Source organism: Schistocerca gregaria, chromosome 1, assembly GCF_023897955.1.
Source record: "Schistocerca gregaria isolate iqSchGreg1 chromosome 1, iqSchGreg1.2, whole genome shotgun sequence".
In the NCBI taxonomy this organism is placed as follows: domain Eukaryota; kingdom Metazoa; phylum Arthropoda; class Insecta; order Orthoptera; family Acrididae; genus Schistocerca; species Schistocerca gregaria.
Window position 1 is genome coordinate 666,506,863 of NC_064920.1, and position 72,089 is coordinate 666,578,951.

General features: G+C 42.9%; 1 protein-coding gene across 2 annotated transcripts; it reads right to left on the reverse strand.

Moving 5' to 3' along the window:
* Nucleotides 1–6,412: 6,412 nt before the first annotated feature.
* On the reverse strand, nucleotides 6,413–43,414 carry LOC126301017 (uncharacterized). 2 transcript variants are annotated; one of them, XM_049991696.1, is made up of 3 exons: nucleotides 42,612–43,414; nucleotides 13,685–14,192; nucleotides 6,413–7,226 (listed from the first exon to the last, which is right to left on the reverse strand). In XM_049991696.1, the coding sequence occupies exons 2-3, from the start codon at nucleotides 13,970–13,972 to the stop codon at nucleotides 6,945–6,947; spliced, it is 570 nt and encodes a 189-aa protein (XP_049847653.1). In that variant the 5' UTR covers nucleotides 13,973–14,192; nucleotides 42,612–43,414; the 3' UTR covers nucleotides 6,413–6,944. The 2 variants fall into 2 exon arrangements, with proteins under 2 accessions (XP_049847653.1, XP_049847640.1); XM_049991683.1 differs by having other exon boundaries at nucleotides 13,685–14,250.
* Between the last annotated feature and the right edge of the window lie 28,675 nt (nucleotides 43,415–72,089).

Here is a 72,089-nt window from a genome sequence, read left to right on the forward strand (position 1 = left end):
GCTCAAGCGCCATTTTGGAAATGCTAGAATTATCAGCCGACATTTCCCTACAGCCTGGCCGTTCCGATCACCCGATGTTATCCGTGTGACTTCTGGCTGTGGGGCTAACTGAAAGACGTTGTGTTCAGTGCTCCGATTGCAAACTTAGCTGCACTGAAGGCACGCATTGCGCAACACATTCTGAACGTGGCCCCAGAAACATTTCGATCAGTTGTGGAACATGCTGATTCTCGATTTCAACTTGCAGAAAACGGTGGACAGCATATTGAACATGTTTTGCGCCAGTCACAAGGAAATTAATAATCTGATTTGATTTTGATTGATGATTTTTATGCGGTTTTTGGCCTCAGGAGAATTAGAAACCGATTTTTCACATCCGATGTGATATGACCTTGCCGTGGTGGATGTTCTTACATAAGTAGCAGTATCACACCTGTACACCCACGCACGCTGAGTAGTACAGTTTGTTTATCGTTAAACGTACACCTTAAGCATCGTTGTGCGATTCATTTGTCATTTGTAGTCGACCACCATTAAATTATGATGCTTACAGCGTCATCAATTGCTACGTCTTGTAACTATTTATTTTCCTTCTGCCATACGTTTTCCCCCATCTCCGATATCACTCCACTGCAATTTGACGTAAGTGGCGGAATTTCGTTGGACAACAGTCCAAGTCATTAAAAGGCCTCCATCTGGAATACATCCGTTAGTAGATTTTTAGCAATCCATACCTACTGACATTCTGTGTACCTATCTAGACAGACCGAGTGGCTTGGTGGTTAAAGCTCCAGACTTGAATTCGGAAGGAGAAAGGTTCAGATCACCGCCTGGTCATATTCGATTTGATTTTGATCAGTGGTGTTGTTTCTACAGCGGTTTGAAAGTTTAACTTTAATTATAATCACCCTGAAATATGAAAATTTAATACATTCCTTCTGAAGTGAACATTTTGCCTCTTCGACATGCAAATGATGAACAACGCTGATGGCGACTGTCTTTCCTGATCTTCAACTTGCGTTATCCCTCCTTTATTTGTAAACGATGCAGAGTGATTTTATTACCTTACCTACATGAAACTTTAAATAGTCTATTCACTTGTTAGTTTTAACTTAAAATTAGTTTTTATACCAATAAAGTGTTACTTCAGTTAGTGAAATATGTGTTTGTGTCCTACGAATGGAATTCACTATACCAGCAAAGACACCACAGTAGACGCTTGCCAATACCTGCGTAACGTTGCTTATAATGTATAGAGAAATGAAATGCACTTACTCGACTGCGAACCGTTGCCAACTGTAACAGAACGTGTGCTGATAAATTTGTGAAATAATTACTCTGTTTCTCCCCTGTAAGTGGCGGAATTTCGTTGGACTACGGTTCGAGTCATTAAAAGGCCTACATCTGGAATACATCCGTTAGTAGATTTTTAGCAATCCATACCTATTACCATTCTGTGTACCTATCTAGACAGACCGAGTGACTTGATGGTTAAAAAGCTCCAGACTTGAATTCGGAAGGAGAGGGGTTCAGATCCCCGCGCTGGTCATACTCGTTTTGGTTTTCCCCATTATTCCTAAAACGCACAAGTCAAATGCTTCTTTTGAAGTACACAGGGGGTGTCCTCCATCTACGAGTATTTCTACTCAGTGACTGACCTTCATTCCTGATGACCTCATCGTCGAACGTACGGCAAATACTAAACCCCCTTCCTTACATTCCTTATACTCTAAACACAACTTTAAATAGTCCTTTTTCTTTTCTATAAGATGGCTAAAAAATAACACAATACTCTCCTCTCTTGTGTAACACCTGTGCCGCGCCAAAGATTTCTAAATAGCGCTTCGTCATACTTCAATAAAATAATTGTAGAAAAATTTAATATTTACGGCCAACAAACACTAACTGCTTGTGCAATTTCAGAATCCTCCTCAATTTTGTTTCTGTGTACTTACCATCTGCTACTGAACAATGGGAACCATATAAAACCTTTGTATCTAGAATAAAATTCGAGGCGTGTATCTCCTTCGGATTAAAAATTTCTTTTTCGTGGCAATTCAGACAGACAAAAAAATTTACTCTCAAACTTTGAAATAAATGCTAATAAATTTACTCAAAATTTGTAATAGTGATACCAAAAAAGACTGCCGTATGTCATCTAGGTAATAAAAAACTCACGTGATTAGTACAACACAGTTTGAGAATAATCAGAAGTTCCAAAGTTCCATTGTCAGTTGTAACTACAGGCCGCTTGATATTCGCACAAAATGAAGGGAAAAAAAGCAAAACGTTGAAGTACAAGGAAAGACAAATGGTGCACAAAATAGATTGCAAAAGAACCAATCTAAAATGTTTAATAATTTTTACGAAATGGATTTCTTTAGAGCAGACAGATAGTGTTTCAAAGTGAAATGTGACATTCAGAATCTCTGAACAGACCTGATCATCATATGTATGGAGGATAAAGATTAGTAATCTACTTTAAGGTAGATGGGGATGAGTAGGTGTATAGTTTTCGACTGAATAGCATGATAATTCAGTAACTGCGAAATACTTTTGCCAATATTGACAGAACAAATAATAATGAGAGTATGGCATTGGTGGCCGGGGGACCCCTCGCGGGGCGGTTAGCCCGCAGCTCCGCAAGTTCTTTAACGCCACTACGGCTACTTGCGAGTGAATGAGGATCAGGTGATGAAATACAAACAACATCCAGTCATCTCGAGGCAGAGAAAATCCCCTGACCCCGCCGGGAATCGAACCCGGGACCCCGTGCGCGGGAAGCGAGAATGCTACCGCAAGACCACGAGCCGCAGACATAGAACAACTAATGAGTCATCGGGCGACAGGAGAAACAAAAACAGACACAAAATCATCTCTTTGTGAAGTTTTTTTTTTTAAATAGCGGTTTTCGTAGGCAGAATGCACTTACGTTAGAAAACAATTAGAAGTAAAAAGAATAACACTTGAAACAATCCTGAAGAGTAAATTAAGTTACGTAATATCAAATTACGAATAATTAAACAGAAGGAAGAAAACGTATTGCTCTACTGCAAGAAGAATGATAAAGTCCACACAGACCAGTAGTGTGATTTCTCCCGAAGTATCCAAAGATAGCTCACCTTACAACGTAAGGAGTAAGGGAACTCAAAACTTTTTGAGAAGGAAATAGGTTTTAGTATGTGAAACATGTAACTGATTACGGTTCCTGAAACAAAAGAGGCACAACCGGATAACGCTCGCTCAGCGTCGAACTTACAATCCTACTATTATATGGTTTTAAAACATTCACAGACAGTTACAGGTAACTACGAATTGTTATTAATTTCATCCTGCACGAAATAAATTGTTTTAATCACCCCTCCTCCCTAAGTCTCCACGTAATGCCACTCTATCAAGAAACTACGGGTCTGATAAAGATTTTCAAATTTTTAAAAACATTTGTGTCTAATCAAAATAAGACCTATGACTCACTAATGGCCGGCCTGTGTAGCCGAGCGGTTCTAGGTGCTTCATGCCGCTACGGTCGCAGATTTGAATCCTGCCTCGGGCATGAATGTGTGTGATGTCCTTAGGTTGGTTATGTTTAAGTAGTTATAAGTTATAGGGTACTGATGACCATAGTGCTCAAAGCCATTTGAACCCTTTTTTTTTTTTTACTCACTAATGTCCTGTATTCAGCACATTGCTTTTAACAACATTTTGCAATGTTCATATTTTCAGATTATTTTCCATCATGTGTAATTTTACGTGGTTGATAAATATAGCATAATGCATGTACGAATTTTTCCAGTCGTACCTGACAAGCAAAAAACAAGGTCCGCTAGTGTTTTCAGCGGTGTAAGTTGCGCAACATGTTGCCACAATATAAGTCGTTCTTTGCTCATTTACGTTTCATGCAGATTGACATGTTTTTAGCCCCAAGCATCTGTGGGTAAGTGCTGTTATCGGCTGCAATTTTATATATTTTTATATGCAATAAATACGTTGTATTTTGACGGTTTTCCCGTAGTTGACTCAGTCCCCAATGACACATCGTTAATGTTCAGTTTCCAGCCGCAAAATGTTTCACTTGACCTTATGAAATACCTCATTCTCTGCTTCTTTCTAGCATCATGATTCCTGGATAGGAAGAGTGGACAATATCAAAACTTATGAAGATAAATGTACAGTAAAATAGTGCAATAATAGAAACGTTTTGTAAATTCGTTGTCACCACCATAATTGCTATTTGTTTACTAAAATCATCCAGATATTTCATTCCCTCCCCCTCCCCTGAAGTACCACAGTACAGGAGTGATAGGAAGTAAACGAGAGGTCATGTAAAAATTTATCACAAGTGCTTTTCTCTGTTTTCAATTAAATAGAGTTGCTAATCTACTTTTTTGCACGATCCTACCATGACGACCATAGGCGTATCGATATGAACTGTTGCGGTTCCTACAGCACAGCCAATCTGATACTGAGAACCGTACATGTAAGTTCTTTTGGAACTGAAAATAAGGAGAAAGAATAACTTACCACAGATTGATGAAACTGTCAGGTGGCAGCTTAATTTTACCCATAAGTGATACACTTACATCTGACATCACTGATCTCTCGGAGCTACTGAATTGGAATATTCTTTTACTATGAATATGAAATAGAAAGGGGAATACTTACCAGAGATATAACTACTAAAATATAGTTGTAAGACAGTGCTATTCACCGTTTCTTTTCACTTTTATCTGAACTTGTGCGAGGGTAAGGCAAATGAAAACCTTAAATTTGCAATAACAAATCGAAATTTTGCTCCGTTATCCTGTAAATTGGTAAGCGTGCTACAAACAGCGTGCAGAATGGCCTGTAGATGGCAGCATAGTGCAGATGGACACATTTCGTACATACCTAGTATTAGTATAAAGATGGCAGCCCAACTCGCGACTTGCACCAGGGAAGAACAGCGTTCTGTTATTCGGTTTTTGCGTAATGAAGGTGTGAAACCTATTGAAATTCATCGACGAATGAAGGTTCAGTACGGTGATGCATATTTGTCATAGCAGTAAGTCTACGAATGGAGTAGGAAGTTCGCAAATCGTGTGACTTCAGTGGAAAATGCTTCTCGTCCAGCTCAGACACAACGAGTTGTGACTCCCCAGAACATAGCAACAGTTGAAGCCATAGTAAAGGAAAACCGCCTAGTGACACTGAATGACATTGCAGCATGTTTACAGATTAGTCATGGGTCAGCACATTGTGCATGATGTGCTCCAGTTTCACAAAGCGTCTGCAAGATGGGTGCCACGGCAGCTGACTCCTGAAATGAGAGAACGACGTGTTGATGCTTGTGAAGTACTTCTTCGGCGCTTTGAACGAGAAGGTGATGGCTTCCTTGAAAGAATCGTTACTGGGGAAGAAACCTGGGTTCACGTCCACGAACCGGAAATGAAGAGAGCCAGCAAGGAATGGCACCACCAAAACCAAAGAACCATCAGCAGGGAAGGTTATGCTGACTCTCTTTTGGGACGAAAAATGCGTCATTTTGAAGCATTACATGCCTAGAAGGACCACTGTCACCAGTGCATCATACACAGATCTCCTAAAAAATCATCTGCGGCCTGCAATCAAATCATAGCGTCTTGGGTTGCTGTCAACAGGTGTCGTTTTGCAACATGATAATGCAAGGCCCCACACTGCCCGTACAAAAAATTGCAACAATCACAGACCTGCATTTTGAGTGTCTTCCTCATCCACCTTACTCACCAGGCCTTGCCCCAAGTGATTTTTATATGTTTGGACCACTCAAAGTCGTAAAGGGAGGAAAGAAGTTCTTTTCTGAAGAAGAGGTACGCCACGCGGTGCATGAGTGGTTGCGCGGACTACCAAAAGAATTTTTTTCTAAAGGAATTTATGCACTTTGTAAGCGCTGGAGCACTTGCATTGAGCGTGTACCACTTCTGCACAATAAATAATATTTAAAAAAATGTTTAAGGTTTTCATTTGAGTGACACTCGTAATTCTACGTCTCGTTTTATCATTCCTATTTCCAGGCTCGCCATACGCTGGTAATTCGAATTTACTTTAAATATTTTATTTGTCAACTGACAAATACAAGATATCTCTGTTCTTTTTCTAAATAAGAATACTGTTCATGATTCAATTTGGAACATTCCCTAGGCAACAAAATTTGAATCTGGTCCGTCGTATCGCAAGACTTTAGTGGAACAGCTTTGCAAAAACCAGTGTATTGGAATTGGACGGTAAGAGACAGTAGAATACTATAGACGCTCTGCAACAGAATCAATGTACGTCATTACTCACAAGAGAAATAATTGTTTTACATGCAGACTTTTCAGATGGTCTATCTTTTATAGGTTCTACAACAATAAAGAGGAAAAAAGGACTTAGAAAATTAAATTTCTTTTTATTTACTTATTTGAATATTATTCTTTGAGCAGATTATCACAATATATTTATCTTTAAATGTTGTATACAGTATCTGTAAGCACTGGATCATTATGAAAGACTTCTTTTAGATAAATGTCTATAGCATATGTATTATACAATATTTACAACAGGAAGCACAGATTTTCATGTAAATATACTCTATCTTATATTTTAGGAAATTTGGTAAAAACAGGCTTTACGTGAAAAATATTTACAGCTGCAGTTTAGAGACAGTGATACAGAAGTTTTCCTAAACAACATAAGAATAATTTTTAGATCGATAAATAAAATGTATCTACATTTATCAGAAAGCGTATATCTTGTACTCAGGTAACCAAGATTCACTCGTTCAAGTGAATGTTTACGAAATACTGCTAAATGGAAGCATTACTCGAATATAATATTTGTAATCGTGTGCGTATTACAAAACGCTAATAAAACTTGTTCTACGCAGATTGCGAGGTAGAAGTTCTGACGTTTCGCACGTATGGTGCAGATGCTGGCGGAACAGCGAGGGGCTAGCCACTGGTGCAGGCGCGGCGCTGGGCGGCGGCCATCTTGGCCTCGAGCGCCTCGTTGAGGCGGTTGTCCATGTCCTCCAGGTCCGCGACATCGTCCAGCCAGGTGAGAACGGTGAGGCGGCTCTTGGCGTCCTCCGGCTGAGCGTCGGCCGGCGGCCGCTGCGGTTCTGCTGGGCAGACGGCGGGCTCGCCGCAGGAGAAGACGGGGTTGTCGCTGGCCGCCATCGCCACGTGGGGGCGCGGCCGCCGAGCTCCACGGGGGCCCAGTTTCTTCAGCACCTGCAACAAGAAAGCAGCATACGTTAGTCGCCACGTCCATAAACAGTCTGCGTAGGACGCGCTACCGTACATATCTTCCCTTCGATCACGTATGAGTAATCAATTGAGCCGTGGCGCTCGTTACTGGCGTGTCAGTCTCTTGGATATCCATACTCGATCCTTCGATGTTTCTTATCTTTTCTTGCCTTGTTGTTTTCGGCATTCGTGGGGCGAGTGGCAGTTGACGTATGCTCGGGCTACCTGCTGAGACGCAGCGAGGTACAAGGGGCACGTATATGTGGAGTTGGTTGTACGCGGTCTGTCGGTTCAGCATGGAGGACATGTGTTGGCTGGCTGCCTGCCTGCTCTCCTGATTTTGCTCGCCGTGCCCTGCGACCGCCTAGCTTGGCTTGCTGCCTGGTGTATCCTATACGAGCCATACCGGACGTCCAGCAGAAGCAGCCTTGTGTTTCTTTAAAGAGAATGAGCAAATGTATAAGACCTTTGTAACCAATTTTGGTGGCCTCTTAAGTGTGGCCTTCGCGTTCACACTGCCTTCGGGGAGAGCTAATTCTTTTAAATTTAAATAATTGTAGTTCCCTGTCCTTTATAATCTTTTGGAGGTTCTATCTGAATTTTCTCTTTGGGGTTCCTTCCTTGTGCTTGGTTAAATGTTTACTTGTATAGCGGGAAGTGACTCCTGGTTAAAACTCGGAGAAGTTGTTTAATGTTACTGCCGCTTCCGGCATGTTCTTTTCAATTAAGTGTTGTCATCCCTTCGAGTGACCTGATGTCGCTCCTCGTTAATTCATGCTGGTTTATGTGTACTTAATTTTGAATTGACCATTTGAATTAACATTTTGGAGCGCAGTTTAACACCAAGGCAACCTCATTGTATACCACCTTGTGCCCCGGTCTAGTACCTCAATTTTCAGTGGCACGAGTTAGCTCCACTACCGGTTTTACTGATGTGCTCCCTTCAAAATCTTGTCTTGTATAAGTTTGCCCCATGTGTGTCTGGGAACACAGAGATGAGCTTTAGTGTGACTTCAGTGCTAGTCAGTTAATGGAATCTTCATTTTGGCTTGGGTTACACTTTAGAGTTTGAGTGGAGCGTAGTGTGTTTGATTTGTTATTTATTTAATTACTGTAACTTTGTTTATTTAATGGGGAGCAAGACATTTAAAGACTGTTGGTATTAACTCCCCTAGTTGCGGGGTGTTGCTAATTCGTTCCAAATGGCCTACTACTTATTAAATGGCAAGGCTGTTGATTAGTTGATTACTGTGAGTACAAATTCATGCTATTTATTTGTTACCGAAATTGTTGAAGTGTCTGTGACGTGATTCAATCACTAGCTACGTGTTTGAGCTAAATTGATATAAACCTTACATTGCCTCCTTAAAATTTGTTGCCACGCAGAAACCCTTAAGACAACTAAGTTTTGTCACTGCTTATGTTAACCTTTTCATGTAGTTAAATTTTGTCTTGAAATGTGTATTTCTCTGATTTAATAAACGAGTGATAAAAGAAAAAAGCAAAGGGGCCTGGTCCTTCCCATTGTCTCCGGTTGGTAACAATTATCATAAATCATACTTCAAACGTTTCTTAAAAGTATGTGGTTGAAAATAGATTCAGTCCGAACTGTCCTTAGTGGTTTCTGTTATATGGGCAACAGACAATGATCTAACGTACGTTTCAGTACGTAACGCTTCGTATTATGATGCTGGAAACATCATCTCAGGGTATCAAGACTCAGACACCGCTAAATAAAATGGAAATACCGTGTGGATAGGGCCTCCCGTCGGGTACACCGTTCGCCTGGAGCAATTCGTTCGAGCTGACACCACTGAATCTCAGACTGACACTTCGGGGCTACTCATTTCTTTTACTTTTATTTTTATTTATTTATTTATTTAATTATTTAGTCTCCAATGTCAGACTTACAACCTTTGCTGAACATACATTTTGTTATACTAGCGTAGAAATAGTGCCTACAATGTCCAAATGTTGATAAGTAGTGGCTAATTAGAAAATTAATTAGGTAAGGAAATGAATAAAACTGAAAGTGTCCAAGTGAAAAGGACATGAAGTAGTACAAATACAAAAGAAACATTCTCCTCTAGCAATGAAATAGAATTCGTGTCGGGGGCGACACCTGCTCACAACCCGTCGTTCGATAAAATAGAATTCGTGTCGGGGGCGACACCTGCTCACAACCCGTCGTTCGATAGAGCAAGAGAGCCATCTATCGACCCGTTCTCCACGCGTTGGCGTAAGACTGAGTTTCTCGAAATTAACTAAGGGTCCGTAAGTGTGATCGGTGTCTATCTCGGCTTCTTCGTGTATCTCATCTCTCACCCGCCACACCCCTTCTGGCTGGCGGGTCGGTAAATGTAAGTCACAGGTAATTAGCGAAGTCTCGCCTATATTTCCTGTGCTGTTGCAGCTTCGTGTGTCCATCCAGGAGAAAATGCCAAAAATCCATTTTACCCTTTTCCGATTCGTTATAGACGTAGCCCACAACGCGGAAAATAAGATTCTTGCGGTGGGGGGGGGGGGGGGGGGGGGGGACGTACCGGTAAATAAAGCAACAGCGTCAACTCTTCTGCACCACAAGCTTTATAACACACGTCGGCGCGAATCTGAGATCTTAGGTAGCGGTCTGTTCATGTCATGGCCCGAGTCTTTCGTGTATAAGTTCGGCTTGCTGTGGTTGTTTGAGTTTGAAATTACTATCCGAGACTTTATGGGATTGACTGATGTCTCCCTCATTGGGAAGGGCAACGTTGGGCCCACGCCGTAGACCAAGGCATAATGCCCACATAATAGAAACCAACAAGGGCGCAAATACCAGCCGTGACAGCCAGCCTTTTATGGCCTCTGAACGTGTATATTCTATCTCTTAAACGCTGCTTTTCATCTTCTCAAACTCGTGCTCGGAAGCTTGGATAAACGGCTTTAGCATATATACGGAAAAATGGGCTGCTATCCGAATTGTAGTCATAAATTTTCAACTATCAGAATGAGAAAACAAGGGTATGTAATTAATTTTTTTGCTTGTTTGCAAGCACCTTTCTGTAGCCCTGTTGCACATTGAAATCACTGAACCACAGTAATGTAGCGCGCCAGAACAAACTGTCGCAGCTCATACATAAATAAAGAGGAGTACGATGCGGGAATTGGTTTTCGGCAGCAGCGGAAATTTTGCCGTGTGTCAGGTCAAGCCAGATGAGTTCTTTAGCATTCTGGATTGGCCTGATACACTGCAACATTTCCACTGCTGCAGAAAAAGAATTATCGCACCACACTGCTCTATATCTACGAGCTGTGACATTTTGTTCTGGCGTGCTACGGTACTGTGGCTCAGTGATTACAGTGTACTTGCAAAAAAACAGAAAAATAATATGCATCTGTATTTTTTCGAGGTGATAATTACAACTTTTTTACTAGCTCTCGCAAAACTTTACTTGGCTGCGATTACATCATACTTCTTCGTCATCTTCTCGCAGACTTGAAGTCCGAAGTAGTAAATACCACGTGGCGACAATTACAAAGTACGTTAAACATACAGTATTAACTGTACATCCACGCGGCCACAATTACAAACTACGTAAAACATACAGTATTAACTGTAAATGTAACATAGGCGCTTGGTAATTATGAATAAGTGCCATATTCCACTTAGTGCTTTTAAGTCCAGCAACTGGTGATGAAACAGTCGAAACTAGCAAGACGAAGTTTGCGGTGTAAATAAAAATGACTTTTCAAACATTTTTCCTTGTGGCTGATGGGTTAACGGGTCGGCAAAGTATTTTCGATGTGGCTCCTCTTAACTTAAAAGACAGAGACTGTCGATCTGTTTTTATGTAGCAGCCATAATGGAAAAGTAACAGAATCGCGTTTTTCTGTTGTATTGATACAATAAACTCGTGTTGAAGCTTTCTGTTAGTCTGTTGACATATCACTGGTAAACGTCAATCATGAATCACTGGCTAATGTAGTCTCTGCAAATACCACCTTGTTCAACAGATTTTAAAGAGCGAACGTTGTCATTTATCGAAAGTTTGTCATGGGTAGGTCTGTTAACAAGAATTGTGGAAGCCATTTGACGACAGGTTTTATCATTGCTTGGAGCTGTGAAGAGCGCCGAATATCAGTGTGTTATGGAATACAGGTACAGTAATTTTGCTGCATTGTCTGTCCTACCTCAGTCTGGAACTGCGCGACCGCTACGGTCGCAGGTTCGAATCCTGCCTTGGGCATGGATGTGTGTGATGTCTTTAGGATAGTTAGGTTTAAGTGGTTCTAAGTTCTAGGGGACTGATGACCTCAGAAGTTAAGTCCCATAGTGCTCAGAGCCATTTGAACCATCTGTCCTACCTACACAGCGCACAGCAACTTAGCCAGATATAAAGTCAAATTTTGTTGCGATCATATGATATCAGACATGAATTTTCTTGATTTGAATATAGTGTACCTGTGCTACTGTGGACTATCGACAATATCAGCGCATGGTACCTTATGGTTTTTTTTATATTCTGTCTGCGTACGAAAATACAATTTCTAAAGTTAGCGTATAAAAGACATCCGAAGAACCATTTTGTCTGACCTTGCGATTGCAGTATAACGTCAAAAATACGATTACGGTGAACGACAGGTAGAAAATCGCACTTGGAACCGTAACCAAATATATTCATGTAAACAAATGGACTCGAGAACGAGAATAAATTGTCGAAACGCGTTGTGCTAAGCATGAGAAAATGCGTAACTGATACAGTTTTTCATTATTTAAATCACAGACGCAACTGATGTGTCACTCCACTGAGCGACTACTGAACGTTTTAAATTCGAAACAATGTTATGTAATAGTTACGACTCACGAATAATAAGCAATGAAGCAGATTGCGTGTGTTTTTAAAAATGGTTCATTTCGCGGCGCAATCACAACTAATTTCAACGACAAATTAACGGTTTTGACCGTCACCGGCCGTCTTTACATCATAAGAAGGAAGCCTAGTTCATTCCCAACGAATCTGTCTCCTACTGGCATTGTCCATTGGCAATATAGTTTTCTGTACGTGCTCAGGAGTGAAGTACTGCTTGATTCTTATGATGTGGACATGGCCGGAGAGCACTCGAACCTCCGCCGGGACTAGCCTCATAGTCCAACACTGCAGCGCCCCAGACCTCTCGGCTGATCCCGCGTGGCCGTATCGCTAGGTACCTGCGGTCGTAGGAAGTGTCTGGCGTAGCGGTCATACGTTATGTACACAAACCTTCCTCTTGAATTAGGACGTCTATTAGTGAAAAACCATATGGCAATGCCTACAAGTTTTCCTGAGACTAGGCTTGCCACACAGAGAGAAAAGCGAGGCGGGTTAGTTTTACTTATAAAGTATAAAGATTGTGCTAAAAAAGTAACAATTTTTAATCAATCGCAGACGTTAAGAACTTTCAACATTGCAGCGCGTCAGCAATCGTATTTATCGAAATAATTATGAAGAATCCGCCTCGATTGCACAAACTACCCGGTGTTTACCTAGGTTGCAGCGTGGGTAACCACACCTTCTTCAGAACAAATATAAAGCAGCTTGCCTAAATAGGCATAGTGAAAGGCTGAAATCAACACCTACAACGGCAAGACTCCATAAAAAAAATTACAAATACACAGTACATATGTACCAAGTCAATAATATTACATATCTCAACCCTGTGTGTGCTGCCTCGCCCCAGCTAACGTACGATGGTCACAGGCTCTTCACCGAACTGAGGCACCACAGGTTGCTCACATGCGCGGCTATCGAAATCACTGCGCATGCGCGCGGCCAGTAAAGGCTCTTCTTATGCACGGGAGCGGGATTACAACGTTAACACGGATCGAGACCTAACTGATTGCCATTGGCGATCCGTGTTAACTTTGTAATCCCGCTCCCGTGCAAAAGAAGAGCCTTTCCTGGCCGCGCGCATGTGCAGTGATTTCGATAGCCGCGCATGTGAGCAGCCTGTAGTGCCTCAGTTCGGTGGAGAGCCTGTGACCATCGTACGTTAGCTGCGGCGAGGCAGCACACACAGGGTTGAGGTAAGTAATATTATTGACATGGTACATATGTACCGTGTATTTGTAAAAAAAAAATATGGGGACTTGCAGTTGTAGGTGTTGATTTTAGCCTTTGACTGTGCCTATTTAGGCAAGGTGCTTTATATTTGTTCTGAAGAAGACGTAGTTACCCACGTTGAAACCTAGGTAAACACCGGGTAGGTCGTGCAAACGAGGCGGATTTTTCATAATTATTAAATCGCAGACGTCTCCGACAAATCTGAAATGTCCTTTACAAAACTGCATACGCTGCACAATAATGACAAAATAGAATGTTCTTGCCGGCACAAGGCGGACGCGTTAATGAGGCGATAGCAGAAGCAAAAACGGCGAGACTACAGCAGTGGCAACGACTACGCCGAGCGCAGAGCGGACTCACCTTGGCGCACGTGGTCCGGGCGGCGAGGACGGCGTGTCGCAGGGCGGCCGTGGTGCTGCCTCGCGCCATGTCTGCGGGGTAATGACACCCCGCGGGCCGGCGCCGGCTTATATACAGCGGACAGGGAGGGCGCCGTGACAGCTGGCGACGCCGCCCCCACCGCCCCCGAAGCGCCGCGCGTCGCGTGGCGCGGCTCGGCCCGGCGGCGCCGCGTGGGAACCCGCGCCGTTCCCACAGGAGGAGCGGCCGCCACGCGCCACTCGCCACCGCTGCCCCCATCGCTCGCATCCCTGTTGCGCCGCCCACGGGAGTCAGCTGCGCCGACCTAGGCCGCGCACCCACCTGCCGCGCGACACAGGAAGCTGCAAGTGGAAGCGGCGCCGACGTGCGGGTCGGCCCTCGGCCAGTCCGGAAGTCATTCTCCCCCTGCCGGCTCGCTAATGCCCGCCTCGCCTCGCCTCGCGCCGCTTTTCACTCCTGCCCGCTTTCTTTGTCGGGCAGTCCGCAGCTGCAGTTCGCAATCGCTCGGTCATTCATTCAGCCATACGACTGCCAAACAACCTACCCTGTAAAACATGCGTCGTATCCAAAGCTACTCTGCATGCAACAGGGGATTAAATCCTTATACGAATTTAGAATTAATACCTTCAGCTGCTGACGGGGACAGGTAAAAATGTGTGCCCCGCCCGGGACTCGAACCCGGAATCTCCTGCTTACATGGTAGACGCTCAAAAAAAAAAAAAAAAAAAAAAGAAGTTGTTGTAGGTCAGGGGGCAGAGTGGGCAGTGGTCTTACTTGGTGGCCTGGCCACGGTGTCCCCGTCTCCTAACAGAATGAGGGAGAGGCAGCGGGAAGGAAACATTGTACATGTGTGTAATTTTTTATTATTAACAATATTATTTTATTTAATTTTAATGTCCCAAAAGAAAAATCATATTTTAAAAAGAAAGGAAAGAAATATAGGGCCGAAGTGACATCCTCGTCACTTCACTGGGAGTAATATCCTATCCCTCGAAACAACGTATACCTGGGATTCCCCACCGCTTTGGGGAGTTAAGAAACAAGCTGCCTAGAAAGTTCGCAAAATGCGTTTTATATTTAGAGTGGCGTCGGATGATTTCGTGTTGTTCTCGTAGATAATGCCAATAGTCCATGCTCGATATCAAGGCCCACGAGAGCACTTAGAGCGATGCGTGTCCTCCAATCCAGCGGATTGCCGATGATTTTTGTGAGGGGAAAAAGACAGCGTCAGGGAAAAATAGAGCGTCCGTCGTGATCGTGGATTCGTCGGTGCCTCGGACCAGTGCCACGATGCGTTGCGTCAGCCGCCAAACATCCTTTGCTCACCGCACTGCAGAGAATGTTCGTCGGTGTCCTGCATGCCACATATAAAACAGAGAGGGGAATCTACCATGCGAATGTCGTACAAACGTTGGCGATTTATTGTCTTGCGGTTGATTAATGTATACCATGACGATCTCGCTGCTGTGGTGAGGACAGCTCGTATGGACAGCTTGCCAAATCTGTCTCCAGTCTCGCGTTGGGTATTTAAGTTCGACATCATTGCTGCCATGATGACACTGCAAGTATCGATATATCTCACTGGTTGTAGGAATCCTTGTAGAAGGTATCTGTAACTGAACATAACTAAAATCAACAAAGAATCACGCGATGTGAGAAAAAGAGGGCGATATTATGCCTACCGCCACCGGCGGTTCAAAGGAAGTCCATCTGAGCCACCGAGGGCACAGTGCGACTGCAGGGACTATCTCGCGCACGCCTCCCGCGAGACCCATATTCTCACCTTGTATGTCCACACACTACATTCGTAGTGTCCCACCTCAACACACGCATTATTCGTGGAAGACATTCTTACCAAGTCCCGTAAGAGTTCGGGGAATATGTGTGCATCCGCACACAAGCAGATGGTCGTGGCCGGCATTGCCAGAACGAAACTCTCATATATGGATATGATGTCTGTTCTTTCGGATATGTCCGGAAGAACAGATACCATATCCATATATAAGTAAATCCTTATATGTTTTCATCGACATAGATTCTCTAAAAAATGTTCAAATGTTTGTGAAATCTTTTGGACTTAACTGCTAAGGACATCAGTGCCTAAGCTTACACACTACTTAACCTAATTATCCTCAGGACAAACACACACACACACACACCCAAGCACGAGGGAGGACTCGAACCTCCGCCGGGACCAGCCGCACAGCCCATGACTGCAGCGCTCTCGACCGCTCGGCTAATCCCGCGCGGCCATAGATTCTCTCTCGGCACATTCCAATTGACTGGAAGTATGCGCCCATATTTTACCGAGTGTCTCTCGTAAGAGTCGTCTGGAGCATTTTCTCTGGCGTTTCGGCAGATATTTGCAATTTCGTTTTTTCATTGTCTAGCTGGGGTCAGCCCGGACAATTACTGCAGCTTCATGTCTTTCGTTCGAAGCCCAGTGTCAACAGAAAACTTCGGTATTTTTCCCACGACAAACAAAATTAATTTTAAATTGGGGCTTTTACACGTCTATTTGACAGAGCGCTCCCAAATTAGTAAAGTCCAATATTCCTTTTGTCAATATGTATTTAATAGGAACAGTGAAACACGAAAAACAGCAATCCAGCAGCGACTCAGCAGAGCTGCATGCTTGACATTTGCTGTCAGCGCGGGCTAGGGCAGTGATGTCGGTGCTGGAGTACTGGAAATTCTTCGAGTTTTACTGTTCAAAATTCAAATTGCTCTGAGCACTATGGGACCTAACATCGGAGGTCATCAGTCCCCTAGAACTTAGAACTACCTAAACCTAACTAACCTAAGGACGTCACACGCATCCATGCCCGAGGCAGAATTCGAACCTGCGACCGTAGCGGTCGCGCGGTTCCAGACTGAAGCGCCTAGAACCGCTCAGCCACTATGGCCGGCCTTTACTGTACCTGTTAAATACATACCGATAAAATAAATATTGCATCAGGCTAAACTGGGACCGCTACATCGGTTGGATACGTAAGATTCCACTTTAAAACCATTTTGTTTGTAACGAGTAACAAACCGACGCTTTCCGTCTGTGGTGGGCGCACTATTTGTTAGGGCTGACCCTAGCTAAACATTGCAGAAACTAAATTGCAGATATCTGCCGAAACACAAGAGAAAATTCGCCTGACTGTTAGGAGAGACACTCGGTACAGTTGGAGAGTACGCTGCTGCACAAATGTTGAATAGATTTCTTAATAAAACGTCACAATGTGGTGAATGAATGTCTTTAATATTACGCTTTTCGGGATAACCCGTCATCAGATTTCAGATACATCGAGCTGTGCACGTGAACTGAAGTTAAATGTTTCAGCCTCTGACATACGGGTGCCAGTTATCGCTGAAACAACCGTTATATCGTTTTATTTTACGCCGGTTAAACCTGATTGTTAAAAACGCTGAAAATAAACGGTTTCTCAAATAACCCATTTTCGGTTTTTTTCCCTACTATTTCCTAAAATAAACGTAGAAACCGAATAAAAATTGAAAAATTTTGATTCTCTCAGTTTCACGATACACATCATCAAAATATTAAATTAAATAGGCAAATAAGAGAAAATTTCGTCTGTACACCGTTCGCTGCTATTCTCGAAATCTGGTTGAATACTAGAAATCGTCAACATTATTCTCGTACTGATTTTAATTCTTTGAAATTCTGTTCAAAGATCATGTTGTAATCAGGGATCATATAACTATTTGGGCATTAAGAATAATCATTGCTAAAGGGTGGAAACTGAGACTGAAGAGGTCTGTTTTTCGTGTTAATTTGTCCGATTGCAAGGGCTACAAACAGATAAAGGCATACTATGTAAACACAGGCAGCGGATCAGCAACTTCTTATTTTTATTGCGGATTATGGATGAACTGTTCTTAAGTTTTTAATTTATTACTGCTATCATAATCTCCGTCGTCATTTACTACTTCATATAAATGTTGGACAAATGTTCAATCTTTTAAAACAAATGACGCATTGTACTTCGTTGTTACCCCACTTGTTTCCATTGCCCAATACATCGGCTGTCTGGCGACGACAACGAGAAACTACCGTGTGGACCAAGTAGAGGAAGTCTTGCCTACTGCACATATTCGCGTGCCATTAGCTGCGACATACGACCGCAGGAACATTGTTGTCTTAGCGAGACTGTACTAAATCTTATGCCATGTATTTGTTGCTCGTTTCTGTCGTTTTTGTAATTAAAATAGCCCTGATTGCTTTTCCATTTTCTGTAATAGCACAATATTTCTAAATAACGCAAATTATAGGTTTTTTGATAAATGTTTATTTAAAAGCAAAACATTTTAGCACTGTTGCTATGGCTAATTGATGTTTCGGTTTTTTTACTCGGTTGTTAGTAAGAAACAAAAAAACACCTGCTATAACCAAGACCAAATAAATACCGAAAAATACCGTTTATTCGGAACTAAAATACCGTTACCCGTTTTAAGCGGTCGGTTTTTCCCATCACTACTACGACCGTTATGTGTATAACATGTAACTTCAGTTCACCTCGATCTATCTGATATCTGATGATGGCTTATCCCGAAATACGTAATATTACAGTCATCCAGTCACCAGTTGATGACGCAGCGTTTGTGCAGTACTGTTCCAGTTATGTCTCATTTGCTTTTCTTCCGTCCAGCAGGAAGCCAGTTCCCCTGTCGCACTGTGCACTATCCATCCTTTCCCCACCCCTTCCTATTTCTGTTTTCTCCTTCCATCTCAAACTGCTATTCTTACCCCGTAATTCGTCGTCCTTCCTCTGACCCGTCAACTTCTTCTGCACATTCATTTCTTATGTACTGCTACCACACATTTCTGTTAGACGTCATCACCATATCTGACAAGAAACTAATGAGAAAACTGCCGACCACATTGCTGATGAGACTGATATTAAATTCAGTATACTGGTTACTACATATATTACTACTACTACTATTGTTATTATTATTATTATTCCTATTATTACAATTTGTGCCGAGAGCATGTAGGATCACGCAAAATATCCTGCCTCGTTGTAGCATTCTTTCTGATCTTCCACGATTCTCTTATTTTTCCTCCATGGAGTCTGTTTTTATCTTCAGTCCACTTTGTCTCTGGTTTATTTGACATCACATTCCACTTGTGTTCTCTGTATATGTTCCTGTCTTCAGTTACTAGTAGATTGATTTGTGCTTTTTATAGGCCATGTTTCAATTTTGTGACTCATGGTGTTGTTGACTTGACCTGTTGTAAGTATGCCAGAATTCTGTTTGTAACTCTTGGTGGTATCCCCCTGACGTGCACATATAGACTGAACCTTCTTTTTCTGACATCTACTGCTAGATTTGCCATCTTCTCTGTGGTTTTCGTAGAGTGTAAATCCCTCTTCTGTCAGCTTCGGATCGAGAATTTTTTTTTTCATGATTTTGCGTTCCTCCCTCAGTAGGCTTTCCATGTCGCTTTTCGTATGGAGTGATACTGTTTTACCTGCATGCAGTATTTGAGGTTGGATTACTCTGTGGTACTGTCTGTTCTTCGTATGAATGGGTATGCATTTCTTATTATCTTCTGTGAGATGTTATCTCCTATACGTGAGAAGATTTCAGCTAGATAGCTGCAACGTGTAGCTCTGTTCGTCTTGCCGAATATTATGTCTAATTTTTCTATGTTTAATTTTGAGCAGAATTATTCAGATTTTTAGTATTTCTACTTGTTAGGTTGCTGTCGCTTGGTTATTATTATTATTATTATTATTATTATTATTATTACTATACAACTTTTATTATACCCCACGAAGGACGTCTGATTTAATGTAATAGAAGACCTTGTAAGTAGGCTGTTTAGGTTTTCTTATTGGTAACGCCACGTAGCGCTCTGTATGAAAAATCACTGGCTGTGCTGTGTGCAGTCTGTGGCTAGTTTGCATTGTTGTCTGCCATTGTAGTGTTGAGCAGCTGGATGTGAACAGCAGGTAGCGTTGCGCAGTTGGAGGTGACCCGCCAGCAGTGGTGGATGTGGAGAGAGAGATGGCGGAGTTTTGAAATTTGTAAGACTGGATGACATGAACTGCTATATACATTATGACATTTGAACACTATTGAGGTAAAAACATTGCTTGTTCTCTATCAAAATCTTTCATTTGCTAACTATGCGTATCAGTAGTTAGTGCCTTCCGTAGTTTGAATCTTTTATTTAGCTGGCAGTAGTGGCGCTTGCTGTATTGCAGCAGTTTGAGTAACGAAGATTTTTGTGAGGTTAGTGATTTGTGAAACGTATAGGTTAATTTAGTCAGGGACATTCTGTTGTAGGGACTACTGAATGTCAGATTGCGTCGCGCTAAAAAAAAAATATTGTGTGTCAGTTTAAGCACAGTCATGTATAAATTTTTCTAAGGGGACGTTTCAACCTCAACGACATAAAATAAACGCATAAAAAATCTTGACAAAGCAGAAAATCCCAAAGGCACGAAAGCAACGTTTCAAATCGAGGACCGGGAGCACTACTGTTTGCCACTGAGCAGCGACGCCGACGTGCAGCCTGAGGAGATTCTGCTTCCTGCGTGGGTGGGTGGGTGCCCAGCGTAACTGCGTGCACGCCAACAGCCCGCAGCAGGGCACACCAATCGAACAGCCACACTGGCCGTAGTGTTCCCGAACACTGCGGATCGAACTGTACTATCGATTATGGTCAATAATTCATCAAAGCTGCCTTTTTTCTGTCGTATCACTACCGAACATCTTAAATCCCTCATTCTGTACAGGCCTCATTGCCTTATCAATTACGTCATGACATGTCCTGTTGAACAAGCAGTAAAGGAAACAAAAGAAAAATTTGGAGTAGGTATTAAAATTCACGGAGAAGAAATAAAAACTTTGAGGTTCGCCGATGACATTGTAATTCTGTCAGACAGCAAAGGACTTGGAAGAGCAGTTGAACGGAATGGACAGTGTCTTAAAAAGAGGATATAAGATGAACATCAACAAAAGCAAAACGAGGATAATGGAATGTAGTCAAATTAAATCGGATGATGCTGAGGGAATTAGATTAGGAAATCAGACACTTAAAATTAGTAAAGGAGTTTTGCTATTTAGGGAGTAAAATAACTGATGATGGTCGAAGTAGAGAGGATATAAAATGTAAACTGGCAATGGCAAGGAAAGCGTTTCTGAAGAAGAGAAATTTGTTAACATCGAGTATAGATTTAATGGTCAGGAAGTCGTTTCTGAAAGTATTTGTATGGAGTGTAGCCATGTATGGAAGTGAAACATGGACAGTAACTAGTTTGGACAAGAAGAGAATAGGAGCTTTCGAAATGTGGTGCTACAGAAGAATGCTGAAGATTAGATGGGTAGATCACGTAACTAATGAGGAGGTATTTAATAGATTTGGGGAGAAGAGAAGTTTGTGGCACAACTTGACTAAAAGAAGGGACCGGTTGGTAGGACATGTTTTGAGGCATCAAGGGATCACAAATTTAGCATTGGAGGGCAGCGTGGAGGGTAGAAATCGTAGAGGGAGACCAAGAGATGAATACACTAATCAGATTGAGAAGTATGTAGGTTGCAGCAAATACTGGGAGATGAAGAAGCTTGCACAGGATAGAGTAGCATGGAGAGCTGCATCAAACCAGTCTCAGGACTGAAGACCACGACAACAACAACAACAATGTCCTGTTCATAGAGACTGATCGCTTTGCTCTCTAAGAACGCCATAGTGCTGTTGTACCACTTGTCGGCAGGGCGTACTGGCACTTGCTTTCATTGGTAACCGCTTTAGCAAACAACGCAGAATACAGTATAGTTAAATAGAACCCAGTATGTTGTCCTCGACGGCGAGTGTTCTCAGAGACAGGAGTGCCCAGGGAAAGGTGACAAGACCTCTGTTGTCCTCTATATACATAAATGATTTGGCGGACAGGATGGGCAGCAGTCTACGTCTGTTTGCTGATGATGCTGTGGTGTTCGGTAAGGTGTCGAAGTTGAGTGACCAGGACGATACTTAGACAAAATTTCCAGTCGATGTAATGAATGGCAGCTAGCTCTAAATGTGGAAAAATGTAAGTAATATGCGGATACTGTGTTTGCTAGTGTCCCGCTTGACACAGTCAAGTCGTTTAAATCGTATAAATAACTGCGCGTAACGTTGCAAAGCGATATGAGACGGAACGAGCATGTGAGAACTGTGGCCGGGAAGGCGAATGGTCGACTGCGGTTTATTGGGAGAATTTTAGGAAAGCGCGGTTAACCTGTAAAGGAGATCACATATCGGATGCTGGTGCGATCTTTTCTCGCACTGCTCGACTGTTTGGAATCCGTACCAAGTCACATTAAAGGGAGACATGGAATCAGTTCAGAGGATGGCTGCTAGATCTGTTACCAGTAAGTTAGAACAACAAGTAAATGTTAGGGAGATGCTGCGGGAACTCAAATGAGAATCGCCAGAGGGAAGGCGGTGTTCTTTTAGAAGAACGCTATTGAGAAAATTTAGAGAACCGGCATTTGAAGCTGACTGCAGAACAATTTACCTCCCGTCAACAGACCACGCAGATACTCTTATTACTTTCCCCATAAATCACAAACTATTACTTCACATAACATTATTGATAACAGAGAATACGACATTTGTAATGAGAAAATTGGACAACACTTCTTTCACTCCAGACTTCAGGTTCATCAGTAAGGCAAATTACTATTACACAACCTGACAAAAAAGTGGATCAACCAGAAGAGGAGGAGGTAACAAAATGAAACTTCGCGGCCTAAGAGGGACTGATGTAATTACAGAGCCGAATCATTTACAAATAACGTGGCAGTATGAGACAATTTTTCAACATGAAGCGCCTCTGACTTACATCCACGCACTGATTCAGTTGGGAAGACTGTAGCAAGGCCATTGGATCCTCTCCTGAAGCAAGATGGCCGACAACTGTTGTAGCTGGTCACTAATATCCTGGATGCTGATACTGGAACGTAGTTGGCGACATACCTGGTCCCACCCACGTTCTGTTGGGGAACAGACCCGTAGATCTTGTTGTCCACGGGAGTTCCTCAAAATCGCGCAGACAATTCACAGAGACACGCGTCATGTGTCGACGAGCAGTGTACTAGAGAAGGAAAAAAAAACCACCTCCATGGTACCGTTGTGCCACCAGAGTTCTCTCAGTTGCTACCAGCCGTGTGTTCATGTCACCCAAGGAGATGCTGGGTCTCCCAAGGGTCCCGGCAGCATTACATCTGGATTAACGCTGCCGTCCCTTTCCAAAACTTTGAAAGACTCGGACGTCTCACGAGGTGGTCTCCATTATCCGGAATAGAGCAGAAGCTCAATTCATCGCTGAACACAACAGCATGAGCACAATGAGACACCATTCATCAGCGTGCCATGCTTCCCGCTCGCGGCAACACTTTAAAACGCAGCTGTTAGTGTTGTGGTGTTAACAGCAGCCTACTTCGCCTGGGACGGTAATTCCCGAGACCTGCTGCTGCTAGTCTCCGACCAGTTGTGCAGGATGACACCGAATGTTCGAGGCAGTCCATTACTTGTTCTCAGATGGCATTCACAGAGGTGAAGGGGTTACAATGTGCTTGTTGAGCAATACGGGGTCCTCCGGGCAGGGAGGGTGGCCATGCTCCGCCTTGATGATGGCTCTGCCTGGCAGACGACAAAAAGGCTTCTCAGGAAAGGGCAGCGTATACCTCCGCTACAAGTTGGTGGGGAGGTGGTTTGCGAACCAGACGCCAAGGCTAGCGCCCTGGCTGACACGTTTGCAGCCAACTTCACGCCTGTAGCGGACATCATAGACGCAGCACATGTACAACTCGTGCACGAGCGTCTGCCTGTATTCCTGGCAGCAGAGGCAGCTCCAGAGGACGAGATAGCTGCTATCACTGAGGAGGAGGTTGAATACCAACTGCGAACCCTAAACACCAGGAAAGCCGGTGGCAGTGACAGAGTGGAGGCAGTTATGCTACGGCAGCTCCCCCCTCCTGCTATCCAGCCGCTCACCGAGCTATTCAACCATGTGCTGCGAACTGGGGACTACCCCTCTGTATGGAAACATGCAGAGGTGGTAGCCATCCCAAAGTCAGGGAAGGATGCAAGGCTGCCGCAAAACTACCGACCTATTAGCCTCCTCCCAGTAATGTCAAAGGTCTTTGAGCGGATTTATGCCCAACGACTTCTAGCTCATGTAAACCGCGAGTTGCTCATGCCTCCCGAACAGTTCGGTTTTCGGCAGGGGCATAGTACACAGCAACAGCTCTTGAGGTTAGTAGAAGATGCGATGGGTGCCCTGGAGCGCCGGGAGTATTCAGGGGCGATACTCCTTGACGTCTCCAGGGCCTTTGACAGCGTGTGGCATGAGGGCCTCCTATTCAAACTTTTTGAACTGGGGGTACCGACGCCACATGTGAAACTCATTGCATCCTACCTGCAAAATCGCACTTTTAGTGTCCGCGCCGGTGATGGAGTATCCACTAATAGGCCTGTTCGTGCGGGAGTACCACAGGGATCCGTCCTTGGCCCCCTGTTGTACACCCTGTACACGTCAGATGTACCTAGGACGCAGAGAGTGTCGCTAGCACTATATGCGGACGACACCGCCCTCTACGCACGATGCCTCAAGGTTAATATCCTTCGTCGTCGCCTACAAGAGGCGTGCGACGTATTGGGAGCTTGGGCAACAAAATGGCGCCTGAAATTTAACGCCACAAAAAGCCAGGCAATTATTATTACACGTCGCCGGATACCAAGGGATCTTCAACCAGTGCAGATCATGGGAGGCCCCATCCCATGGTCTCGCACTGTTAAGTATCTGGGCGTGACTTTAGACCGGCACCTCACATGGGGACCACATGTCACAGAGGTTAGGGGCAGAGTCTTAGGACGCTTACGCGAACTCTACCCTGTACTAAATCCACAGTCCACGCTTCCCACACACTGCGGCATTACGCTATATCTAGCACTGATCAGGCCAGTGCTGGAATACGCGGCCGTAGTGTGGGGAAATGCCGCCGACTGCCATATCAAGCGGTTACAAGGCCTACAAGGTAAGGTCCTGCGCCTTGCCATGCACCTCCCGCGGGACTTCCCCACCAGGGACCTGCATGACGTCACAGGGATCCCCATGATTAGGGATCGCTTCAAACTGCTGGCGCGGCAGTTCTATGAACTGTCGTCCCAGTCAGACAACAGGTTAATAGCAAACCTGGGTACCCAGGAGCACAGGAGGGGGACCACACGATGGCCCGACATGCTTCGGCAGTAAATCGCCAGTGGAAACACTCACGACCACTGTTGGAGCAAATTCAGACACACTACACACGCACACAACACTCATGTGACACATAGGACACACACAACACGTTAGGCCATCAGAGACACAAATACAATTAGGATAAACAGGAATAACAATTGGGTTTAGCCTGTAAAACCACAGGGCACTTAGGATGTCCCTTAGGTTAAGAGTCGCTCGCTCGCTCACGGGGTCCTCCCTCATGGTGGTCAGACGTCATCGAGTGGAAACTTGGCGAGTTCGCCTACCCTCACGTACCCATGGTCTCAAACACTGGGCCGTGTCACAGATCTGTTTATTTTACGATTTGACCAGCAGGCCAAACGGAACCTCACAATGATCCCCTTTTAAACCCTGCCAAATGCTAATGACGCTGTCTGACACATGAAAGCAGCATCTCCGTGTGATCACTCAACAAAAATGGTTCAAATGGCTCTGAGCACTATGGGACTTAACATCTGAGGTCATCAGTTCCCTAGAACTTAGAAGTACTTAAACCTAACTAACCTAAGGACATCACACACATCCATGCACGTGGCACGAATCGAACCTGCGGCTATAGCGGTCGCGCGGTTCCAGACTGAAGCGCCTAGGAGCGCTCGGTCACAGCGGCCGGCTGATCACTCAACATCTGACGCAGTCCACGCACTTTATATCCTCCACCAGGCCTTGTAAAAACTCTAAACACGAACAATAGTAATACACTTTCTCTGTATGTCCTTTTTAGAGATGGTTGCGAGACTCGACTGTTCGATACAGGATGTCAAATTAAACACTTTTCAGCCGTCTAGATTCCAATCTTATTTTATTTGGCAACCAGTTTCAGGATTTTCCTACGCTATCTTCGGCCCCTGACCGACGTGTGGGGAGATTCTACTTCGGCTGTGATCGAAACAGGGGCCTAAAATACTCGTTATTTGTAGACTTTTGCTATAGCGATAACTTCAACCATCATCTCGACAGACTGACGTAATTCTCCCGCTCCAATCGTAGGTGTGACACAAAATGGGGAGCCAAATGAAGATTGAAAGTCTGATGTATTAAGCACAGTGCAGCGCCTGCTGAATTTTTCTGGAGGTGTTCCGTCCTTCATTAACCACCCTTTCTTCTGAAACTTCGACAGAACCACAGAAAGGCGGCACTGAGTTGCCAGAGCCGGCCGAGCGGTTCTCGGCGCTTCAGTCCGGAACGGCGCGACTACTAGGGTCGCATGTTCGAATCCTGCCTCGGGCATGGATGTGTGTGATGTTCTTAGGTTTAAGTAGTTCTAAGTTCGAAGGGTGTTAAGTCCCATAGTGCTCAGATCCATTTGAACCATTCGAGTCGCCAGGAGCAAACAGTGATCTTGTTTTGTGAGTTTGTCTACAAAGCACGTCATATATAAGATATACTATAAACTATAAACGGTTGCGTTCTAATTAGGACACCTTCAGATCTATAATATGGAGAGCATAGGCGTCGTTTTCTATCAGCACCAGTGATGTTCAACATATATCTTGAAAAGTTATTACAGAGTCTCAAACGAGAGGAAAATTCTAAACCGTAAGACAAGTAGCACAAGAAACGTTGCCATGTGAAAGTTCACAGACGATTGTGGCTGAATTTAAGGGAAAAATGAAAAGTAATAAATAAAGAAATACAAGTAATAAGTTAATTTAAATTGAGGGTCAATAAGATGTAGATAATGTAATAACTACTAAAAAAGTGGGGGAACAACAAATAAAACTTAGTAGAAAAATTGGAATAATTCTACTAGGTAGAAGGTAGAGTTACACAACGTGATGACATGATCTCACAAGCGAAGAAAGCATTCAAGGAAAGAAATCTAACTGCAACAAATACCACAGAACTGTGGTAGGACTGAAAATTGTATGCGTGGAAATGAAGAAGAACTGGAAATTTCGTTTATGACGAATATCATCACTACCATTCTGTTCATATTTTAGACCTGAAGATGACCAAATTCTGCTGAAACAACAAAAAAAACCGTGATCTAGAGTGTGATTTCTACATAAAACTTGTGAAAACTGTTGTTGACGGAAAGGTGCTTGCTTGTTGGGAGATACTAAAGATATTGCCGTAGTTATGCCGTTGACCGGCTCTTGAAGAGCTTTCAGTATACGGTATTGCCAGGGGAGTGGGAGGTGTTACTTCTACATCATAAGCCAAATTTTGTTATGCGCGAAATAGTGCGCGGTTCCAGCGCGGAAGCTGACTCTACCCGTCCGTGTGATAACATCGGCGCGGAGTGTGGAGTGTTCAGTGGAGGGCGACGCCAGCCCTCCCCGGCAGGGCACTCGGCCGGCGCAACAGTGGCGTCCACTGGGGTCGGCCTTTCCCACGCCACGCCACCGCCCCAGATCTGCATGCGGCGCTCCGCTGCTTTCGAGCACTCGACGAGGGCCCTTCGGTCGCGACTTGCTATCGTCAATGTTTCTTCCCTCTGCGGACTCTTTTCTCCGGAACCGTTCCTCGAGCTTCGACAAAAGAGGCCACTCGAAGGTCCTAGTAATGTATTATTGAGTTCTGCACAGGGGTAACGAGGACTGAAACAGTGGATCGCTGTGCGTACCACTGATCGAGTAACTGCCGTCAATGTCATCCAGGAGTCCAGAAGCACTTCACGCTAAATCTGCATATGAAATGAGTGTTTAAGGTAAAGCCGGTCGCTGATTAGACAATAGTAACGCAGTAGGTTCGTACTGCGGGGAGAGAAATCGAAGTTACCAACCAACTCGCCGTCGTCACGACTCTGAGAGAAGGCCTGGCAATCGTTCTGCCCGGTTCTTGACATCAAATTTTATGCCATACGAACAACTCTCATAACATACAAATTTTTATTCTGAAAGAAAATCGGCAGAAATTCTGTCGATACATGCGCTTACGATGACGACAAGAGGCCAACTAACCGCCGTCTCGGTGGGAGCCCTCTACAGTGGCTGCAAAACACACAGACTCCACGGCGAAATCTTATTATCCAATCGAGTTGTTTTCATGATGCAAATGTCAGCCTGCTGCTCCACATTAATTTCTACGTATCAAGTACTATGTTAAGTGGAGACTGTATCTTCCCCTATTATATCTCCCACCATCTGCTCCCACCATCGCATTATTAACGACTTTGTATACCACAGTTCATATACCACGAACTTGGGCTTTCTTTCATACAGCTCTCTTTCTCCACGGATTCGAAACATGATACAACTTTTACAACTGCTTCCTGGGTCTGCTTTTATCGATTTTTCTAAAGTTTCATTTCCGCCTATCTGCCATCTTCAAACACACGATTTCCGTTTCTACCACAGTCTATATAATTTCTTTTCTATAGTTCTGTTGACTGCTTTCTATTCTTGTGCCGGTTTGTTATGCATATTACCTCCTTGAGAAATATTATTTTTGCGTAGCAATTTGCTTTTAGTTTTTTACTACATTCTCCTTTCTGCTCGTACTCTTCTACTCGTCATTACGTCTTTATGCGGTTTCCTTATTCTTTATTTAAATTAAGTGCTAAGCAATCTGTTCATTCTATTCAGTAATTCTCGCTTTTCCTTTCACTCAGCTGACGCTATCTGCAAACCTTTGCAAGCTAATGAATACTGCAGTGCTTGTCGCTTTGTTTCTAATTTTCCTTTCATTTCACTTTCTACTTTAGTTTTGGCATATATGTTAAACGGCAATGGTTCTGAAGTACAGCACCATTGCAAGTTTCTTAAGTTTGTCTTTCCTGCATTTTCATTTTTATTGTTTGTACTAGGATTTAGTATACAGGTACTGAGTAAATTATTCCATTGCCTGCTGGTTTCATTCCCGCTGCCCACGACATTTCAAAAACTTTTTATACTACTTTATGTTACTGTATTTCCACTACGCATGAATTATTTTTTATTTTCTATTCATTTCTAGAATTCAGGTGCCAACAATTTATCATTTTAACCACTGAAACGTTCAACCAAACCTGAGATTTTTGCAAGAGATGTGCTTCTAGTCTGGAAGATTTTACTACGGTTAACAGATAGACATTGCTAGAAACTTTCTTTTGAACGGATCCGAATTGGACAACATTACTTATTGTTCACCGTCTGTCTTCTAGGCATTATACATCAATCTTGCCGGCCGGGGTGGCCAAGTGGTTCTAGGCGCTACAGTCTCCAACGAGCGACCGCTACGATCTCAGGTTCGAATCCTGCCTCGGGCATGGATGTGTGTGATGTCCTTAGGTTAGTTAGGTTTAAGTAGTTCTAAGTCTAGGGGACTGATGACCTCAGATGCTAAATCCCTTAGTGCTTAGATCCATTTAAACCAATTGTAAAATTGATAGAGGCAGACCAATAGGTGAATACACTAACCATATTCAGGAGGACGTAAGTTGCAGCAGTTATTCGGAGGTGAAGAAGCTTGTACAGGATAAAGCAGAAAGAAGAGTTGTATCAAACCAGTCTTCGGACTGAAGACCACTACAATAACAACTTTAATAATTATTTTTATTCTTATTAGTCAGTCTCCACCAGACGTGAAGGACTTCTTTGTGTTGATAGAAATTTTTTAATTTTGTGTGGCTTTGCTGTCCAAATCCTGATTCCATAAATGTATACTTGAAATCGTGCGCAAGATTAAGAGGCAACAACAGACATCCTCATCGTCACCCTTTTGTCTACAGCCATCATTCTAAGGAACAGATTTTGATATCACTATGACCGTAGCATACAATTTCTTAATTCAGTCAGTACCTCGGCGATTTGTGGTTACTGTTGCTGACTCTCCATCACGGGGCCCCGGGTTCGATTCATGGCCTTAAGGGGGATTTGTCTGCGCTCGGGACGGGGTATGTGCGTTGTCCTCGGCATCGTTTCATCGCGACGCCGAAGTTGCGTGAAGTAAAAAGACTTGGCAACAGGCGGCCCAGCTCCCCTGAAGGGGACTCCCAGTCACATATGCCACATGCACGTTTCATTTGATTTCTTAGTTCTGTATTACAGCAATTCACGTATAGCCAGTCATCCATATGTAAGTAGAGAATCATTTCTCTTCCTGCAGAGCTTTTTGAATGGCTTCTCCTCAGTTTTCGACACTAGTTTTAATGCGGTAGCTTGAGCCGGAGCGGAATGCACTCATTAATTCGCACTGCACAATAACAGCCACCCCGCTGCGTCTCGCTAATTCCATTGCGACTAACCTCTAGGCCGGGAGCTGAATACAGACGCGTGGAGGGCGGTGCTAGGCTATTAATTTGTGACGGGCCGCGAGGTAACGAAGAGAAATGGACGCGCGACCAACAATTAGCGCTGCTCGCGACGGCGACTAATGGCCGCTATTTGTCAGGCGCCGCGCCGGACAAAGCACACGGCCTCCCGATTGTTTCGCCAAGCGTTTCTTGCTTGTTTCCGTGGTACCCAAAAACATTTCTACTGTTAACTATTGCATCACCGTGCCTTACAGAATATCGGAATCGGTAACCTCGCTGATAATAACAATATGCATTCAGTGGGCAAGTTCTGTCATGGAGGCTGACAGTATCGGTTTACTACGTTGGCGTCAAAGTTTAGAATACAAAAGGAATTACGCTGCTAAGCTTAGAGTAAAGAACGGATGGTTGGAAAGGCCTAGGCCGTAAGCGAACTACACGAAGCAGAGACAGAGTGGAGGAGGGGACTACGTTTGTACGCACTGCCTGCAAATGATTAGGCTCAAGCAGAGGCGCAGGATGGTGACAATGATATCTGGTTTGTGGGGTACGCAGCTGCGTGGATATCATCGCCCGTACAAATTCCTAATCTGTTCACAGTTCAGCAGGGGACTTACCCGAATGATGATGAGATGATAAGGACAACACAAACACCCAGTCCCAAAGAGGAGAGAGTCCCCAACGCGACAACGTAATCCAGAGACAGCTAACAACAAGAACACGAGCTCCTGACAGAGGCGCAGGAGCAAGTAGTCAATTGGGGAAGGCACCTGTCGTTCTGTGTACTGCTTGTGTCTTGTTGTACCTGTTGTCGGCGTGTGTCAGCTGTTTCTTCAGGCTGAGCCCTGTCAGTACTGACAAGGGAAACTCCCCATCGTCTCCCTTCCCCCCATCAGATTTAGTGGTAAGATGGCTCAGTGCATAGCTAGTCAAACACTCAACACAGATCAAGCATGAAAACAGGAAGAAACCAGCAAAATATAAAAAGTGAACGGTCCAAGATTAAGATGTACAGCATCGAGCGGACTTAACCGTGCCACGGTGTCATTGTTATGTGGTCACGGTCTTGGACAGTGAAGGATGTGATCCGTGTTCGAATCTCCCTTGTGCTCCTTTCTGTTTTTTCTTCTCATAAAATTATGAACTGACCGTCTGATGTGTCTGTTCGCATTTGTGTCTGTGTCGTGTTGTGAAGTCCGTTTGCGACAGCGAGGTGTAAGGAAGGAGCCTCCAGACATAGGTACCTCCTACTTGTTCTACACAAGTACCATATGTGTTCCTTTTTGGAAGTTTTTACTTTTGAATTCCTTTGTTGTAGCATAGCTCAGACACGTTTCTTTCTTTTTTTTCATTTCAGTGAGAGGTCCATGCGAATCTCACCTGCTCTCACTAGTCATCACATTTACTTGCGACGGTAACATATTCTTATCACATGACTCATTTTCTATAACCAGTGGTGGTGGTGGTGGTGGTTAGTGTTTAACGTCCCGTCGACAACGAGGTCATTAGAGACGGAGCGCAAGCTCGGGTTAGGGAAGGATTGGGAAGGAAATCGGCCGTGCCCTTTCAAAGGAACCATCCCGGCATTTGCCTGAAACGATTTAGGGAAATCACGGAAAACCTAAATCAGGATGGCCGGAGACGGGATTGAACCGTCGTCCTCCCGAATGCGAGTCCAGTCTGCTAACCACTGCGCCACCTCGCTCGGTTATAACCAGTGTATAGTATGACAACTGCCAAGACTACAGAAGGAGTAAGACACTTCAGTGACCGGACGGGAAGTTCTTGATTTTGTGAAGGAGGAGGGAAAGGAAGCGCGGGGGAGTTTTGAACATAGATCTCCCACGTTGCAGTTCAACACCGTGGCCACTTATACACAACACAGTAGCTCGTTCAGGTTCTTCCATGTTGTTAATTTTGGACCATTGACTACTTCTATTTTGCTTTTTTTTTCACAATTCAGTACACGTTCTTCCTGTTTTCATGCTTGATCTGTGTTTAGTTTTTGACGGGCTATCCAATGGGCCACCTTATCACTGGACCTGAAGGGTTTGCGATGGGGAGTTTCCCTTCTGAGCTTTCACCAGAAGTGTGCGCTTATGCGAGCGGGCGTCACCAGAAGTCCGGCTTTGGAGGGAAATGTTCCGTCTTTTGTTAGGCGTTTTAGCGATGAAGTAGAGAACACTAAGGCTCGTTCGAAGCTAATGACGTAATCGCGAAGAGTGAGAAGGGTTAAGGCGATATACCGTAATGATGTTTATATTAATTAAAGAATCCTATTCTTATGTATGTCAATGTTCACCTTCGTGGGCTGAATAAACCTTACACATAACGTCATAATCACGATACTCGCAGAGCGAGCGAGACTAAGTAGAACAGAGCCAACGCCAGCCGCCCTTGCCTGCTACGTAGACGACAGCAAATTTCAACAAAATCGTTCTACAAAAAGACGACTCTGCTTTTAAAAGGATTTTGGTACATGAAAAGTGTGCAAATAACTGCATAATGAAGAATTTTGGGAATTATCGAGTACTGAATACTGCTTTACAGTGTCGGGCAGTAATGCCAACGTCGGCAGGACATTCTCCTTCATAAACGCCCAATGGATAAAGGAAAGCAATAAACTGCAAACCGACAAAATCACATAGATTATGTAACTATTGTCTAATTTAAAACTATCCTGTCAAAAATTCCACGAAATAATCTCGAATAATAATAATGTTCTTGGTAAAATGTGTTAAAGTGTAAAACGCTAATACGTAACTAAAGGTTAGCAATAACAAAATCAACTACAGTTGTAAAAGTTTCTACTTCTGAAAAGTGAAGCACAACCTGGTTTCATTTAACCTATTTTAACGTCAGTTATGCATCCTTTATGGAATCACATTTTAACATGCTCCTAAATATGGACACCGGTCGTGAAACTGGGTTGTGCTTTCCTTGTGAGGAATAAATATTTTTACAACTGTAGCAGATTTTTATTTTTGCTGATGTATATCAGCAATTGTGGATGTACAGTCAAGAATAAGCGTAGATTATTGTTATAACTTTATAAGTCTAATTGAAATGACCAAAGTTATTGAATATCTGTTTACTAATTTATTTTAGTTTAATCTAGTTTATGGTTGATCTAGCTTAAATTGATTGCAGGTGATAAATTATTGAAAATAATAGGCCCCATAGAGAGTCCTTTACGGCAAAATGTCTGCTAAATATAACGCCGAGTCCAGATTCCCTATTTTTTGAAGCTGGCAACTCTATCTGAGGCCACAGCTCACTTTCATTGTTCATAAAAAAATTTAATGATGAAATAGCTGATTCAGAAAAGACAGTCTCTATGCACGAGTGAAATTAATTTAGAAAACGACGAATGGCATCTGTTTCTCATGTCGATGTGTTTTTCAGCCAGATACATGTTAGAAGCCTGCCAGACGTCAGTGAAGAAAGAAAGAGTTCCACATCGCACTTAAAACAGAGGAGGAAACGTTACGTGAATCAGTAATAACACTTCAACCATCAACCTCATCCTGTTACGAGTCGCCTATTCAGAGAATATTCAACAACGCTTATGTGAATAGCTCTTCTGCATGTTCCACAGCTGTGTCTACTTCGGAATGATATTATACTGATACGCATTTTGAACAAACTGCACCACATTCACATGTCAGGTTTATATTAGAATTTCTACTAATTTTTGAAATAACATGTGAAGTTGCTTTTACTTAATTCTAACAAATATCGAGAGAAAAAATACGTTGTATTTTATTCACTAAGTCTTTGTTTAGCAGCATGTGAATCTCTGCAAAGTCGAAAGTTTTCCCTGAATTCTTGAACAGGAACTTCCGTAGACAACGCATATACGCCATGTGGTCTTTGCTTTTGCTTATAATTGCCACCCCACAGAGATTTTTCGCTACACCTACGTATACTGCACAACAAAACAAAATTTCTTAGTTGCAAATGATAATCACAACCGCACCAGTTCCCCCTCATCGATATGGTTCACATTGACAGCATGTCGTAAGGCACTAATATGACATCAATATACTGTTTGTAAACAGGAAGACGCAACTCCCAGCCGTTTTCGAAAAAACTAGTTTGAAAATTTTAGGCGTGCTTGTATACTCATGGTCGCTAGTATAGGACTCCGCAGCAGAGCGAGTAAGCTTTTCATAAGGGCGAGCTATCTGCATCGAAATTCGCTGCCGGCACTCTTTGTTTTTCCATTCCCTCGTAATTCTAATAACAAATATGCATTGTACACCACGAAATAGTGAGATGATCGAGAATCGTTTATGAATGTACAGCAAGTTTGTTTTGCAATAGACGCACTGAAAAACCATGGCGTATGTCGCAATAATTATTGTTTTCCGTGTTTCTACGATCAGCATAATTTTCATTCGTGCAATGCTCCATAGGTTCCACATTATACTTGTCGCAAATGTAGATACAGTAATTTAAATAAAATGGTTGTCATACTGATTTCCCTGAAAGTTCTTGTGTATCCTTTTTTAACTTGCAATCTCCTTACGAAAAAAAGTTTCCATTTTTATGGATAAAGATTATGAAATGAATAATTAAATACTGATAATCTGTAAAATCGTAATAAATAAGGCCGGCCGCGGTGGTCTAGCGGTTCTAGGCGCGCAGTCCGGAACCGCGCGACTGCTACGACCGCAGGTTCGAATCCTGCCTCGGGTATGGATGTGTGTGATGTCGTTAGGTTAGTTAGCTTTCAGTAGTTCTAAGTTCTAGGGGACTGATGACCACAGATGTTAAGTCCCATAGTGCCCAGAGCCATTTGAACCATTTTTGAACAAGTTATTTCACTAATGTAAGAACTAACGGATGTTTTGCATGTTTATATTTTTGAACCATTGCCTGAGTAACATTACTCAAAACATAAAGAGCACCCATCGAAATTGATTCTTAGTACCTCATTTCACAAGACAAGCAAAATAATGTTACCGAGCACTATAAAATTGAAAGAAAATTTTGGGACTGCTGCCTACGTAGGTCGTGAATACAATGAAAACGACGAAATGGCTAGGGTGCTCTCACTCCTGCTTTCATTGAGTGGCTGAATAATATTGTTAATTTTTCATCCATTCTCTCTTACTTGCTACTTTAGTCATGTTTATTATGTAGATAAGAAAAAAATCTTCTTTCGCAACTTAATGTTTGCTTTGTTTACAGATAAGTATGTCTCGCCTCGTTGTATTAGGCATCATCAGTTTATATTTTTCTACTCTTTTCATCTGTCCATTGATTCGTCTGTAGGCACTAGATGCACTCAGTAAACTTTTCTAATTGACACTATCAAGTGTGCAAGTGTGCAAGACCATGTAATGAAACGTATAAATGTGACCTATCAGTTTGGAACGTGTACTGTATGCATCCAGTGCCTACAGAACAACCAAAGGACACATGAACAGAGTAGCTAAATTAAAACCGCTGATGATGCCTAATATGAATAGGTGAAACATTTTTGGTTACAAACAAAATAAACATTCACTTGCAAAAGGCGGAATTTTTATTACCTACATGACAAACATAAATGGGAACAGTAAGCCTACGACTGTACTAAATTTTTTTCCAAGCAGAAACTGAAATTTTGTCTTCGTTTCTGGTGCTGAATTGCGTAGACTGTCAGGAAAATTTATAATGAAGTACTTCGGCTCACGCTAAAAAAAGATAAAGGATGATTAGAACTTAACATCCCATCGACAACGATCTATTTAGAGGCCGTGTCTCACGTTAAAAAGTGAAAAGTGTCGTATGATAAACTTATAAAGTTTAGAGATTACCTGAACGCTGGCGTATTGCATACTCATCGGGTGATACTTTATAACGCTCGCTTCCTTTACATATGCGATCAGAATCTTACTAGCTTCCGTAGAAACCGGAAGCGATGAACCGTCTACAGACCGAGGGAGGATATAAAAGGCTCGTACTCAACAGAACACTTTTCTTCCACATAGCTGTCCGCCTGTCTGTTAATTAAAAATAAACAGTGTTTATAGCAAAATTGAAATTATCAACGTTTAATCCAGATATTATTCGAAGATTGTTGAGTCGTAACGTGAAACCGAGAGATGTCGTAGAAAAAAAGAAAACATTACTAATTTATCACCCAGCACTAGAAAACGCAATTTCTTCAAAAGAGGTGAAATAAAAAAAAACACAAAACAAAAGTATGTCGTACACCGCTTCAATACTTTGCCGAACTTATACAAACAGTGTTTCTGTTATTCATAGCCGGCCGGAGTGGCAGAGCGGTTCTAGGCGCTACAGTCTGGAGCCGGGCGACCGCTACGGTCGCAGGTTCGAATCCTACCTCGGGCATGGATATGTGTGATGTCCTTAGATTAGTTAGGTTTAGGGAGTTCTAAGTTCTAGGCGACTGATGACCTCAGAAGTTAAGTGGCATAGTGCTCAGAGCCATTTGAACCGATATTAACAGGAAACTCTTTTCTTTGATCATGATGAAGGATGTTCTATCGAATACAAATATTACAATATTTTTTAGCGTTTATGCATGTAAAGTATACTAGAATCAGAGGTAGTTACTTTGGTTGCATGAAAGCGCAGAAGTTACCCGATCAATAATATGTATTACCCATAAAATGCAATTCTGTCAGGATGTAAAGTACACAATGGACTCATACTGATGTGCGATTCTAATAATGTGCTAAATAAACAATTAAACAAATAAAAAAAACAAAGAGAAGTCGTCAGCTCTGTCTTACAGATTCATGTACGTCCTTTCCCTCCAACTGCTACCAATACTATCGATAATCTTACCGTTTACTACCTTATTTACGCAGTGTACCAAAACTATCGAACTACAGTTTAGGTAGAGCGCAACTCTTCTCGTGACATGTCGGTTAGTAAATCCTAGTCTACGTCAGACACGTTGGTGGAAACTGGAAATCCAACACCGCAACATTCGCCGGGGGAGAACGAGAATAGTGACGTTACTGAATGGGTTAAACGTTAACGCATGTACGCATATTCTACAGAAATGCGCTGAAAAAGATATTGTACACAGTGGGCCAGAACTTAAAATTAGTGTAAGGAACTTACAACTCGATCGCAAAACAATACTAAGTTAGCTATGTTATTACTAACGTCAGTTCAAATGAACGGCTATCAGGCAAATCTCTGGTTGAAAACATATCCCGCCGTCGGGTGCGACATATCAGCAAACTACTTTTATGGAAGGTCAATGATCTGTTATTTCCAGTGCTTCAAAAATACTGAACAATCATCCGCACACAATGTGCTAACCGTTAATTTTCCCCCGAGAAAAATACCAAAATTATGAGTGACCCGTTGTGCTTCGGGGCCCGTGTCTTCGTAAACCGCTAGTGTTGAGTCCCTCTATGGGGGATCAGACTTGTCTGCTAATGCTATTGGAAGAGAAAATTGATGTTGATTTGGAAGAGAAAGCGATTCATTATTTGGGACAGAGTTCAACAGAGCTTTGGAAGGCACGAGGGCGAACAAGTCAGAAACGCTGCGTAACATTTCTTCGGAATTTCTAAATTAATTCGAGGCAATGCTAACCAGACAATTCTTCAAAAGTATCCACAATATATGGAGTTTCATCAACAGACTTTTGGAAGACTATCAACCACACAATTCAGAAAATAGTAAAAGACAAATGTGACAGCTACTGCAGAAGCAGCTTAACAGCTCATGCATCCAATCCAATTTGTTGACGATATTTATGTACAAACGATTGGAAAATAAAATTGGAGATATGGCAGAGGACGATCAGTTTGGCTTTAGAAAAACGCGCCAGAGAGGGAAATTTAAACAAATGTCAGATACTAAGGTATCATTTGGACCAGTAACGCCAGTGACACAACCCTAAACTGAATATGCTAAGAAAAAGTTTATGTGAAAATTCTTCATGAGATCAGACCTCATTCTGCAACAGAGAACCAGAATGATTCCGTGCTACATATTCATTGCTTTCCTTTGTGGCTGGATATGTTGGACCTTGAACTAAGTACTGAAAAACGAATTAAGGTCTTTGAAATAAGTTTGTATCCTGCTTATAGGCTGGATATCGAAAATATATGTTGCAAAGCAAAGAAATATACTCTATTTGCGACATATAATGAAGGTCTAAAGACACCATCAATAACAACTTACGTGTTAATGGGAAAATACATAGCAAAAGATCCATTAGAGGAACTAGAGGCTGAAAAAGATTCGAATATGAACCAGCTGTTCATTAGAAGCTCTCCACGCATCACTATCAGAATCAGGCTAACTATGTGGGTCGCTAAGATGGTATCTTCAGAATAATTTCAGCCTGTGTATCGAAGAAGCGATTAAGGGCAAAAAATGAATAATTCAGAAGAGGGAATAAAATTCATGGTGGAATGATATCAGTGATAAGCTTCACTAACCACTGAAGACGTTTGCTATCTGTTTTGGAGAAGCATTACATGACCTATCGAACGGAATGGTCTGCTGAGCACATGGTATGGCCTTAGAGTAGGCTAACGAAACACCAAAGCAACAAGTAGCAGTAGAAATGAGATTAACCATAAACTCAACATCAACACTGGAAATCACACAGCAGACAAAGTAAACGAATTATGTTATCTTGGAAGCAAAATAAGTTACGACAGATGCAGTAAAGGAGGATACAAGAAGCAGACTAGCGCAGGCAAAGACGGCATTCCTCACTAAAAGAACTCTGCTAGTATCAAACACAAACCGCAATTTGATGAAAAAACGTTTACTTCCGGATCACACCACTGTGCGGAAATTCCGGAAGGAAACGGAATTGCAGCGTTCAAGATGTGGTGTTACAGAAGTGTGCTGAAACTTACTGATAAGAAATCAAAAAATTCTGCACAGAACTGACGATGAAAGGAATTCCTGGAAAATACTACCTAGAAGAATGGACAGATAACAGGACATGTGTTGAGGCTTCGGGGAATTGCCACCATTGTACAATAGGCAGCCACAGAAGACAAAAGTTACTGGGGAATGGAGGTACTGAGGAGATATAATATATACATCAAATAACTGAGGTCGTTAAGGTTGTTGCAGAGGCGAAACAGTAGGAAATCGCATCAAACCGGTCAGAAAACTGAGTTTTATACACATAAAATACGGTACAACGTTAGGCATTACCATTTCTCAATGACACGGGTGGCCGAGCGGTCTGGCGCCGTGTCACAGACTGCGCGGCCCCTCCCGCCGGAGGTTCGAGTCCTCCCTCAGGCATGGGCGTGTGTGTTGTTCTTAGCATAAGTTAGTTTAAGTAGTGTGTAAGACTAGGGACGGATTACCTCAGCAGTTTGGTCACATTATTTGATACCGGTGATCAAGCTGATCCCAGCAAACGTACACGACCACCGAAACGACAAACCTGGTGATAGATTGGTTTTCCATGTAAGTGGAAATACGTCTCCTTGTTCTCTAAACCCTTAAAAAGTCTTCACAGTTGAATGAAATAACAACAGTTTCATCGACAGTCTTTATTTCTCCATATTGCCAAAAGTAAAAAAATCTTGTGAACTTTTAGGTTCAGAAATGGTTCAAATGGCTCTGAGCACTATGGGACTTAACTTCTGAGGTCATCAGTCCCCTAGAACCTAGAACTACTTAAACCTAACTAATCTAAGGACATCACACACATCCATGACCGTAGCGGTCGCGCGATTCCAGACTGAAGCGCCTAGAACCGCTCAGCGACACCGGCCGACTGAACTTTTAGGTCCGAAGAAAAAGGGTTAACAGATCTTTTGAACCGATGAGAAACTCGTGCAACGGCTTCATGGACTGTTTAGCTCTATGCTCGGACGTGCTTCCTAGCTGAACCAAGCAGTCCTTGTATAGTTTTCGGTGGTGGATGCCGCAATATAATTACAAATAATTTTCTTTGGAAAAACTGTGGGAGATGACTAGGCCTCTTGTGGTTATGGTAAATCAAATGCCAATGTTCTGGTTATAAAGAGGTTTTCGAGGACGGCATGAAGGTTGTGATCAGACTATAAATGCAAGTTTAGTGTACTCTCCATTTCCGACACAGAGCGTCACAGCTCAACAGCACAGAGAACTTTGCGCAACATACAGCTCAGTTTTCTGCTATAAACTATTAAATGCATTCATAGTATTATTACATTCGCTCCTCAGTCTGTAGGCGCTAAGTGTTGAATAGCTGCGACTTTATATGAGAACTGACAGTGGTTCTACAGCATGTGTGCAGTTCCAACAGTGATGCTTTCTTCCTTGGGCCTTTTAACACAAGACAGAGCATTTGAGGGCTACAACATGTTAGAATTTATATACGTGCAAACATACATTTTGAAGGCTCCGCACAAAAATTTTATAAATACTATGTAAGGCTGTTAACGAACGATGAACATCATATAATTTCTTACACTATCATCATTCCTGTTGAAATACAAGTTTGAATATTACACTGACTTAATGATGGAATAAGGATTTCCTCAATTCTTTGAATAATATAGTATAAACATCTGCTCTGATCATTTACAATTTTCGAAAATATTACGACTTTTTTAGTGTTTCAAATAGGTTTTTTAACATAGTTAAAAATGGGAAAGTTACTTCCGAGTCAGATTCTAGTCTGCTAGTTGCAATAACCTTTAGGTTTTATTTCTCGAGCTTTCTGATCTCAACGACTAAACCAGTCAGCTACAACACCGAAACCGCCGATGACGAGCATACAACAAAAGAATCATCGAGTCAGAATTTTTAAGAGCTGCCTAAGCTGTACTAGATTTCTGTTGCTCTCCTCCATGGCAAAATGAATCGGCTGTGTATTTTCAAAGCTTTGCAACTACTACATAACTAATATTTAGCCCGCATCTCGTGGTCGTGCGGTAGCGTTCTCGCTTCTCACGCCCAGGTTAACGGGTTCGATTCCCGGCGGGGTCAGGGATTTTCTCTGCCTCGTGATAGCTGGGTGTTGTGTGATGTCCTTAGGTTAGTTAGGTTTAAGTAGTTCTAAGTTCTAGGGGACTGATGATCATAGATGTTGAGTCCCATAGTGCTGAGAGCCATTTGAACCATTTGAACTAATATTTAAATCCGAACCACCACTTTCGGTTGTATGTCACAATAGGTGGTAAAAACCGACGATTAAATGGTAAATTTATGGACAAGCGAAGACAAGTTAGACTATCAAGTTGAGCATCTTGATGTGGTGTTCTATGGACTGTGGAAATACAGTTGAACTGCAGAACAGTTGATCAACAAAGGCAAGAGGGTATCCTTCTACTGACGTTAGAACTCCGTGCCAAGTGACCTCACTTTAAATTCGATGTTGACTTCTACGTAAAAGGAAAGGAAGAGATGGTTAGCTTTGATGACTTAAGGTGTGCGGCGGTGTAGTTGACTGAGCTAAGCTCGTGTACTGTATGCCGAAACGTTAGCTTCGTCGTATTTCATCTTAACTATGAAATGTTCATCACGCCCTTCCCAAATCTCTCTGAGAGACACCACGGTTATTCCACGGGACCTGTCTAGGAGTTAAACTGTCAATTCCGATTTCTCCAATTGTAACACAGTGATTCATTGCACTTTACAACAGATAGGAAACAGATAGGAAATGAGCAAGAAAAAAACACTAATCATCGAGAAGAAGAATTCAGCTTGCACAAAATTTAGACATAAAATACATAAAACTAAATTTATAGGGGCTGCAGGCATTTAAGGAACAACAAGTTTCAGTCAACTACTGTTGCAACGTTTCCAATTTCTGATTGTTACTATAATGTTTTTGAGAGTGGGGGACTTTCGTACGGTTAAACGACCGTTAGTCGATGAATCGGAATCGCTTTCTCCTGGCCAACAGGTAGTTGATTTCGTCCGATATACTTCTGTTTACATCCTAACTTAAGGTCTAAATCCTTTTTAAGTCATAAAGTTGAAGAAACGTACTCTTCGGTCAGCCATCGTGCTTCAAACATAAGAGAGGTGTTTCTTCACAAGGGCTGAACACATGCACTTGTGCTATCTTATTCGGGAGGTAGGAGACTGAGATACCTGTCTGACCGTCCAGACTTCGTTCACTTCAGGCAACGTGCGGTTATAATCCACCAGCCTTTCCTTTCCCCCAATGTATGTCAGTTGAGCTAGCGGCTGGTTTCTACTGTCCCTGTTGCCGACGAGACGTTAAAACCAGATGTTGCTTCCTTAGTATTTTCTGCAGGAACGCTCGCATTGGAAGACACCACGAACATTTAAAATCATTTCACGATCTTCTCAACAAAAACTAGGAACATTGTAGATAAATTCAGAACGACTCTAAAGTTTAGATTATCGAAAGATCATCTTGGTAGGACACTTCTATCGCACAGATCGAATATCACGAGTTCCAAGAGAGGAAAGAAAATGAAAATCGCTATTATAAGTCCTGATGTGAGGGAAGGCTTACCTTTTAGTGTTAGTCAATAGCTGCCAGCACCAATATCTCGAAAGATGATGTCCTCTTCGATGTAGATCCTGTGGATGTCGTCAGATTACAGAACACTTGTGGTCTACGCAGAACCATATGAATCAACGGACGATCTTGGAACACAGCTGGTGGGTTCTTCTGTTGTACACACGCTACGTGGCACCAGCGAACAGCTTTTTCTTGATTTTATAGTCACAACGATCCCTTGGGGAAAAAAGGACGCACAGCAATAAGCCATAAATGAACTTAAGGCACTTGTGCTGAAGTCCCTGTACTGATAGTTTTCCAAGCAGTGCATGTATTCTTAATGCAGCTTTGGTAACAAAGTCGGTGAAAATATTCCATATAACAGCTTCGGAATCTGGGTGACGATCTAGGATTTCGAAGTTGGATTCACATACAACACAAGCGCTACGTCGCACCACAAAGGAGACCTAGCAAACGTAATCTCCTGCACGACGTTCTCGGCTGTCATAACCAAATTCCGAAAAGAAATCTCGTCGATAAGAGTGCCTTTACCGATAATCACCGAAGCAATAGATCTCTCTTCTATAACTGGCTGGTCTTTTATAATCATTTTCTCCTTGTACGACAGCGACTTCCTTCAAAACGTAAATTACTTTCAACTATATTTAATGTAACTGATATGGACTGTCTAAATGACACTCAAACTTTTTCGAATTTCAGGAGAAACTATAGAATGAGTTCTGCTTTTTGAGTATGCATGTGTCTAGAACATAGTCTATCGCAGAATAATCCCCAGACGGGCTACTTTACGCTCAGCAGAAGAATAAGAAATGGAGCTCATTGGGTCACTAGCGCTACGGGTCAGCAAGGGCGAACGCCCTGAGACATACCGTATCCCCCCCCCCCCCCCCCCCTCTGCGCCATCGAGGCTCCGCCCTCAACTCCCCAGAGGCGATCTCCAAGGTGGGGGAGGGGGCGGGAGGGTACGCTAATTTCACTAACAGTGATTAGGCCCGGCGAATACGGGCGCTGCTCGTTAACGGCCACATCACTGTGGGCTGCGCGCGTCTTTCGAAAAGAGGCGGGGATTCGAGGGGCGGCGGCGGTGGAGGAGGATCCGTTATTGTTGTAGGCCCTCGCGGCTCCGTGCTGGGCCGTTTTTTAATTCCGGCGCCGGCGCCGCAGATAAGAATTAGCGCGAGTGCTGGCGGCGTAGATTAGGGCCGTGCGTGCCGCACGGCGCGTGTCTTGGAAATGCAATTTCCATCGCGCGCGGCATGACGCACGCGGTCGCACACGTCGCGCGCGTGGCGAGCGCGTGCCGTCCTGTTTGCCGGGCTTTTATTGCGGCGGTTCCTTCCCTTCTCCCTCGCAGGCCGGCCCCTTCACAAACGGGGGCGACGTCTGCCTCCTGCCCCCGAGCCGCTCTGAATCACTTCTTCTCCTCTCCCGGCCGCACCGCCGCAAAAACGCGCCTGCTCCAGTTACCCGCGAGGTGAGGGACCACCGGCTCTGCCCCGCAGCGGCCCAAAATTTAATTTAATACCAGCTACTTTGCTGCTCACGACCCGTTCGCGATCAAGTGATATACTGTTACATTCTACGACAACGTAGGTTTTGTTAGGAAATAATACGGATTACGGTAAGACAGTGCTATTCCCCTTTCAGTCTTTATTGGATATTGCACTGTACGAAGTACTGCAGTCAGCCGCCATTTTTTTCGAAATGATTTCATTTTACTATTTCTAGATTCAGGCCCATCGTGATATAGTATCGTTGACTTGTTTGCAATTTTTACTATGTTTCTTCCCGAAAAGCCCTCGTTTACATATTACACTACTCGCCATTAAAATTACTACACTAAGAAGAAATGCAGATGATAAATGGGTATTCATTGGACAAATATATCATACTAGAACTGACATGCGATTACATTTTCACGCAATTTGGGTGCATAGATCCTGAATAATCAGTACCCAGAACAACCAACTCTTGCCGTAATAACGGCCATGATACGCCTGGGCATTGAGTCAAACAGAGCTTGGATGGCTTGTACAGATACAGCTGCCCAAGCAGCTTCAACGCGATACCACAGTTAATCTAGAGTAGTGACTGGCGTATTGTAACGAGCCAGTTTCTAGGCCAACATTGATCAGATGTTTTCAATTGGTGAGAGATCTGGAGAATGTGCTGGCCAGGGCAGCAGTCGAACATTTTCTGTATCCAGAAAGGACCGTACAGGACCTGCAACATGCGGTCGTCCATTATCCTCCTGAAATGTAGCGTTTCACAGGGATCGAATGAAGGGTAGAGCCACGTGTCATATCACATCTGAATTGTAACGTAAACTGTTCAAAGTGCCGTCACTGCGAACAAGAGGTGACCGAGACGTGTAACTAGTGACACCCCATACCATCACGCCGGGTGATACACCAGTATGGCGATGACGGATACACGCTTCCAATGTGCGTTCACCGCGATGTCGCCAAACACGGATGCGACCATCAAGATGTTGTTAACAGAACCTGGATTAATCCGAAAAAATTACGTTTTGCCATTTGTGCACCCAGGTTCGTCATTGAGTACACCATCGCTGGCGCTCCTGCCTGTGACGCAGCGTCATGGGTAACCGCAGCCATGGTCTCCGAGCTGATAGTCCATGCTGCAGCAAGCGTCGTCGAACTCATCGTGCAGATGGTTGTTGTCTTGCAAACGTCCCCAACTGCTGACTCAGGGATCGAGACGTGGTTGCACGATCCGTTTCAGCCATGCGGATAAGACGCCTGTCATCTCGACTGCTAGTGATACGAGTCCGTTGGGATCCAGCACGGCGTTCCGTATTACCTCCTGAACCCACCGATTCCATATTCTGCTAACAGTCATTGAATCTCGACCAACGCGAGCAGCAATGTCGCGATACGATAAACCGCAATCGCGATAGGCTACAATCCGACCTTTATCCAAGTCGGAAACTTGATGGTACGCCGTTCTGCTCCTTACACGAGACATCACAACAACCCAGGCAACGCCGACCAACTGCTGTTTGTGTATGAGATATCGGTTGGAAACTTTCCTCATGTCACCACGTTGTAGGTGTCGCCACCGGCGCCAACCTTGTGTGAATGCTCTGAAAAGCTAATGATTTGCATATCACATCATCTTCTTTCTGTCGGTTAAATTTCGCGTCTGTAGCACGTCATCTTCGTGGTGTAGCAATTTTAATGGCCAGTGGTGTATAAGACAGTGGTTTACATTCCATATTCATCAATTTATTTCAGTTCATTGGTCTTTATGGATTGTAAGACGCAGTCAGACCCCTGTTATGATATGTGAAGGTGAGCTTTTGTGGAAGAAACAAAGTAAAGCTCCGGCCTAAAACTAGTGATGGTACAATAAAATCATTTTAAAAAAAATGTGACTGGTTGCTGTATTTTCTACGGTGTAATTTACGAAAATAGCTTTGGTGTTCTCTAACCAGAATGGATCAAATAATATTTCTTGGATAGCCAAGCAGCGGCGAAAACTCTTCTACCGACATTTAACTTGCTTCTCCATGGAGTCATTAAGATGTTTTTCAGGTAATTTTGTCTTATAACAAGCGCTGTATCACGATTAATAACGGAAAAGATTGTATTGAGCTGTGCGTGGCGTATCACGATTAATAACGGAAAAGATTGTATTGAGCTGTGCGTGGCTCGCGGTCATGCCGTCTATTGCCGGTCTTCTTGTTTTTATGATTCTGTCGCCTCTTCCTTATTCAATTTTTTGGCGTCACTAAGTTGCTGTTTGCTTGCGCGTGAGCGGCAGCACCAGCGCTTATCGATAAGTGCATTGTCGTACTATCTCTGGAGCGACCGCTAGTATTTCCGGTTCGTCGTGTGTCAGGAGTTCAGTCAGGTATGGAGCGCCAGTGAGGCGCTGACAGCCAGTACTTGCCGACCGCTGGCCACACACACATGAACTGTCCGACGGAAGGAGATTGGAGCGGGTCCGACCGCCGGTTCGTCTTTCGGTTGGTCGTCTCATTGGGCGACGTGTATTTGTTCTTTAGACCATTTCTGGGCCTCGTCAGTTGGTCATCTTGCCGGACGTGGGTCGGTTCCTTCCTCGTGCAGAGATGTCGTCGCCGAGGGGCAAGAGCTACCTCTGCATGGTTGGGTCCGAGCCAGTGTGCCCGGGTCGCCGTATCTCCGAGTGCCGAATTGACATGGAGTTGAGACAGGTTGCACCTGCTATGAGCTCCGGACAGCCAAGACTCGCCCGACTGTGGCCGACACACATAATTTGAGTAACGACGACCTGGTTTGGTCGGTCGTTCGGTCGGTCGTCTCATCGGACGACGTGTATTTGGTCGCCGACCGCTTATGGAAACTCTGTGTCGACTTGTGATTTCTCCTTGTTGCTCCACAGTGATTGGTTTTAGGATTGTCGGAGTTCTCGGTGAAAGTGTTTACGTGGAACTGTATATATCTTCTGTGATTTCCACTGAGCAGTTATGAATGCTGTCTGCATACTGGAGTAGTAGTCAGTCAGTTGCGACAGGGCAGCGAGGAAGTCTCCATGACGTGTGGTCAGGCGGGGGCCACTGGCGGTTTCCATGCGCGGTCAGAGTTGTGAGGCGCTAGCTGCGAGGGCTGCAAAGTTCGTCGCCCACCGAACCTGGATACTGGAGCTGAGTAAGCAATTAACCTATTACGAAACCTCAACTGCTGTGACATCTCTTCATTCATTGCCGGTTGTTGCTTCCAGTGCCGTTCCCGCAAGCAGCAGTGTATGGTGTGCTGGAGTCAGCAAATTTTGGAGCCGTCGTCCTGAATGGTGTATAACTTATGAAATGATTGTAACTTATTAGTGAAGTGCACCAGCGGTATCTTCTGGCTTCTGGCCATTAACGTTCCGGTTGCCTGCCCTGGTCGTTGGCATAATTTTCCGGCAGTGTGTTTTCCTCGCTGCGTTGATGCTGTCTGGCACGACAGCTTGATGTTGTTGTTCTTTTTTTCTTGGAGTGGTTATCGTGCCTTGACATTGTTTAGATGCCAATTATCAAGACGTAACACTGCTGCGATCTTCGTCCTCCCTGATATTTTGAGTTGTCGTGTCACTGGTTGGTTCTTCAGCTGTCCCTAGGTCGTGCTGCCACCCGATTATTTAGTGTTACGCTTGGCTGCCGGTCTCTCCTAAACTGTTGTTAGAGTTTCCTCCACAGGCCGACCCTTGGAACACTTCTGAGCACCACTGTTCTGTTGTTTGAGATTGTGAGTTTCTTTAGTCTCAAGTATTGTGCGAGGCCTTCAGCTGTGTATTGATTTAGTTTGTTTTAATGTTCAGTACATGGCCTTCAGCCCAACCTTATGTGAAATATTTCAAGATAAGGCCTTCAGCCTACTTAAATTAAAATTTGAAAGGTCTTTGTCTAAAATCTTTCAAAATTTTCTTACTGGAGTCCTTGTTATCCAGACCTTAAGCCCTCAGTTCTTCTATTTTGTAATTGAGGCCTTCAGCCTTGCGTATTCCGTAACGCAATTTTAATAACTTGTGTCCTGGCCTTCAGCTGTATTGTTTCTGAATTCTTTGAAGCGCATATGTGATAGTTTTTAGCAAATAGAGTTTGTATCTTCGTGCAACTAGCAGCAATTGATTTGGGCCCTTTTCCACAACCTGATCCGCTCTGTCTTGCCAAATCAGATTTCTTGTATGTTCAAGTAAACCTGGGCCTGCAGACATGGCGCTTGCAGGATACAGGGTTAGGAGAAGAACATGAAACACCGCGAGAAGTGCATGCCTTAACGTAAACGCAGATGGTAGCCAAGCTTTCAGGTTGCACTTTTGAATTTGACCACGAACGGCGTCCGTGCAAAGTTCTCAATAAGGTGCAAGCGTCATCGTGGTCAGGGCAGTGTTCTATGTGATTGTGAGTGCACTATGTCGGAACTAATTGAATTCCGACGTGAGCAAAGTTTGGGTGCTGGTGTGGTAGGTGCTTCCGTAACCCAGGTAGCCGAAGTGTTTGGTGATTCCAGTATCTGTATCGAAGATACGCTGCTTGGCACTTGCTAAGGGACAGAAACATTCATTACACAGGAATAATTACAGACAATGACGGACGACATAGAACAAAGTACATGCATAATGGAAGTGCAGTGGTGGATTTATAACGAAAAATAGTACAGTTTTAACCGCATGGGGAAACAGGATAACAGACATAAATAACCTTCATGTTTGAAACAGGTCAGACTCCCAATATAAAGTTCGATATCGGGCTCTCAGTAAGGAATATGTCCTCCTCGGGCACTAATGCACATTTTCCTCCTGTTGTTCATGCTGACTACCAAACTGTTGAGGAGTTCTTGGCAGATATTGCCCCACTCTTCTCTCTAGGTGGTTTTCAGTTTTTGTTGTTTCAGAAGGAAGTATTCATTGAGAAACACGTCCGCCAATAGCGTGTCAGGCAGGCTCCATAGGATTAAGGTCTGAGAAGTAAGCAGGTCACTGCAAAAGTTCAATTTCTAGCCGCGTTTACGTCACAAGAGAGAAATTTGGCGTGGATCCGGCGATGATTTGGGCAGCTATATCGTGATATTCCATGCGCCGCCTGCTTACTCGAGAAGGTCACTTAATTTGCAAGGATTATGTAACCATTTTGGCTGATCAGGTACATGCCATGCTACAATATATGTTCCCCAATGGTGATGCTGTCTTTCAGGACGACAGGGTACAGAGAAGGATATGTGATCTCTAACCCCTCATTATTGTCGCCTGAGTTTGCCGCTACTTTACAGGAATAATGGTATAAGATTCCCATGGAATATTTACCCATTACGAGACGACTGGAATATGTTTTGAACGGTAACGATTCTGTTACACTGTATTAGGTTTGGTAATGTGTTGCGTTTTTGGTGTTTCCAAATTTTTGTCCATCTCCTGTAAGTGCGAATGTGTGGTTACGAGGCGACACTAATTTTGATTAGAAATATTGTCCTAGTTAATAGGAATGTACTCGAAATGTAAACATTTCGATTATGTCCCCGTCTAGTTAGCCTCAAATTTCACCCATGGTCTACGTCAAAAAGGAATGCAGCACTGCTTCAGTACGTGTTACAATTTGCACCTATTAAAGGGGGTGTTTCGCTTATCGTTTTCGCAGTTGGATCCAATATTGCATTCGTCTGTGCAATGAGTTACGATTTCTTTCAAACACCCGCGACCCCTCAGGTAAACATAACTCTACCAGTCGCTGGTCCAGTTTTTCAACCGAATTGAACGGCAGTGCTGTACAGTTCATTTTATTGATAACCCCGTTCCGAAGACCAAAGGAAGAAATCAGATCGTCTTGGGGGCCAAAGTATATGCAAAGCTCGACCAAGACATCCAGGACCGTAGTGGATGTTGACTTACTTCAGCAGCAAAATGTGGCGGTGCTTCAGCACACATCTACCACAAGCACTATCCATTGGTCATGGGTGATATTTGAGCCCAGTTAGTTGGGGATTTGATTGAGATCTTTACATTTCAAATACATTTGTACGAACAGGGGCAATATTTCACAATAAAGCCAGTAGTGGACCGTAACCGCACATTCGCAACTGCCTCGCAAAACAGCTCGTTTACGGACCCATGTTTATTGAAATGTTTTTGTTTCTACGTCATATGTTTCTCCCATGTCAGCTTTCGTTATTAATTATAATAAATATTGTGATTTATTTTACGTCATCAATTGTTTTATTTTATGTATGTAGTGAGATGCAGCAATATGAAGAAATTTATTTTACTTCAGTTCATTGTGAGTAATAACCTATTGGATTTAAATATTCCAATTTGAATGACATTCGAAACGACTGCAGTGCCTTTTCCCTTTTGACTGTATTCCGGTGTTACGAGAGCGTGTCGAAAGTAATGCCCCTGAATTTCTTACTGTGCTGTAAATATCGGTTGAGGTATTACAACTCATGCGTGTTACTCGGACGACTTTTCCTCTTCGCTGGCGCAAGTTGCAACCCTCTGCCGCTAAGAGCGCTCTGAATTGTAGCGTGTAATGTGGCGATGTGTAACGTAACTTTGTTGGTGCAGAAGGAACAGCGTGCTGTAATCGAGTTTCGAACTGAAAGAATTTGTCCACAAATGGAGCAAACTCTTCTTGAGCATGACAATGCCAGACCACATAACGAGAACTGAGACATCTGCAACAATCAGACACATGGGGTTCATTGTCAGCGATCACACTCCATACAATTCCGACTTGGCCCCATCCGATTTTCATTTGTTTCCAAAACCTGAAGAACAGCTTCGAGGACTTCATTTTGATAGTGGTGAAGCATTGCAAGCCCAGGTGATGTTCTGTCTTCGTCAACAAAGTCAAACATTCTACAGTGCCGGTTTCAACAAACTGGTCTCTCGTTGGGAGAATTGCGTTCGTCGGCAGGGTGATTATGTTGAGAAATAAATTTGTAGTCATGAAGAATAAAGATATAGAACATTAATGATGATTGTTTTGTTTAAAAACCTTAAAGAGTTTTCGTATAAAAAAATCGGGGGCATTGCGTTTCACCACGCCCACGTATATCCTAAAAGATTTATTCACGTATGCATTAGGTACGTTCTGTCAGTGTTGTCTGTTTACAGAAATATATTTTCACCAACACTACCCTCAAGTTACACAGTCGTAAATGGAAATGCCGTGTGGCTAGGGCCTCCCGCCAGGTAGACTGTTCGCCTGGTGCAAGTCTTTAGAGTTGACACCACCACGGTGACTTGCATGTCGACTGGGATGAAATGATGATGATAAGGACAACACAACACCCAGTCCCTAAGGGGAAAAAATCTCCGACCCACCCGGGAATAGAACTCGGCCCGTTACGTATGGCACTCCGTCGCGCTGACCAATTATTTTTTTTAATCTCATTGTTCGTTTCAATTGTTCGTGGCGGACGTCACCTGACACCCATTGAAGTTCGTTATTGATCCATGCACTCAGTTTTTTTATTTTTTTTATTACAGAGAGCAGCTAACCCTCTGACCGAACACGCTACCGTGCCGGCTATCACTCAGCTACCAGGTGAGGACTACACAATCTTGAATCACATGACTTAACGCATCTCAGCCCACGTACAGTACATCTGCAATTTACAGATTACTCTTCCTTTACATTAGCTTGGTTTCAGATCCATAAACAACGCATCTTAAGTATTTTCAATGATTATTACACAGCGAATGCTCCCCTGTCTCATTAGTGTTAGTGAGTTTTGTGTACAGGAAATTTATAATATAAATTAACGACCAGTGGCCATCTGGTTTTCAATCACTTGCTTTAGCCGACATTAGCTAATAAAGACCAGGCGGCTGGTCGAGAATTAATGAAAATAAATGTTGACGACGCACTCAAATTCATAACAGCAATTATATTTTGTTGAGTGTTTTTCCGAAAACTCTCATTTTGAGTAGGATGTTGATTTCCTTCTTGCCCAACAGAGTACTGAATAATCTCAAAGCCTATTTTTTATGTCAAATAAGCCAGTAATGTGTGTTTCAGTCACGACATTATGGGGTCAAGCGCCATTCCGTTAGAACCATCAAAAAAAAAAAAAAAAAGAAACCTTCATTTGCCTCTTTGGATATCGAATATTATTTCGAGTTACAGAACCCCTGTGGTGTGGGGAACATTAGGTTTGGAATCTTATTGACTGAAACTGTTTTCAGAGATGAGTCCCGCTTCGAAATGAGCCTCGATGACCGGCGGCGACGTGCCTGGAGGCGCCCCAGACAGCAGCGCGATAGCAGCCCGACTGCCAGCTGCCATACAACCCCACAACCAGGACTAGCGGTATGTGGTGCCAATTCTGCTGCAGTCAATGAGACTCCGGACCAAATATGCCTGACCCATTGCAAACGTGCTTGTTGGTGTACAGAGGTCAATGGTAGTTGGTCCAAGGAGCGTCGTGAGCTCAGCCCTCTTTCTGTGAGCCGCCTATTAATGGGCTTTGTGGTCACTGAAGCGAATGCCGGACATTTGCCACGTCGGACATTTGCCACACTTGCACCTTTCGCCAGATGGCTCGCGTAGCGATCCCTCAGGTAAGGGACGCCCTTCCTCGTACTACTTCTGTCCGCTTTCAAACCGCCGTCTCCACATGTTACTCGATACAGCCAGCAAGTAAGAGACCTTCTTCTTCGACATCTTGGGGAAATACAGAGCTTCTTTTCCGAAATCCAAATATTTATAACTTTTGGGAAACGAAAGCAATACCGACGATTGTGTCAATATGTAATTAGTTCTACCAAGTATAACTATAGATCCATCTGTCTGTAGGGTAGATTCCTTTCACGCTTACTGATTGAGATAGAAACAGTCCATCGGCATGGGAGCAACAAGAAAGGAATGATATAAAGAGAATGTGAATGTACGCTAATCATTTCTTTTTGACCGCTGCATTTGTGCCTACTTTAATTACTACAACTGCATGCCCAAAAAACAATAAGGAAAGAAGACATGGGAATGGGAATGTTTGAAAAGAATAATGACATACTCCACATTAATTTACTCTCTAAAATCCGATATTCCTTGCGGCGAAACATTAGTTAGTAAAGTGCAGCGGGACAATGTTCAAAACATGACTGAAAATACGTTCACTAAATAGCGATAAGAACATCTATGATTGACATGTCATCTAAAGTTTACACACAATTTTAAAATGTTAGAAATTAGGAAATGAAGTAATACAGAATGCTATGCTTGTAACGTACGTTGTTGTTCTACATTGTTTAGCTCTGGTATTTACAAGGTCACAGAGAAAGCATCCTAGGTTTTGGAGGGAAAGCCGTAATTGTAATGATCTGCACTACAACAGAAACAAGAAGCACAACTTAAGTAAAATAATTTAATGTGTGATTCAGCTCACAAGCTACATTGAAGCAGATAGTTCCTGTGACTTAGTATCGGCAGAGGTTATATTCGACAAGCGGAATAAATTAATTGCTGGATCCTTTTACGGAGCCCCAGTCTCACATGAAACAGTTGCTGAACAGTTCAAAGAAAACTTGAGTCTCATCACAAATAGGTATGCTACTCACAATTATAGTTGGCAGTGACTTCAATCTACCTTCCGTATGTTGTCAAAAATACATTTTCAGACCCTATTGTAAATCGAAAACAAAGTCCGTAATTGTTCTAAACGCTTTTTAAAATTATTTTGAACAATTAGTTCGCGACGCTATTCAAATTGTAAATGGTTACAAAAATATACTTGACCTCTTAGCTACAAATAATCCTGAGCGTCACGACGGATAAAGGGATTAGTGAACACACAGTCCAGCGAGGCTCAATTCCGTAACAAAGAAATTCACCAAAACTAAACGCGAAATATATCTATTTATAAAAGCAGCTAAAATTCGATTGACGTCTTTCTAAGAGAGAGTCTCCAATCCTTCCAAACTATGCAAGTGAAGACCATATGTGACTAAGTTCAAAGAAATAGTATCAACAACATTTGAGAGACTCATACCAAATAAATTAATGAGACGGAACTGATCCCCCATGAAACACAAAATACGACAGAAAGCTGCTGCAGGAGCAGCGAAAAAGGCACGTATAATTGAGAGAACGCAAAATCTCCAAGATTGGCGAAGTTTTACTGAGGCTCGAAATTTGGTACTAATTTCAATGCGAGATGCATTTAATAGTTTCCACAACGAAAGTCCCTCTATAAATGTGGCGGAAAATCCTAAGAGATTGTAGTCATATGTTAAGTAAACCAGCGGACAGGCTCAGTAAGTACCTTTACTGCGCGACAGCGATGAGGAGGAGAAGGGGGAGACAAGAGACCCAACCCTTCGGAGCAGGTAAAATCGTGGCAAATGGCCGGCGAGGCAAACGTCCGGCGTGGCAAACGTCCGCACACCACTGAAGCACCAGTTGCACGTCGGATCGATGATAATGATGAATCTAAGGCTCTTAGTGACTCTGTGACCATTGTTCGGTCTTCACGTTCTGTTGCCTCTATAGGTCGGCCACTTGCTTCTTGACGCTATGTTCGGCGATGGTCCACCCATTCCTACTAATATAATCAAATAGTCGCTTCGCTTCTATTCGTGTGTCGAGCGATTCGACTACTACTCCAAACGGCTTCTTCGAGCCCAACTATACGACCTCTCTCAAGTGGTGAAATCTGCGTATACTGTTCACACACCTGCTAACAAGGCATAGTTACTGTACAACTGAGTATGCCGAATGGAATTCTCAAAGACTTTATGCTATGGTGTAGTCATGTCCCCTGTTTACTATTCTTGCCAGCAGCGCGATAAAAATGCACTGAAGCCTCACACGTTCATTCATCGACTGACAAAGTTTGCACTTTGCAATTTCCATAAATACCTGTATATTATCAATTTGTGACGAATTTGCATAACTTGTTTACAGTGGAGTGGTTTTTTTTGTCTTAGAGCATAATTTGTTTGAATAATGATAATCAGACTCTAATATTTCATATTACGCTGCTGAATGTAAAGAGCTTCAATTTATGATATCCCAATAACCAGGAGAGTGAGAAAAATTATCTAAAAGAACACTAAATGTATAATATTTTACCTAAAAAATCGAGAAACTATATAGCAACACAAAACTGCTAAAGTAAATGTGATCTATTGTAATTCGAAAGTACAAATATATTATAAACCTAATTAATCAGTATTTTATTCCATAAAAATGTGTCTTACACAGTATTTAAATATACATACCCAAAATAACAATTGTTGTAAGAAACTTTTTCAAATATATGTAAAAGTTGTTATTAAATTAATAATATGTATTTCAAAAGTAAAAAACGTATTACATCTCTCATAACGAACAATATTCCATGTAAGGAGACAGTAATTGATGTATTATATCAAGTTCTTTCTTTTTACGCAATCAGTTATTCCATTTATTCAAAGTGGTTGTTTACGGCCAAGGTTTCATTATTCGTGTGGTGATCCCACGGCTTATTTTCATTAATTTTGGAAATTTAACTTGCTATGAATTGCGGAGATGAGATGGTATTCAGGTGCTTGATATTAAAAAAAAATTTTGAGTTTCGTGATTTCAGTAAGCTTGAAGCTCGGTACAGAATCGTATGCTGGTAATTCCATACCAAGCGTTATGGATCCAATTGCGTTACTGTTCCCTACGATATAGGTTACTCGATCTTTTTCTTGAAGTCGTGCATAAATAGCTTTGCCTTGGTGATTGCTGGAACTCTGACTTTTGTTGCAAATGTATCTTGAATGCCAGGTGGCTTGTGTCTTTTGCTTGCTCGACTTTAAAATAATACACGGTTTAATCGCATTTGCTGTTGCTCATCTTAAGTTTCCTAAGTAATTTATTGAACATTTGTGCATATTTTTATGCATGGTTTGTCTAGCACCATTCCGTATTCACATATTACTAAGTACCAGCTTTGTCTGTCTAACTGTAGCACATGGTACAGATAACGAATTAATTTAGTTCTCAGATGGATTCCCCCTATCTCTAGTACTAAATACAGCATTCTTTGCTTGCATATTTTCAATTGTTGAAGTACGTCTTGCCGTCGGTTGCTGAGTAAAGAATTGCTGTGGCAGTTTGTACACAGCATATGCATTCGTGTGCCCCGAACTAACTTACAGAGAATATTACCTCAGTGTTTCCAGTCTTACTTAGGTCACGTATTACCAAAGCTTTCCAACTGCATAATTACTGAAATGATTTTGAAAGGTGTTACCAGCAGCTAGTCATTCCCATATTTGGCTATTGTGATTTCATAATGGGACCACGACCGACACTTTGTAACTTTGATTGGGCCTTACAAATTATTTTCATATCTTTTGGCGTTCAGATATCTGTACGATGCCTACCATTCAGTAGTTTCGCAATTTATCATAAGTGTGAGCAACATATTTAAATTTCTTTTTCGTTTTCGAAATGAATAGCGGTGCGAATTTGATTATTTAGTCATATATATCTTTTTGACAAGGCATAAGTTTACAAAATCAGAGCTTAATCATACGAATTGCACTAGTAGTCAAGGTATAAGAACGAGATATTCAGATAGTGCATTCTCCATGTGTAACAGTTTGATAAAGGGCTGAAAAACTGATTAACTTAATCCTTTCCTTGTAATAAAAAAAATAAAATTTTAAAAAAGCAAACTGCAACCAAAGAATCTAGATCTCTTGTGGTTGAAACAACTGTTACATTTCTAAATATTTGAATCAAATATTTATAATAATGTTATTTATAGCAGCTGGATTATTTGTAACACGATTTCTACTACTGAGTGTACATCACTGTTGAGTTCCTCATCACAAGTCATAGGAAGTTTTGACTCCAGTGCTTCCATTAATGCGAGATTGCAAATTAGCAGTGATGAACTCAACTACACTGTTCGACTGTAGTAGTATGGCAATGTGAGCTCTGTGATTTCAGACGTATACAATTCCTATATAATTCGTTTGATAAAAGTCTCTGATGATAGATAAAAGATGATTACTGATAAAAAAAACCTGTGATAACGTGATATAAATGTATCACACGGTATAGTATCAACGTTGTAGTTTCAGTGTACTATTGACAAGAAAAGCTGACAGGTTTATTGGAACTTTTAAACAGTTGGAAATTTGAAAGGTTAAATCCCAATGCTAAAGTTAACACATTTGTGAAAAGTGAAGTAAATTTATCAAGGGTCCGATTCACAGTGAATGCGAAACAGGAAGCCCTGAGGAGATGAGGAATAGTGGGTAAGCATATGGTCCCTGGGGTGTGTTGGCGGTTCTCCATTGAAACCTATTCTCTTGTTAGTCTTATTACAACAGACGCTTTTTGTAGTTTGATGGGACAACAATATACTGTTATGAAAAAATTTGTTTCTTTTTAAGTATGAAAGACGATGACATCAGTTTGTAACACACAGTAATTACATGAATCCTACAGAATACCATTTAAATTCCATTGGAGAAGAGAAGCACTCCTTGCACAAATAACAGAACAGAGGAAATGAAAACTGGTTAAAGCGAAAATGGTGTGAACTTGGGTTTTTTTAATGGAAAACTTTCATTTTCTTTGATCATAGTCTGTTACAGGTAAAATAAACCTTTCTTCTCCTAATAGTGTGGAACATATTTTTTTCTATAGGTCTGAAAAGTGATATACATTGCAACCACTTCATCTGTTTGTGTTCCTGTTCATTTCTAAGGAAAGCAGTGACAAGTAGTGAAATCTTACACATTTTATGCCGTCTGCACAACAATGCTGTAATTCAGTGTATCACATCTAAAGTAAATAAAACAAGCCAGAGGAATGGTTATCACAAGTAATCAAATCACACACATCAAAACTAGAAGCAGAGATCTGTAAACGAACTCTAGCAACAAACAGTAGAAAAAGTGAGCCATTCTGGCCTATGAGAGCCACATGCATACACTGTAGCAGGTGAGTAGCAGAGCAACAAGGACGATTTGTCACTGCTGGTTGCCTACAAACAGGGGCAAGTATACATTAAGACAACCTGTCATTCTGGATACAACGCGTGGCGGATCCACGCTTCAACAATAACTTGGGTCTATTCTGGATCACGTGTTTGACCCTGAGAAGGACTGCTTAGGTGTTTTAAACACTAACAATCAGTATTTATAATATGCTTCTCCGTATTCTTCACCAGTCATAGCCTTATGGTGCCAGCTCACAAATACCTCACAAACATTTGATGTATGGTTTTTTTTAGCAACGTAAATGGTTGCTGTGTGGTTTTCCTTTTAACAACATGGTGCTGTATGTTTATTGTGGTAATAGCGGTATATTCAAGTTGACTAATGTCTTTAGTGCTTTCCTGGAAAGGAGAACTATGTGCCTCTGTATTGACTTGCATCCGCGCTAAAGGATGATGGAAGGTGGATGGAGTGATCAGCTGAGATGGGGTTGTAGCGAGGTATGATTTAATGGTAGACTGATGATTCATTCTAGAGAAAGGTAGATGTTGCTGCAGGCCATTTATCGCGGGTTTAACAAATTTTCCCGTTGTTCTCTTGGGGTGTATCAGTTGTGTGGTGTAACCTGTGTTCGACCAGTACAGAACTGCGTGCTCTGTATGGACTTAGAGCACTATCTACGTATGATCGTTAACAGCAAACCTCTCCATACCATATTCGTCAGAGGACTTCCAATTTGTGTGTGATTAAACAGGTCCATCGATGAAAAACCTGTTTTGGTACCTTCCTCTAGACGAACGAAAGCTATGTGATGTACTTCATTCCTCTGCCGCGTCTTGTGCATAAATCAACTCTTCAGTTTCATATAGGTACGAAACGACTGTTACTACACTTTTCATGTTTGTCCCATAAAAAAATACATGCATTGGATAATAGGGGAGAGGGCAAGTCTTAGAACTTTTTAGCGGGGATAATGAATAAGATGGGCAAATATTCTCGAAGAAAATCAAACAGCACATGGGTATGTCAGTAACACGACCATATGCAAATGAAAAACCGTGGAAAAATGCGAAAAATGTTCTAAAAACGGTAAAATTCGAGGAAAACTTAGTATAATCACGAAAAATTTACGTGCAATATGTAAAAATATAGAAAAATACGATGAAATATTTAAAATCGCGAAAACGCAGAAAAATCATGGAAACTGACTGAATACAAAGAATTAGAGGAAAATACCATGAAATGAGTATACAGCAAAATCAATAAAATTGCGTGTCCTGGAGGAGGAGAATAGATTTATGCTACATATACACACCTTAGTGGTGGAAAGAGACAATATTTTCCTGCACATGAACAATAGAACCTAACGTCAGATCATGAATTCTGTGTGCAAGAAGGTTACCAGGAGCGATAGTCCGCTGCGATACGACCGTTACATCTCCTGTGGCTACTGATGCTGGTGTTTATTTCCTCGTAAGATGTCACTGTTTCTTTGTCTTCCAGCGATAATTTTACAGGATTGTCGCGAATATATCATATTTTCTGAACTTAAATCAGGACTGAACTTTATAAACAGCAGGCGTCCTACACTTATGGAAATCTATGTAGTGTTAGTGTTATAAAGAATCGATGTTTACTTTGGTATGCGGCCGGAAAAAGATCCAACAAGAACGGGGCCAACGACGACTGAAGAAAATCGTTCAACGTTCCGCGAATTGCAGCAGATTTGAATGCTGGGTCATTAAAAGTGTCACCGTGCGAAACATTCAACCAAACAACATCGATATGGGCTTTCGGAGCTGCAAGTCCACTCGTGTACCCTTGATGACTGCACGACACAAAGCTTTACGCCTCGCCTAGGCAAATCAACACCGTAATTCGACTGCTGATGACTGGAAACATGTTACCTGGCTGGACCAGTCTCGTTTGAAATTGTATCGATCAGATGGACGTGTACGGGTATGGACCCTGCATGTCAGCAGGGAACTGTTCAAACTGCTAGAGCCTCTGTAATGGTGTGGGGCGTGTGCATTTGGAGTGATATGGGACCCCTGATACGTCCACATATGATTCTGACAAGTGACACGTACGTAAGCTTCCAGTCTGATCACCTGCATCCATTCACGTCCATTGTGCGTTCCGACGAACTTGGGTAATTCCAGCAGGACAATGCAACACCCCTCACGTCCAGAATTGCTACAAAGTGGCTACAGGAACACTCGTATGAGTTTAACGCTTCCACTGGCCACCAAACTCCCCAGACAGGAACATTTTTGAGCATATCTGGAATGATTTGCAACTTGCTGTCCAGAAGAGATCTCCACCCTCTCGTAGTATTACGGATTTATGGACAGCCCTGCGAGATTCATGATGTCATTTCCCTCCAGCACTGCTTCAGAGATTAGTCGAGTCCATGTCACGTCGAGTTGCGTCTCATCTGCGTGCTCGCGGGGCTCTGTGCGATATTAAGTAGGTGTACCAGTTTCTTTGGCTCGTCAGTGTAAAAATAAACACTGAATTCCTGAAGCAACTGCAGAGTAAAAATGGCTCTGAGCACTATGGGACTTAACTTCTGAGGTCATCAGTCCCCTATAACTTAGAAATAGTTAAACCTAACTGGCCTAAGGACATCACACACATCCATGCCCGAGGCAGGATTCGAACCTGCGTCCGTAGCGGTCGCGCCGGACTGCAGAGTAAACCCTGAAGCGACTGCGGTTAAAAGTCTCGAGCCATACTTGCCTATTTTCTGCTACACTCGGCGACGCAAAATTGTGAAGAGAACTTCCACTGCGATAAAACTTTTCTGACGCTCTGCAGCGAGTGCACGAAGTTTTTTCAACGCCCAGGCACAATGTGTGACGACTGTACGTCAGCTGGTCCACGGGAGCACTCCACTAAGATACTCTCGTGTCTCCAGCGACACGTGCCAGGACTGCTGTCGTCAGAAAACAACTCCGTTGAATAAAGGTAGCAGAGAATGGGGGGAAGCGCGGTGCCGCCCAACTACTCGATGTGTCCGTAGCCGCGTATTAGATGACTCGCTACTGTTTATCAAACCAACGACGGCGGAGGAGTGTCAGCTCTTATTGAAAGCTTGTACTGGTTGTCCCTGGGCACGTGCGCGGCTGTTTTTTGCGCGCACACCTGACGTGGCACGCTCTCCGCGCGGCTCTGTGCTGCTACAGTGGCCGCCAGGCAGAAAGCGCGACAAGAGGGTTTGGGCAGGGGACACCCGCGGCTGACACGCGACGAACGCGTGCCCGTCTTGAGTGCTAATCCTGTGAGGCGCAGGCACAGCGCGCCCCATATTAAATACCCGCTCACTCTGCAGAAAGCAATCTACGGCCAGTGAATCAGCGATAACAAAATAAGGGCTTCCGAGGACAAGCAAAGTGTTTCATTGCTCGATGGATGATCCTTATCTCTGCTTGATATTCCGAAATGTGCTTGAACAAAATTGATTTTTCATTTTTAAGTGTAATCCGGATTTTCAGTCTATGTAGTGTCTATCAGCAATACACTCTACACAAATGAGTATTTTAGGCATGGATTCATTAGCTCGGTTCCAGAGCGGCCTTGATACGCCTGGGCATTGAGTCAAACAAAGCTTGGATGGTGTGTACAAGGTACAGCTGCCCATGCAGCTTCAACACGATACCACAGTTCATCAAGAGTAGTGACTAGCGTACTGTGACGAGCCAGTTGCTCGGCCACCATTGACCAGAAGTTTTCAATTGGTTAGCTGGAGAATGTGCTGGCCAGGGCAGCAGTCGAACATTTTCTGTATCCAGAAAGGTCCGTAAAGGACCTGCAACATGCGGCCGTGCATTATCTTGCTGAAATGTACGGTTTCGCAGGGCTCGAATGAAGGGTAGAGCCACGGGTCGTAACACATCTGAAATGTAACGTTCACTGTTCAAAGTGCCGCCAATGCGAACAAGAGGTGACCGAGACGCGTAACCAATGGCACGCCATACCATCACGCCGGGTGATACCCCAGTATGGCGATGACGAATACACGCTTCCAATGTGCATCCACCGCGATGTCGCCAAACACGGATGCGACCGAGTACACAATCGCAGGCGCTCCTGTCTGTGATGCAGCAGCGTCAAGGGTAATATCAGCCATTGTCTCCTAGCTGACAGTCCATGATGCTGCAAACGTCGTCGAACTGTTCGTGCAGATAGTTGTTGTCTTGCAAACGTCCCCATCTGTTGACTCAGGGATCGAGACGTATCTGCACGATCCGTTACAGCTATGCGGATAAGATGCTTGCCATCTCGACTGCTAGTGATACGAGGCCGTTGGGATCCAGCACGGCGTTCCGTGTTACCCTCCTGAGCCTACCGATTCTATATTCTGCTGACAGTCATTGAATCTCGACTAACGCGAGCTGCAATGTCGCGATATCATAAACCGCAATCGCGATAGGCTACAATCGGACCTTTATCAAAGTCGGAAACGTGATGGTACGCATTTCTCCTCCTTACACGAGGCATCACAACAATGTTTTACCAGAAAACGCCGGTCAACTGCTGTTTGTGTATGAGAAATCGTTTGGAAATTTACCTCATGTCAGCACGTTGTAGGTGTCGCCACCGGCGCCAACCTTGTGTGAATGCTCTGAAAAGCTAATCATTTGCATATCAGAGCATCTTCTTCGTGTCGGTTAAATTTCGCGTCTGTAGCACGTCATCTTCGTGGTGTAGCAATTTTAATGGCCAGTTGTGTATCTCCCTTTGTAGTTTTTATTCTCCTCTGATACGTCAGGATGCGTCCTATCAAGCAATTCTTCTTCTAGTCAGCTTGTACCATAAACGTATTTTCTACCCTAATCGATTCACTGTCTCACTATGATTTATCCGTTCTTCTTTTACAACCTTCAGCGTATTCCGTTTAAAGCTGCATTTTTTTTTTTTTTTTTTTTTTTTTTTTTTTTTTTTTTTTTTTGCGTCATCAGTCTTCTGACCCGCCACGAATTCCTCTCCTGTGCCAAAGTTTTCATCTCAGAGTAGCACGTGCAACCTACGTCCTCAATTATTTGATGATGTACTCCAATCTCTGTCTTCCTCTACAGTTTTTGCTCTCTACAGCTCCGTCTAGTACCACGTATTCTTAACAGATGTCTTGTTATCCTGTCCCTCTCCCTGTCAGTGTCTTCCACATATTCCTTTCCTCCGATTCTGCGGAGAACCTCCTCCTTCCTGACCTTTGTCAGTCCACCTAATTTTCAACATTCATCTGTATCACCACACCTCGAGTGCTTCGATTCTCTTCTGATGCGATTTTCCCACTAGCATACAATGCTGTGCTCGAAACGTGCATTCTTAGAAATTTCTTCCTCAGATTAAGGCCTTTGTCTACTAGTAAACTTCTCTTGGTCATGTACGTCCTTTTTTGCCAGTGTTAGTCTGCTGTTGATGTTCTCTTTGCTCCGTCTGTCATTGGTTATTTTGCTGTCTAGGAAGCAGAATTCCTTAACTTCTTCTATTTCGTGACCATCAGTCCTGATGTTAAGTTTCTCGTGTTCTCATTTCTGCTACTTCTCATTACTTACATCTTTCTTCGCTTTACTCTCAATGCGCTTTATAGTTAAATTTATATTCGATGTTCGTGAGTTCCTATAAAAGCTTTTCTTGCTACTGCCAGACGGCATGTTATATCTTCTCCCGGCAAGCGGGGTGCACTCAGTTATTTTGTTGTCCAAGCATGAAAAATATTCTGCTAATTTCACTGTCTCGTTTCCTGATTTAACTGGACTACAATCCATTCCCTTTGCTTCACTTTCAACGATCTCAATCATGCAACACAACATGTTATCATTAAGTTATACATTCTATTCATGTCATTTGCAGTCTCTTGACAGGATTACAGTGTCATCAATGAACTTAAAAGTTTTCATTTCTTCTTCCTAGATTTCCGTTTCCAAATTTGTTTCGTTTCTCTTGCTCAAGGAGATTGAATAACATGGGGCATAGGCTACAAATCTTCCTCGTTCCCTGCTCAATTACTGCTTCCTTCGACTCTTAGAAGAGATGGGAAAGACGCCCCGTAGTTAGCAGCCGTGTTAGAAAGATATTATGTAAATAAAGAGAGCTTCATCGCAGATTCAAGAGAGAATAAAATCTACGTGACAAATAAAAGCTGAATGAAACAAAAATGAGCGTGAGGAGAGCAATGACAGAAGCGTTCAGTGACATAGAAAGTAAAATTTTGTCATCTTATGTGACTAAAACTCCTAAGACGTTTAGTTCTCCGTAAAATCATTGTTGTTGTTGTTGTTGTGGTCTTCAGTCCTGAGACTGGTTTGATCCAGCTCTCCATGCTACTCCATCCTGTACAAGATTCTTCATCTCCCAGTAGTTATTAAGTGGTTAGAAATCATCTATTCAGTTATGCAGTGACTATACAGGCACCGAAACGGAAGATGACAGAAAGAAGCAGAAATACTGAATTCTGTCTTCCGAAATTGTTTCACCGCGGAAGATCGTAATACAGTCCGTCCTTTCAGTCAACATACGATCATGGAAACGGCACATAGTGCGACAGCCGATCGCGGAACAGAAAAGCAACTACAATCACTTAGTAGTGGAAAGCCATCACGACCAGATGAGAGTTCTGTGAGATTCTACAGAGATCATGCATAAGAACTTGCTCCCCTTCTAACAGCAGTTTATTGTAGTTCGCTGGAGCAACGAAGGGCACCCAGCGAGTGGAAAAAAGCGTTTGTTATTCCAGCCTTCAAGAAGGTTCGTGGCACAGATGCACATAACCATAGGCCTATATCGACGACGTCAATCTGCTGCAGAATTATCAAACATGTTTTATGCTCAACAATTATGGCGTTTTTGGAGAACGAAAATCTCCTCTATAAAAATCAACCTGAATTCTGCAAGCAGAGATCATGAGAAATGCAGTTCGCTCTATGGTCTTGTAGACAACGGCGCTCAGGTTGGTGCTGCTTACACGTCTCAGTGGGAAGTGGGACTCATCTCTGTAGACAATTCTACTCCAGTACTTCAGGAAGGTATCTGGCACAGTCCCGCGCTGCCATTGAGTGAAAAAAAAAATACGAGCTTGCCGAGTATCGAACCTCATCTGCGATTGGATTCAAGACTTCCTTACAGATAGAATTCAGTATATCGCTCTTAATGTAACAAAATCGACAATGTAAAGCTAATTTCCGGAGAATCTCATGAAAGTGTGACAAGACTGTTTCTGTTTACATAGTATATATATTGTATATACATGATCTAATAGAAAGCATCGGAAGCTTGTTAAGACTGTTCGCAGATGGTGCTATTATCCGCAAAAAAAGTAGCAACGCCGGAAGGCAGTGCCGACTTGCAGAATGACCTACAGAAGATTGATGAATGGTGCAGGACCTGCCAGCTGATCCTCGACGTACGTAAATGTAAAATATTGCGCATAAACACGAAAAGAAATCCAATACTATACAACCACATTACTGATGACAAATTGCTGGAAATGGAATCTACGTAAAATATCTATAAGTAACTATTCAGAGTGACCTGAAATGGAGTGACCATATAAAACAGATAATGGGAACGGCAGATGGTAGACTGAAATTCATAGGAAGAATCTTAGGGGAAATGTAATTCATCCGCGAGAGAAGTAGCTTACAAGGCGCTTATTCGACCGATTTTTGAATTTTGTTCATCGGTCTGGGACCTTAGCAGGCAGGACTGACAGAAGAAGTAGTGAAGATCCAATTAACAGTTGGCGTTTCGTCACGGGATCATTTAGAGGCGCTAGAGTGTTACAGAGTTTAGCTTAGTTCCTGTGGTTCCCTCTAGAAAATAGGGCCATGACGAAATTCCGCCACATGTTACGATTTCTAGCTAGTCTCTTCAGTTCACTCCAGGTTTTCCCATCCTCTGCAGCTTCTCTCTCGATCGTCTTTTTCGACGTCTGTCTGGGACGACCACGTTTTCTAGCTCCTTGAAGGTTCCAATCCAAAGCCATCCTTTCAATAGCTCCATGTGGTTTCCTCAATGTATGCCCAATCCAGTTCCATTTTCTTTCTTTGATTTGTATATTGATTGGTTGCTAATTTGTCCCCCTCCAAAGATCTTCATTTGTCATTGTATCTGGCCATCTCACATTTAACATACGCCGGAGACAGCGGTTGATAAAAACTAGGAGCTGGTTTTTGATGTGGTTAGTAACATTCCAAGTTTCGCAACCATACAACAGAACAGCCTTCACATTGCTATTGAAAAGCCGGAGTTTGGTCTTCTTTGAGACGTTCCTATTTCTCCAGACAGGGTACAGTTGTACAAATGCACCATTTGCTTTGCAGATGCGACTACGGACGTCCTCCTCAGCGCCTCCTGTAGTCGTGGCTATACTTCCGAGATAGAGGAAAGATTGGACCTGTTCTACGTCCTCTCCATTAATGGCCATCCTATTCGTGATGGGCGAATTTATCCTCATTTCTTTAGTTTTGCTAACATTTATCTTGAGGCCTACAACTTTCGCCTCTCTCTCTGTAACCAGGCCAGTTTCTTTTCGATGTGTCGATATCGTTGTACCATTAACCAAATGTCGTCTGCGAAATCTAGGTCTCGAGCCTATCCCGCATTCCCCATTGTACATCTCTCTTTCGACCCCACCCCTCCCATCACTCTCTTCATCACATGGTCCAACACCAAACGAAATAGTGTTGGCGAAAGAACACACCCTTGTCGTACTCCCGGATTAACTTGGAAAGGCTCTGTTGGTTCTCCATTATGTAGAACTTGGCATTCATAGTCTTCATACATTTCCTTGATGATGTTAATCTTTGTTGGAATGCCACATTCTGCAGGAGTATCCCACATGACTCTTCGATTGACAGAGTCGAAAGCCTTTTCAAAGTAAATGAAGGTGTTGCAGAGAGGCTCAACAAACTCCAGTGGCAGACTCTACAAGAGAGATGTTGTGCATCACGAACAGGTTTACTAATGAAATTTCGAGAGAGTACCTTCCGGGAATAGTCGGAAAACGTATTACTTCCTCCCACACACATATCGCGAAATGACCACGACGAGAAAAATCCAGAAATTAGAACCAATACAGAGGCTTATCGACAATCATTCATCCCACGCTCTTCTAGCTATCAGAACGGGAAAGGTGCGGTCAATTAGTGGTACCAGAAATGTCCTCCGCCACACACCGTCAGATGGCTAGTGGAGTACCGGTATTGATAGAGATGTGTAAGTTCAGTTTGATTTCTGTTCGAGCTACAGATAACTCAATTCTCCCTGCATTTTGTCGTTACTACCTTCACAATTTCAAAAAACGTATTCCAGTCAACATCATTTAACGGAACTGGGAAAGGTATGAAATTGTTATACCTTGTTATTTGTTTTGAATAAACTGAAGTAGAAAATGAACATTTCTGTCTTACAATTAAGAGTTAAGACTTTTTAATTAAGATATGTTTTTATACGTGGTTTTAAAATAATCCTCCATATTTTTTTAACTAATATGATGGATACGAAACTCGTCGAAACGTTGCGACAAGACGACGTCACCCTTCAGCTGATCTCCCGAGAAAATTTCATTATTGGAATTCACCGAGAAAGCATGCCATAACATAGCTGTAATATTTATCAGTAACCCTGCGTCAGTAGTACTCCTGAACCATTTCTGAAAATTTGAACGCTTTTGTTTTAGGACAGACTGAGAAACAAGTAGAAGCGTGTCAAAAATTGTAGTTTTTCAGAAACAGCACAAGCTGAGAATTATTATTAAAACCAAAAAATTGTATATGTGCTTCCACCTTCAAAAACAGCCTGCCACACAATGGAGACCACCTTCAGTTCGTCCTGTAGCTTAAGATGCTTCCTTTTCTTGCTTATCTACTTCCTTGGAGCTCATTTGAGAAGCATAGATGCTGTGACCAATCATCCTGTTGGCTGCGGATCTTTCACAGCATTCATACCAGGACCCGTAATAAGTAACTTCAAGAGCTTAATATTTTTAATTTTCTCCAAGAGTCATAACTCTGCATCAGCAACATGCATCATTTCATTGTTTGTGCAACAAGCCAGCATAGCGCCCTGAATTCATTCTTGCTGGAGTATTTTCTTCTCGAAATAAGAGAAGCTTAACATGCCCACCATGCGAAATATCGCACCAGACTGTAACCTTTAAAATGTGAACAGCTTACTGTAGAAATTCCTGCATGTGTTTCACTGATCAAATTTATTTTTATTTATTCACATAGTCAAGTCCATATATATCACCTGCACCATAGGCATGATCAAGTCATCGATTCTACTGTCTTACACACACACACACACACACACACAAACACATACACACACACACACACACACACACACACACACACACACACACACACATACATATGCGCACGCGTTCATATTTTTGACTGCGTCACAGACATCGAACTTAAAATATTTCTAATTCCCCGGCTCCGACCAACGTTTTTCAAGAGTTATCCTTGGTTGCAATTCCAAATTAAGAACGCATTCTGCCCAATTTGAGCTTGTTAGGAACTGATTGGAAAACTGTCCGAGCTCTATAATCGGCCGAGAGCCAAAGCAATTCTCCCTGCTAACATGGGAGTATAGGAAAAAATGATGGATAAAAAGAAAGCGTGTTCATTAGCAACTTCCTTAAATGCAAGCATTCATTGATAAAAGTGCTTGATCATCTTCGATCGGGTTCTGAACAACCATTGTTTTGTACGAATGGAATTCCTGTTCTTCATGAAGAATCTACTTTAGCGATGGATGAGTCAAAACGGATGTGTGGCACGCGGAGATTCGCTGGAACCACGACGCCTCAGCACCTGCCGTAAGAGGGTCACATTCTGAGGTAGCTGTGTGAAATATCTCTCTCTCGTATCAACGCCACTTGTGTTTAACGTTGAGCTACCGGCAAACAAGCGATTTCACAGTAATAACGGAATCTATTTCCTGAAGAATTGCTTGATGTGAAGATATCCTCTTTACAGTTACAAGAATACACTGAAGCGATAAAAATCACGCGATACCATTTCCTGAAAAAATGAAATGATCGTATAGGATTGTTGGCTGCGAGCGCCATGCAGAGGAGTTCGGCCGACGTATTGGAAGTCTTTTTTCTTTTCTTTTTTTTAGTTGACGCCATTTTTTAAATAATTTGTGGAATAACAAAAGAAAATGAAACAGAAGGAAAAAAGTGCTGGAGTAGGAATCGAACCAAGGCAGAGCGACAGAGCGATCAGGGGTCGTAACCCGTGGCCTGGTCACAGTGTCCCCCTCGTCCGTCAAGGAATCGGGGATGGGAAGGGGAAATCTTTTGTGGAAATTATTATTTATTTGATTATTTTTATTTACTGTTTGTAATACATTCTTAATTTGGTTTTACTTTACATCGCAACAAAAATAAATATATCTAGCACCGCATCGTGCTCTGAGTAAAGAAAATAATATCTCGGCATGTTCCTACACCGAGGGAGTGTATATGGGGAAACGAAAAAAAGTGCTGCACACGTGATGCAGAAGAGTGCGTCGCTACTCTCCTGACGCTTACCATTTGGGCGACTTGCGAGTTAGTGATGATGAAATTATGTTAAAGGACACACAACACCCAGTCACCTGCAGACAGAGAAAATACCTGACCACGCCGGGAATTGAACCCGTGACCGCGTGCGCGGGAAGCGAGAACGCTACCGCAAGAACACGAACTGCGGATGTAGCATCGCCTGCTATCGTGTCAGACCTCCTTTTGCCCGGCGTAGTGCATGAGCTCGACGTGGCATGGACTCAACAAGCCGTTGGAGGCCCCTAGCCATGCTGCCTCTATAGCCGTCCACAATAGCGGAAGTGTTCCCGGTGGAAAAATTTGTGCACCAACTGACCCCTCGCTTATGTCTCATAAATGTTCGACGGGGCTCATGTCGGGCGCTCTGGATAGGCAAATCATTCGCTCTAACTGCTGAGAATGTTGTTCAGACCAATCGCGGACAGGGCCCAGTGACAAGTTGAGGAGCATGGAGTCCATGAATGGCTGCAAATGGTCTCCAGATACCCAAACGTAACCATTTCCAGTCAATGATCGTTTCAGTTTGATCAGAGGCCCCAGTCCATTTCATGTAAAGGCAGCCCTCACCATTATAGAGTCACCACCAGCTTGCCTTATTGACAATTTGGATTCGCAGCTTCGTAGGGTCTGTGTTACACTCGAACCTCACCATCAGCCCTTACCCACTGAAAAAGGGATTCACCTCAGCAGATTTTCAGTCGTCTAGTGTCCAATTAATACAGTCACGAGCCCAGGAGATGCAGGTGAAGTCGCGTTACTGTTCAAAGGCACTCGCGTCTGTCGTCTGCTGCCATATCCCGTTAACGCCAGATGTAGCCGCCCTGTCTTAACGAATACGTTCGCAGTAAGTCCCGCATTGACTTTACGGTTATTTCACGCAGTGTTCCTTTCTTTTAGCACTGAGAACTCTACGCGAACGCCGCTGTTCTCGGTCGTTACGTAAAGGCCGTGGGCCACTGCGTTATCCGCGGTGGTATATAAAGCCTGAAAATTTACTACTCTCGGCACACTCTTGACACTATGGATCGCGGAATATTGAATTCCCTATCCATCTTCGGAATGGAATGTCCCATGTGTCTAGCTCCAATTACCATTCCGCGTTCGAAGTCTGTTAAATCCCATCGTGCAGCCATAATCACGACCGAAACCTTTTCACATGAATCACCTGAGTACAAATGACAGCTCCTCCAATTCACTGCCGTTTTATACCTTGTGTACGCGATACTACCGTCATATGTATATGTTGATATCGCTATCCTTTGACTTTTGTCATCTGAAATCGTACATCCTGAAGCAGTAATAAGTGGCCACCTGTTTCTATAGTAGGATTTGATTTAAAAATATTTGCTGCTTCTCATTGTTGTAAATATAGTTTATGGACAAGTTATTGTCCTATAACCTTGAAATCGTTGTAGATTAAGTACAGGATCACGTAGGTAAGTATGACGTCAGGAATCTCCCAGAACCTGTTAAGCGTGGCACGGGAAACACAAATCCGATTAAGGATGAATGTCTTTCATTCCTTATTTCAGTATACACTATATTGATCGCATGCCGTTAGTTAAAACGAAGAGACCAGCTATCTCATTTTCATCGGAATACGAGTATCTTGTCCTGAACACTAAGGCAACTCGTATGATTTTCTCACATGTTAGGGTTAAGGCAATAAGTTCTACGTTGTTTATAGTAACATTACAGAAATTGATGGGCTAGAAGTTCACTACCTTCTTCTACAGTATATCTATAGTTAACGTCGTTGTGTTTCAGAAGTACCTGTAACTTTCTACTGGTCATAAAAAATAGATTTTTATAAATATACTTTCCACTCTCTTGGTAGGGCAAGCTGTTTGCGCAATGATTCATTTTCGAATTATAAACTTTTAGCCTAAAATAGCAGGCGAGCTGGTTGTGGGGCAGATAGAGTCCCAGTCTGAAGTAAATGGGAGAGCATTTCCACATCTGCTGTTTGCCTTACAACTGAGAAAGCCTGTAGAACCTTGTTCGGAACTGGTGGGTGGCAATTATTTTTCACGAAAAAAAAAATTATTTTCGTACAAGATAACGTTTAAGATACCTCTGCTACTTGTTAACTCATTAGCCATTGCAACATGACAACACTAAAACAACAGTACAACACTATAAATACCGAGCGAGGTGGCGCAGTGGTTAGCACACTGGACTCGCATTCGGGAGGACGACGGTTCAATCCCGTCTCCAGCCATCCTGATTTAGGTTTTCCGTGATTTCCCTAAATCGTTTCAGGCAAATGCCGGGATGGTTCCTTTGAAAGGGCACGGCCGATTTCCTTCTCAATCCTTCCCTAACCCGAGCTTGCGCTCCGTCTCTAATGACCTCGTTGTCGACGGGACGTTAAACACTAACCACTACCACCACCACCACAACACTATAAACATACCGACTGGGATAAAACTGCCTATATTTCACAGTCAATTTCGAACACTGCTCGTTTACAAGTGCTATACAATAATAGCTCA

Coding starts and splice junctions, on each gene's coding strand:
- LOC126301017 (XM_049991696.1), bottom strand. CDS start 13,972: ATGCGAGCGATGGGGGCAGCGGTGGCGAGTGGCGCGTGGCGGCCGCTC. Junction 7,227..13,684: donor CCCGGACCACGTGCGCCAAG/GTGAGTCCGCTC, acceptor TTCTTGTTGCAG/GTGCTGAAGAAACTGGGCCC.